At 47.8% G+C, this 59,209-nt stretch overlaps 1 protein-coding gene across 1 annotated transcript; it reads left to right on the forward strand.

The window, feature by feature from the left end:
- The first annotated feature begins 16,795 nt into the window (after nt 1–16,795).
- On the forward strand, nt 16,796–49,043 carry LOC111157355 (glutamic--pyruvic transaminase 2). Its single transcript, XM_022518697.1, has 11 exons — nt 16,796–17,102; nt 23,640–23,729; nt 25,908–26,016; nt 30,898–31,031; nt 33,044–33,287; nt 37,141–37,220; nt 39,023–39,159; nt 42,217–42,391; nt 43,819–43,974; nt 45,239–45,351; nt 46,626–49,043. The coding sequence occupies exons 1-11, from the start codon at nt 16,860–16,862 to the stop codon at nt 46,714–46,716; spliced, it is 1,572 nt and encodes a 523-aa protein (XP_022374405.1). The 5' UTR covers nt 16,796–16,859; the 3' UTR covers nt 46,717–49,043.
- Nucleotides 49,044–59,209: the final 10,166 nt, after the last annotated feature.

Here is a 59,209-nt window from a genome sequence, read left to right on the forward strand (position 1 = left end):
AAGGGGTCACTTTCCATCACTTTATCTCACAGCCTTTGGTCAAAGGAACCCTACCCTTTACTCAATACTTGCTGTGTGGAACATTTCCTCTACTTTGTCCTCAGGATCATTAAATCTCTCTCAATAATGGCAAAGACTTTAGATCTTATCCCATGCCCATCCCTGTTCTAAGTGCTTTATGCACATATCATCAAATTTATGTCACAACAATCTTAGGGGAGAATCTTGCTATCATCCCCCACCTTTCAGATGGGGAAGCTTTGGCTCACAGAGGTTTGGTAACTTGCCTAATGTTACCTGGCCCTTAAATGGTTGTGCCAATATTGAAACCAAGGTCATTAGGTTCCATAGTTGACACTCTCATCTACTATGTTATGCTGTCATGAAACAGAGGGTGCCATCTAAGCTAGACAGAGCTGACCCTTGTCACAGCCCCATTCTGTTAACCACGACTGGTCCCAGGTACCCCCCACCTCCACCCCCACTTACAAAGTTCTGAAGAACCTGCCAACCTTGACCAGGCATGAGCCAATCAGAACATCAGTGTTCCCTGATCTTAGTTATTAGCTCAGAGCTGGGTCTGTGACTCAGTCAGAGCCAGTGAATGATGATGGGACTTTTCCTGGGGCTTCTGGGAGAAGGTAGTCCTCTGTTCTCTCCAGGTACTGGTAAGGGGAGGATGAGGGGAGAAGAGCTACTACAGCACTTTCACTGCTATGAAAGGAGGCCCACAAGAGGGAGTCAACAATCACAGAATACAGAATAAAGAGAAGAACCCTGCAGCACAAGACTACCAGGGCATTGCCAAGAGTACATAGTGTTGGGCTCATGCCATGCAATATAATGAGGGCCCCTGAAGTTAGGGAAGGCATGTTGCCATGACCTAATTGGAGCCCTGAAGCCAGCAACTCTTGAAGTGCCAAATACCTCCACACTGTTCGGTTCCATGAACAAGTATATCCTTTTTTTTTTTTTAAGGAAATACTTTTTTTTTTTTTCTTAAAGATTTTATTTATTTATTTGACAGAGACAGCAAGAGAGGGAATACAAGCAAGGGAAGTGGGAGAGGGAGGAACAGGCTTCCTGCAGAGCAGGAAGCCTGATTCGGAGCTCGAACCCAGGACCCTGGGATCATGACCTGAGCCAAAAGGCAGACGATTAATGACTGAGCCACCCAGGTGCCCCCCAGTGTATCCCTTTTTAGAAGCCAATATGAGTAGGGTTTTTTTGCAACTTGAATCATAATGCACTATAAATCAAAATTATTTCAACAAACCTTGTAAAAAACAAAACAAAAACAAAAACAAAAGTACGTGATAGCAAAGCCAAAAAGCCCACTAGTTACTGTGGTGGAACAATAAGATTACTGATAAAGATGGAACCATGACTCAAGGCCCTCACCATGCTAAAGAAGAGAGAAAGAGCCAAATTTCTTAAATCCTCAACCATTCTACGATTTACATTTTTGTACAAATGGACAACAGCACAGATAATCCTCCCCAACTGGCCACTAATAGATTCACTTTCATAATTACATTTAACTTTAGTTAATGTTAAAATGACTTTAAATGCTCCCAGCAAAGCAGAAAGTTGTGGACCAGACCTCTATTGAAGATAGGGCAAAGTCAGCCCGGCATCAAAAAATAACCAGGGGATTTGGGTTGGTGAGGTGGTCAAAAAGGACTTTAGCTTTATGTATGTGTTAATCTCTTATAAAGGAATGCATTTGTAAATCATTCATATAATTAAAAGTTAACTTTAAAATAGGGTTAAAGGACAAGTCATGTAACTGCATTATCATACTTATTTGGGGTAGTGTTACGGTTTTATTAATATACATGTGACACACACATATGCTCTCTGTGTATTCACTTCCCTCACTGTGCAGGCTGGCATTGGTCTTGGTGACTCTTATGGCCAGGTGGGCTGTTCTTTCCGTAGTGGCTTTGCGGTTCTTGGAGGAGACATTGTGAGCAATCTCTACGCAGTGAGATTTGTTGCACTTCAATCTCCTTGACGTGTACTGGGAATTTCCAGAAGCCACTGGGTGGCATGTGCTTTGTTTTCTTGTTGCTCTCGTAATCAGCGTTGGGCATCAGGATCTGGCCCTTGAGTCTTCTGTGCCCCATATTGTCAATGCTCTGGGTTTCTGCCAGTTAATGCTTAACTTTGACATATGGGTCTGGCTGATGCTGGATGAATTTCTTGGTCCTCTTTTGAATGATCTTGGGCTTCACCAGAGGTCTGAGGATGGCCATTGATGCCAAGTAGGAGATGGCTGCCACCTCCGCAGGCAGTACCAAGAAAGAGCTATCATATTTTTTTTTAAGTAGTGGAGCCCCTCAAATGGAATGTTTTATAAAACACTGTAGTGAACATCTGTTGTGTTTCCCTTCTTTGGTATAGAATTCAAAAACATGATAGCTTAAAAAAATATATATGATAGCTTGGTCCTGGGAACCACCTTCGCCTATTCACGCTCAACTTTGGTTCAGACGCATGGTCTTGATGAGAATATAATAAATTGATTCCAGAGCTCTCCTGGCTCTTTTTTACCCCATGACAATTCTGGAAAGAGACAGCAGTGGCATAGTTTTTTAATCTCCCTGAATCTTCTCCCCATCTTGAAAAAAAAAAAAAAAGCAGACAGAATAACTAGATAGTAAAACCAAAAACAACTATAGACAACATCAACAACAAGGTCAGATGGTAGGGTGTCCCCACAAAATTCAAAAATACGAGAGAGTGAGCACAACCAGCACCACCACTATGAGATCTGCATTATATTCACGTTTATACAGGAGAAAGCTGAGGGAAGAAACAAGGCAACTGATGGGCAAGCAAAATTGTACTCATGGAAGGCAGAGTGGACTGATTGGAGCAAAGCAGTTGAAGTGATAGACAACCGGTTTGCCTGCTCCAATACTAGATGAGTACAAGGGGTCTCTGATAAGATCTGAAGAGACTGGAGCAGTTAGAGCAAAGTGGATTCATAAAGCTAAGTGACCAAGTTGTCTTCCACAAAACTGATGAAAAGTATAAACTAGTATTTTAAAACTAGCTAAAAGATATCTCAAAAGATACAAGATATCAAAGATTAACATGAATTAGAACTGGAAAAATATTGCAATTAAGTGACAAAACTTAGGGAAAATTAAGAATAAATAATTTATTTCAGAAATAAAGCTAAACTAGAAAAAAAACAAGAATGAATAGATATTACAGATATTGCCTTTTGAGAAATAGAAGGTGAAAAAAGAAAGGCTTTTAAATTCAGAATAAAGAAAGAAAAATAATTTGAAAGAAATTGATACATATTGGGGGGCCTGGGGGTTAATTCAGTTAAGTGGCTGCCTTTGGCTTGGGTCATGGTCCCAGGCTCCTGGGATCGAGCCCTACATCAGGCTCCCTGATCAGTGGAGAGCCTGCTTCTCCCTCTCCCTCTGCCTGCTGCTCTGCCTGTTTGTATTCTCTATCTCTGTGTCAAATAAATAAAACCTTAAAAAAAAAAGTGATACATATTGAAGCCATGTAAATAAGATATAACATGTTATATTAGGAGTAATTGCAAATGAAAACAAAACCAGTGGAACATGACAAACACTAAAAATATAATTCAAGAAAACTTTCCAAAATAAAGATTTGAAACAAGGCACCTGGGTGGTTCAGTTGGTTAAGTGTCCATCCAAGTCTGGATCTCTGCTCAGGTTATGATCTCAGGGTCATGGGATCCAGCCCATCTCTGGCTCCACGCTGGGTGTGGTATCTAAGATTCTCTCTCTCCCTCTCCCTTTGCCCCTTCAACCCCCCTAAAAAAATAAAAAATAAATATTTGAAACTACATTTTGAAAAGGCACACCTTAAAACTGAAAATATTGACCCAGAAAGACAAATACTAAGATATACTCTAAACTTTAAAGAAAACGAATAAAATTGGTCCTTTCTGTAACTAGGCCAAAAATCCAAGTGAATTATAATGGAAAGAAAATTAGATTTTCATTAGACTTTCAACAGCAATTCTTTATGCTGGAAAAAAATAGAGTTACAGATTTAAGATATCTAGGAAAGAAAATGTGAGCCAAAGATTTTGTATCCAGCTGAATATAAAGGGCACAGAAACAAACAACCTGTTCTTGACATGATGAAACTCAAGGAATCTTCCTCAGAATTGTGGGCGCTTGGGTGGCTCAGTGGGTTAAAGCCTCTGCCTTGGGCTCAGGTCATGATCCCAGGGTCCTGGGATGGAGCCCCACATCGGGCTCTCTGCTCAGCAGGGAGCCTGCTCCCCCCTACTATTTCTCTCTGCCTGCCTCTCTGCCTACTTGCGGTCTCTGTCTGTCAAATAAACAAATAAAATCTTTTTAAAAAAGACCTAGAATAAACACTCCTAAAGGAAGCAATCAACAAAATCAAAAGGCAACATACAAAATGGGAGAACATATTTGCAAATAATATACCTGATAAAGGGTTACATCCAGAATTTATAAAGAACTGATACAACTCAATATCCCCTCCAAAAAAATCCAATTTAAAATTGGGCAGAAGACATAAACAGACATTTCTCCAAAGAAGACATATAGATAGGGAATAGACACATGAAAAGATGCTCGGGATGCCTGGGTGGCTCAGTCAGTTAAGCAGCTGCCTTCGGCTGGGGTCATGATCCCGGCGTCCTGGGATCGAGTCCCACATCAAGCTCCTTGCTCCTTGGGGAGCCTGCTTCTCCCTCTGCCTCTGCCTGCCACTCTGCCTGCCTATACTCTTTAATCTTTCTGACAAATAAATAAATAAAGTCTTTAAAAAAAAAAAGATGCTCAAACATCACACATCATCAGGGAAGTGCAAACCAGAACTACAATGATAGGTCACATCACATCTGACAGAATGGCTAAAATAAAAAACACAAGAAACAATGTGTTTGTTGCTGACAACGTGGAGAAGGAAAGGAACCCTCTTGTTGGTGGGAATGTAAAGTAGTGCAGCGACTGGAAATTGGTATGAAAGCTCCTCAAAAAGTTAAAAATAGAACTACCCTATACAAGGGGCTCCTGGGTGGCTCAGTCATTTTAAGCATCTGCTTTGGCTCCGGTCATGATCCCAGTGTCCTGGGATGGAGCCCCAGATTGGCTCCCTGCTCAGCAGGGAGACTGCTTCTTCCTCTCCAGCTCCCCCATGCTATATTCCCTCTCTCACTATCTCTCTCTGTCATAAATAAATAAAATCTTTAAAAAAAAAAAACTACCTTATACTCCCAACAAAAGAACTTCCAGGTATTTACCCCCAAATACAAAAATACTAATTCAAAGGGATGCATTTGCCCCTATGTTTATTGCAACATTATTTACAATAGCCAAACTATGGAAGCAGCCCAAGTGTCCATTGATAGATGAATGGATAAAGAAGATGTGGTGTATCTCTCTACTGGAATATTATTCAGCCATAAAAAATGAAGTCTTGTCATTTGCAATGACATGGATGGAGCTAGAAAGTATAATGCTAAATGCCAGTCAGAGAAAGACAAATACCACATGATTTCACTTATGTGTGGAATTCAGAAACAAAACAAATGAGCAAAGGAAAAAAAAAAAGAGAGAGACAAACCAAGAAACAACTATAGAGAACAAACTGATGGTCACCAAAGGGGAGGGGGTGTGGGTGAAATAGGTTATGAGGTTTAAAGGGACATTTGCCATGATGAAAAAAAGTAAAATAAAAGAATAAAATGAAATGTATTTGGTCTTTGCTCTCAAAGTTCCCTGCACAGAGCTTCAAAACCTTAGGAATATCCTGAATGTTAGGAGTGTCTTTAGTTATTCATAATGAAACCCTTTTAACCTTATCTGAGTTCATGCGAACAAGGTGGCTCAAAGTGAGCCCTTGCTGGTTTCAAGGGAGTTGCCTAGAGGGTTGGAACTTTCAGCCCCACCTGGCAAACTCCAGGGAACTGAAAGAGTATAGAGATTGAGTTCAATGGTCAATGATATTAAGCAGCAAGCCCATGCAAAGAAGCCTTGATAAAAACAAGTAGGCTTGGAGATCTTATGGGTGGGGGACAATACCGATTTGCTGGGAAGGTGGCTCGCCCAGAGAAGGCATGGAAACTTTGTGCCATTGCCTCCCATCCCTCACAGCGTGCCTTATGCATCTCTTCCATTTATCCATTTAGCTGCTCCTGGGTTGTATTCTTTTCTCTCTCTCTCTCTCTCTCTCTCTTTAGGATTTTATTTGATGGAGAGGGAACATAAGCAGACTCTTTGCTGAGCAGGGAGCCCGATATAGGACCCTGGGATCATGACCTGAGCCAAAGGCAGACGCTTAAAGGACTGAGTCCCCCAGGCGCCCCTGAGTTGTATTCTTTATAATGAAATTGTAATCATAAGAATAGTGCTTTCCTGAGTTCTGTGAGTCATTCTAGAGAATTACTGAGCCTGAGTGAGGTGTCGTGGGACCCTTGAGTTTGTAGTTGTCTCGGCAGAAGTGCAGGTAGCTTGGGGACTCTACTGTGACTAGTGTCAAAGTGGGGGCACTTTTGTGGGACTGCGCTTTTAACCTTTTAGGTCCTAAGTTCAAATTCAGCTCTGCCACTTATTAGCTGTGGGATCTTCACAAGTAGCCCAATCTCTCTGAACATCAGTATTCCTATCCATGTAATGAGCACAGTGACAAGTATGTCATCCCTACGAGATGATACAGTAAAGTGCTTAGCCCAGTGCCCGACACATTAAAAATGCTTAGTAAATATTGGCTATAATTTTTAAAATATTTTTATTAATAAAGAAGGCTTTGTACCAGGACACCCTGGTGCTAATCCAAAATCACAGATAATGTTGTAGGTAAGTATCTCTGTCTGTCACCCCAGGCATAAAATAAGAAACTCATTTCCTTTCTTAAAACACAGAGGGGTCTGAAGAATGAACAAGAACTAGAATTTTAAAAGCTAAAAGAATAAATGAGAACTACAAAGAATAAGTGATGTAGTTTTGGAATATAGGTGAGGTTCAGTGGGGTTCAGTCCAGAACCGACCACCGAGAAAGAATTCTTGAGATGTCTTTGGTGCAAAATGGTGCTTTATTAAAGCACAGGGATAGGACCCTTGGGCAGAAAGAGCTGATGCTCTGGGGTTTTGAGGGGTGGCTGATTATATACTGTGGGGTTAGGGGAGGTAAGGAAAAACAGAGCTTTTTTTGTTTTTGTTTTTTAAAAAGATTTTATTTATTTGACAGACAGAGATCACAAGTAGGCAGAGAGGCAGGCAGAGAGAGGGGGAAGTAGGCTCCCTGCTGAGCAGAGAGCCCAATGCAGGGCTCCATCCCAGAACCCTGAGATCACAACCCAAGCCAAAGGCAGAGACTTAACCCACTGAGCCACCCAGGTGCCCCAAAACAGAGGTTTTGAAAGAACTTTCATGTTTTAAAAAAGACACACAGGATCCCGGAAGCTTTGCTATTTATCAAGTTAAGATTGTTTTTCCTTTTAGTAAGGCATTAACAATAAGATAGTTGGGAGCTTCCTGGAGGAATGTTACATTCCTGCTATCACACGTCCTTGTCAATGAGCTTTTTTTTTTTTAATTTTCTATTTTTTTTGAAGATCTTATTTATTTATTTGACGGACAGAGATCACAAGTAGGCAGAGAGGCAGGCAGGGTGGGGGGGGAAGCAGGCTCCCTACTGAGCAGAGAGCCCGATGTGGGGCTCGATCCCGGGACCCTGGGATCATGACCTGAGCCGAAGGCAGAGGCTTTAACCCACTGAGCCACCCAGGCGCCCCACAATGAGCTTTAAACCTAGAAGAAATTCAACTTTATTTACATTTCCTTCTGCTTCAGCCTCCCTCAATTCTATGGAAGGGAGGATGATGTTAGGGCTTCAGGAACCGAGTTATGGGTCTCTAGAAGTTAGGCTATTGATAAGAAAGCTTCTTCCATGTAAATCACTGGGACTTTGTTTTGCTTTGTTTTGTTTTGTTTTGTTTTGTTTGACAGAGATTACAAGTAGGCAGACAGGCCGGGCGGGGGTGAGGGGAGCAGGCTCCCTGCTGCGCAGAGAGCCAGATGTGGGGCTCTATCCCATGACCCTGGGATCATGACCCGAGCTGAAGGCAGAGGCTTTAACCCACTGAGCTACCTAGGTGCCCTCAGTAGGACGTTTGTAAACTGAGGCAGACTCAGGTCTTGCAGGATTGTGATCTCTACAAGTTAACTATTAGTTTTTCTTTAGGGCAGCCAGGAGTGCCTGAGGAATGTCACATATATTCCATGGGGGAGGGGGGTATCAGCTTCTGCTTTGTCCTCAGCTTGCCTTCTGTTCCCTTATCATAAGGCCTTGCATAAATAATTTTTTCTCTTAATTTCCTAGGTCCTGAGACTATTTTGCAAGCCTCTCTAGGTGAAAGATTCTGTGGCTTCATGAAAAATATCTGGGAAAAGTTGGAGAGGGAACCAGCTGGAAATGTTGATTTGAGCCATTGCTTCATATTTTGTCTGTGCTTTAAGGCCCTGAATGGCTAAAAAGTCACTGAATTTGCTGCTAAGAATTCTTTATGTTGGTCACTTGGACTGTTTCTGAAATCTTTCCCCATGACTGAAGAAGTCAAGTCCAAGAGTTCACATCCTGGCAGGATCAGGAAGCAAGCAATCAAGGAATGTGGAACAACAAACACTGAGAATGAAGGAGGCTGGGTTTGCTCCTGAAGCTTACACAATGGCTCCTTCTCCTTCCGTCCCCTACCCTTTCCTCTCCTCAAGCTCCCATACCTCCTGGATTTCTTTGAGTCGGTTGCTAAGACCACAACATGCTGACTCTGCTTTGAAATGGTATCAATGCAATGCTGAACTCTAAGAACTGCTTTTATGAAGTGTCTTTATTCTCTCCTGAGCTCTGTAAATTACACTTACTTTGAACATGCTAGTTGCCTTGTCTAGCTTGGCTTTGTATCTTTACCAGTGTATCTTTAACCCACTTTGCAGGTCATTTTGAAAGCTTTACTGATAGGTGAGTTCTATTAGTTCAACTCAACTAATATTTGCATGTTATGGAGGCAATAATTTGCCTCAAATTGACTCAGAGCAGATGGGATCTCAACCAAATCCCCCCTAATTTTATCCTAAAATCTCAAGCCTTTTTTTTTTTTTTTTTTGAATGAGGACTTCATTTAGAAAGGGAATCATTGGGGTTCCTGGGTGGCTCAGTGGGTTAAGCTGCTGCCTTCGGCTCAGGTCATGATCTCAGGGTCCTGGGATCGAGCCCCGCATCGGGCTCTCTGCTCAGCAGGGAGCCTGCTTCCTCCTTTCTCTCTGCCTGCTTGTGACCTCTCTCTGTCAAATAAATAAATAAAATCTTTAAAAAAAAAAAAAAAAAGAAAGAAAGGGAATCATGGAGGGCAAGGAAGGGCGCTGTCTGGTATGTGGCAGAGAGATGGAGAAGCCTGCCTGAGCAAATGCCTCCCAGAAATGCTCAGTACCCATCTCTGAAACAAGGCCATAAGCACGCTAAGATTTCCATTGTTTCCCTTTTTAAATTTTGTTGCAACATAAAGGAAATCCTTGTGATTGTTTTTTATTATGGTAAAATATACATTATATACAATTGCTATTTTGAGCCTTTTTAAGTGCATAGTTCAGAGGCATTGAGTACATTTACATTTTTCTGTAGCCTTCACCACTGTCCATTTCCAGAACATTTTCATCATCTCAAACTGAAACTCTATACCCCTTAAACAACAACTTCCATTCCACCTTTCCCCCAGTCTTTAGTAATTTAATTTCTGTTTCTGTAAATTTGCCTATTCTGGGTACCCTTTATAGAAGCGGAATCACAGTATTGTCCTGCATAATGTGCCTTTGTCCTTTCTACTTAGCATAATGTCTTTAGGTTTCATTTATGTTGCAGCATGTGTCAGAATTTCCTTCCTTTTATTTTTATTTTTAAAAGATTTTTTTAAAAGATTTTATTTATTTATTTGACAGACAGAGATCACAAGCAGGCAGAGAGGCAAGGGTGGGTAGAGAAAGCAGGCTCCCTGCCAAGCAGAGAGCCTGATGTGGGGCTCAATCCCAGGACCCTGAGATCACGACCTGCGCTGAAGGCAGAGGCTTAACCCACTGAGCCACCCAGGCACCCCAGAATTACCTTCCTTTCAAAGATTGAATAACATTCCATTACATTTTGTTTACCCGTTCATCTGTCAAGGGACAGTTGGGTTGTTTCCACCTTTTGGCAATTGTGAATAACGCTTCTATGAACACAGGCGTACACTATCTGTTCAAGTCCCTGCCTTCAAGTCCTTCGTGTATACAGTTTACCCAGAATGTAGTAATTCTATGTTTGTTTTTCTTTTAAACTTATTTTTATTTTTTAAAACATTGATAATACATTAAGCATAAGGAAAGATTAGTCACCAATAAGCCCATTAATAATAGAGTGCTTATTTTTCCAGACTTTCTAATCTACCCTAATATTCAAAAGGAAAAGAAACTTTAAAAATATCATTTTAGGGGCACCTGGCTGGCTCAGTCTGTAGAGCATGCAATTCTTGATCTTGGGGTTGTGAATTCAAGTCCCATGTCGGGGATAGAGAAGAAAGAAAGAGAAAGAGAGATAGAAAGACAGAAAAAAAGAAGAGAGGAAGGAAAGAAGGAAGGGAGGAAGGAAGGATGGGAGAGAGGAAGGAAGGAAGGAGACAGAGGGGTAGAAGTGAGGGAGAGAGGAAGGGGGAGAAGAGGGGAGGGAAGAAGGAAGAAAGAGGGATCATTTTAGTCCTTCTAGCCTCAGGCCATCTTAGACTGCTCTCAGTTGGGGCCATCCAACACCTATGGCAAGAAGGTGGTGGCCACAAAGAAGATGAAAAAGTTGCTAGAGGATCCAACTCATTAAGAAAAGTGAAAAGTACATGCTGGGGTACAAGCAAACTGTGATGATCAGACATGGTAAAGCAAAATTGGTCATCCTCGCCAACAACTCTCTGGTCTTAAGGAACTGAAATAGCATACTGTACCATGTTGGCCAAAACTGGTGTCCATCACTACAGTGGCAATAATATTGAATTGGGCACAGCATGTGGGAAATACCACAGAGTATGCGCTCTGCCTATCATTGATCCAGGTAATTCTTCTTTGTTTTTTTTAAAGATTTATTTATTTATCTGACATAGAGAGAGCACAAGTAGGTAGGGAAGCAGGCGGGGCGGGGGGGTGGGAGGGAAGCAGGCTCCCTGCTGAGCAGAGAGCCCCGTGCGGGGCTTCATCCCAGGACCCTGAGACCATGACCCAAGCCGAAGGCAAAGGCTTAACCCACTGAGCCACCCAGGCACCCTCAGGTGATTCTAATATCATTAGAAGCTTGTCGGAACAGACCGATAAAAAGTAAATCGTGCAAAATTTTTCTTTAATAAAACAGGCCAGAGCTTGTTTTAAAACTGTTAATATAAGTACATATTTATACCTAAATATGTAAGTATATATATTTAAATATATAATTTTAATTCTCTCAGCAACCCTCTGAGGAAGACACTGTCATCACCTCACTGACAGGTAAGGAAACTGAGGCTCAGTGAGCAGAGGTTTGCATCTGTGACTGAGGGAATCAGCTGGGCTGGAAGGGGAGGCTGGAATGTCTTCAAGCTAGAGCCAGTAACCCAGAAATCAGGTAGAAATGCAGGTAGTTCTGCAGATGAGGAGGCTAAGGCCAGAGAAGAGGACAGCGCTGGCTCAAGGTCACGCAACAGATTAGTGACAGCTTTGGAACCAGAATTCAGAACTCTGATCTATGCTTTTCCCCCTTGCATTGTACCTGTGGTTCTCAAACTTTGGTACATGAAAATCCTGATTATAGGAGGGGTGCCTGGCTGGCTTAGTCAGTTAAGTGCTGGACTCTTGATTTTGGCTCAGGTCACGATCTCAGGGTGACGAGATGGAACCCCATGACTGGCTCTGGGCTGTGTGGAGCCTGACTAAGATTCTCTCTCTCCCTCTGCCCCTCCCCCTGCTCATGCTCTCTCTCTCCAGAAAAAAAATTTTTTTTTTTAATTAAAAATCCCAATATAGGAAAATTCCTGGAAAAACCCGCCCCTAGAGTTTCAAAACCAAAAAGTCTGGAATCTGCATTTTAGGCAAACACTCAGGGGCTCCTGGGACAATAGAATCATTGTCGTGGGTCAAGACATTTGTTTATTGACAACTTCCACTAACTTCCACCGAGCTCCCCAAATGTCCTTGGGAGCGAGAGATTAAGAACTACCTTTAAGTCACCCAAGCACCCAGCCTGAGCATGATTTGACATTCTGGAAGGTCATCAGTCCCTCCTTGTAGCCCCATAATGCCCATCTGTTCTTCCAGGAAGACCCTCGCATTTTTGAGAGGTGGACTGCAGCCACCTTGAGAGCACAGACCCTACAGAGTCTATTTCATTTACTCATTCACTCATTCATTCATTCATTCAGCAAAAATTTACTGGGAATTTTGTGTGACAGGTAATATACTAGATTCTGGGGATGCCAGAGAGCCTGTCTGTTTCTCACCATTCCCTAGTCCAGGCCAACCCTGGACATTGTTGGTGCCATAGTCCATCCTCCTGCAACCTCAACTGCCCCTCTCCAATCCATCCTCATGCAGCAGAATTTCAAACAGGAATATGATCATGTGACTCCCTTACTTTAAGCCTTCCAAAGGCTTCTAATGATTCTTAGGATGAAAACTGAAATGCTTACATTTAGGACCTTAGGCTGCCTGTCCCAAACCACTCACCTCTGACCCTTTTCTTCCAGCCCTGCTCCTCTCCCTCATAGTTTGCCCTGCAGTCACCGTAGCCTTCTCGGAGCTTCTCAGCAGTCCCTGGCCTGGGACATGGGTGCCTCATCACTGACACTGAGATGGAGTGTGAGGTGCAAGATGGATATTAGGAATCTGCTTCTGTAGGAGGAAGTGGGAGGCAGCAGCATTGGGCAGAGAAAGAAAAACCATGAAGCAGGCCTGCCAAAGCCTCAGCCAACCTCCTGGGAAGCCTTGCAGCAAATACCGCCCCAGCACTTGCTGAGTCTCGCTCAGTCACTGAACCCAGGCTTCTCCTGCCAGGGTGCGACGGCAACCTCAGGCCAGTTCTGTGCAAGTGAGGCAGACCCTGATGGCACTGGCAGGTGGAGGCAGGCTACCGACCACACCCCTTAGTTGAAGGTAAATTCTCTCCGATTTTTTTCCAGGCAAGTTTTCCCTTGATGGGTGAGGGCACATCCCCGTGTCTACCACACCTATCAGTACTGCTACCCCTTATCATCCTGCCAGGCTTCTCTGGGCAGGTCGTAGGCTACTTTGGGAAACCTTCGCTCAGACTTACGGACTGTAAGTACTCATAAAACTGTCCTTTCTCTCCCGACCTGTTATCACAGTTTGCAATCACATGCTTGTGTGTGTGCTTATCTATGGATGTCCACCTTTCCTAAGAAATTGTATGTCTGTGTAGGCAAGGACCATCTGTGTGACTCACTATAGTCCCAGAGCTCAGGTCAGCACCTGGCACATGGGAGGTGCTCAGTAAAACCCTGTTAAGGAATGGCGAGCTGTACCATGTCTTGCAAACAAATGACTCTTCCAACTGTGGATCGTCAGGGATTTGCTGTGTATTTGGAGCTCTCGTCCCACTCACAGAGAGAACTTTCATGACTGTTTCAATGAGGTTTTCTCTTTAATATTTAGAAGCTGCTCCTGCTCCACGCCAATCTGGTGTAGGGGGCAATTTTTTTTTTTAAGATTTTATTTATTTGACAGAGAGAAACATAGCAAGAGAGGGAACACAAGCAGAGGGAGTGGGAGAGGGGGAAGCAGGCTTCCCACCCAGCAGGGAGCCCGATGTGGGGCTCCATCCCAGGACTCTAGGATCATGACCCAAGTTGAAGGCAACTACTTAACTGACAGAGCCACCAGGCACCCCTGTAGAGGGCAAAATTAAGCCACAGTTCACTCTATTACCACCATCATCATCACAACTACCACCCAAGAGCTTTTCTAGGGCTCAGAGCATTACAGTGGCAGTGCAAATTTCCAAACCCACAGAGCTACACAAGCCTGGTCCCTGCATGTATGGACTGAAGCGCTGGGTTAGAAATCACAGTTCAGGCTCTGCACTTGACTGCCACCTGAATAAGTCACTTAATCTCTCTGAGCTTCATCTGCAAGATGGGGATAATGCCTGCCTTTTTCACTTCATTGATGTCTATCAGGTTCAAATGCAGTGATAAGTATGAAAGTGCTTTGTAAATTGTAGTAGTGTGGTTCACAGGAAAGAAGGAGAGCTCTCTTCTCATGCAGTCATCACAGGTTAGCTAAGGACATAATTTGGACATTAACTTGTTTTCTACAATGATGACGTGTGAGCCCACGTAGGTGGACTGTGTGCTACTCATTGTTTTCCCCAGTTTTGCAATTGGATTTGTCCTCACCTCTGTATGCCCACCCACCCTCCCAACTCCCCTGCCCCTTTTGATCTGGGGTGGAGACTACAGGAATTGCACCAACCCGTGGGTGAACAGTGAGGGACTGTGTTTACATTTTATGTGGGTCAAGGTTAAATGTGTTTTAGAGATAGAGGTGTGTGGGTGCGTTTCTCCACAACTGGGCAGAGCAGGTGAGAACATGACGTTGAAGGCAGTGGTGTCCTTAGAGAAGTCAAACTCCCGGAGGGTATCTTTGCCTGGAGACTGGATACCTAGCCACTGGGACAGAGGCGGGGAAGCAGACAGTATCAACAGAAGTGCTGGGGGTGGAACCATTGATAAGAAGCCCAAATAACTGTCTTTGGTGGGCAAGCCAGTTTATTAATATAGGAATATTCAGAGATTTTCGTGTCTGCTGCTCCCTCAATCCGCTTTTCCCCTTTATTGGTAATCAATTTATCTAATCCAAGTATATGGCAATCTCTTGACAAGGATGAGTAAGAGAGACTCATAGCAGTAGGTTCCAAACTCTTGGCCTTTTCAGAGTTACCTCACTGAACTATCCTCACAGTCCCAAGAGGTTAAGTGTGTTACACCATTTTACAGATGGGGAAACTGGGCTTACAAATGCTAAGTAACATGTTCAAAGTCAGCCAAGAGGTAAGTGATTATATGTATCTACATTCAAACCCAGATTTTCTAGTACCTTTTCCCCTGCACTGCTGTGTGTGTGTGTGTTTAAGATTTTTTATTTATGTATTTGACAGAGAGAGAGAGATCACAAGTAGGCAGGGAGGCAGGCACAGAGAGAGGGGGAAGCAGGCTCCCTGCTGCGCAGACAGCCCGATGCCATGCAGGCTCTATTCCAGGACCCTGGGGATCATGACCTGAGCCTAAGGCAGAGGCTTAACCCACTGAGCCACCCAGGCACCCCCACTGCTATGTTTAAAGTGTCTCCTGCCCCCTACTTTCACAAATCTAATACTGAGTGTGTGTGTTTGTTGGGGTGAGGGAGCTTTGGACTGCTTTTCTGCAAGAAAACACCTAGACACAGAATTTCCAAGAGGGGAAGGGAACTTGGGGGCACTTAACCCAATTTACTTTGCAGATAGACATCTGAGGCCCAGAAAGGGAAAGTGATTTCTCCCTGGCTCTCTGGATTTTGGTGTCTCAGACTGGTGTTTTCCATTCCGACTCTTGCCCTGCACTCACTCTGGGGGAGCCAAGGTGACTTTGCCTAGTAATACCTTTGTCAAAAAAAATTCTTCGACAAATATTTACTAGTGCCTACCTATCTGCCGGGAACCCTTAAAGGTGCTATGAATAGGATGAAGAGGAAACACTACTCTTCTGGAGCTAACGTGGTGAATGCAGGAGGTGGACCATAAGCCGGTAAGAGGTATCTAAATAAGATAATTTCAGATGCTTGCAAGAAATAAAGAGGTAATGAAGGTAGGGAGTCAGGAAAAGGCTGACCATCTGGAACCTGCCTAGTGCTGATCCTTTAATTCTCACAACCACCCTTAGAGGCTAGGGTCAGATCTCCGCTTTGCTGACAAGGAAGCTGACGTTCAGAGGGGTAAAGAGTGGCAGTCCGGTCCCAAACTCCTAAGCTCCACTTCCTACCAGCTCCCGTTGAGTGGCCACTGCCACCTTCGGGCCCTGGATGATGAAACCCCGGGCGAGGACTGCACCATCTCTCAGCCGTCTCCTCGCAGGTGCTCGGTAGTGGGTGGAGAGGGGGAGGGGTCGTTGAGGGAGGGATGCGCTTCCAGACACACTGCAAAAAAGCTCAAATTCGTAGGAGGCTGAAAGAACATTCCCTGGCCCAAACCCCCGCCCAGCTCCCCAGCCCCAGAGCCGGGGACAAAGAGCCCGCCCAGCCCCCGGCAGAGTCTGAAGACCGTTCCCGCCTCCGGCCCGGCCCCCTATCTGGCCAGCGCGGAGCACTATGGGACTTGTAGTTCAACTACTTTCCACATCGGCTCTGGAAGCGGACTGGGGAACTACAAGGCCCAGGAGCCAGTGGGAAGGCCCGGGGCGGACCCGCCGGCTGTGGGTGTGCGACCGCAGGGGGCCGGGCGGTGCGGGCTCTGGGTGCTGAAATGCGGCTGCTGGCGCCGAAGCCCCCGGCCGGTTTCAAGCGCGCGCGGTAGCTGGGCGCAGCTAGGGTTGGCTAGGCGGCGGCAGCAGGCACGTTTCATTCGTGCATTGGGCGCAGCTTTTGCAAAACTGCTTTGGTTCTGCGGTAGCGCGGTGAAGGGTTCGAGTCGCCGGGGGATGGGCACCCGGCCCCGGAGCCAAGGTGGCTCCGCTCGCTGAAAGGGCCCTTTGGCTGGGCTTGGGGGTTGGGGCACTGGTGCCCGCCTTGGACTGTGCGCGACATATTTGTTCTTTTTCTTTTAGTGTCAAGGTTCTCCTGGGCGGGCGCGCGATGCAGCGGGCAGCGGCACTGGTCCGGCGGGGCTGCTGCCCCCGGACCCCGGGCCCGTGGAGCCGTAGTCAGAGCAGCGCGGCCGCCGAGGCCTCGGCTGTGCTCAAGGTGCGGCCCGAGCGGAGCCGGCGCGAGCGCATCCTTACTCTTGAGTCCATGAACCCGCAGGTGAAGGCTGTGGAGTATGCGGTGCGGGGACCCATCGTGCTCAAGGCCGGCGAGATCGAGCTCGAGCTGCAGCGGGTGAGCGCGGGCGCCTGGGGCCGCGGGGCGGAAGGGCCCAGGGAGGCTAGGGTCGCCGAAACTGTCAGGGGTTGGGGAGAGGGAGAGTAGTTGTTCGAGGCTGGGGTCCACCCGCTGGGGCTTCCTCTCACCCCGGTGGCCAGCTCCTTCGTTCAGCCAAGGTTGGCTAAAACAAGAATGCCCTCCTCCTATCCCTTCACCCACTGGTGCCCGCCCGGCACCTGGCACAAAGTAGGGCCCTCAGATACGGTTCACTTGTTGAATTGAATCCATCAATTATAATTGAGCGACCGGTAGTGCCAGGCACAGCACGTTATGTGGCTGTCCTACCCGCGGCGGAACCAAGGTCCGTGGGGGGAGGTTAACAACAACCAGTAAAGAAAGAGACAGAATTTCAGATAGTGAATAAGTGCTTTGGAGAAAATAAAATGGAGGAATGGTGTAAGGGGGTGCTGGATGGGAGTGTTGGGAAGGATGGCATGTTAGGTAGGAGGAGAGGGAGGAAGGCTCTAAGACTTAGATTTGTTCCCAAAGCTTTTTTTCTTTCTGAGACCTTTTTGGTCGTTCTGCCAGGAAGGATTCCATGACAAGAGTGGAGGTGTGGAGGAGGGTCCTGAAGGATTCCTGCCTCACTGAAACCTTGATTGGCCACACATTTTGGTCTCTGGGGATACATTCCTCCCCAGTGGGTAGTCAAAGTCTTGAGCCTTTGGAGCCTTGGTAGGATGGCCCTGGACTTTCTTTGTCTTGGTGGGTGGCTGACTGCGATCTTGGCTTTCGTTTGTAGTTGCATGTAAAAGTGACTGCATGCCCAGGAGTGATTTCCTACAACCAGGGTGACTGGGTGTTTTTAAGAGATACCTCTGTAAGATACCAGTTCTAACCTGAGTGGAATTCAGGAGGCCGAGTCAAGAGAGGCAGTGTAAAAAAAAAAAGCACACACTGCTAAGATTTCTAAGATCTGATGAAACAGCTGCTTGCTTAAGATAGTTCTAACCCAGAATGCGGGTGGGGGAGGGTTCCTTGATCTTGTGCTCTCAGAGGCTCTAGAACTGGGTGACTCTGGGGCGAGTTGATCACTTAGTGTCCCATGAATGTATGGGAGGAAGCAGTGGTGGGATGCCCAGTTCTCCTGACTGAAAATAGTGAGCTGAACTAGTCAGAGTCCAGTGTCTCCATCTGACTCCTTTCACGGCTAAGTTTAAGGTTTGGCTCACAGAAGGCTGGCTCGGCTTCTGTGCTTTCCTGGCCCGAGGTGTGAGGTGGGCCAGAGACAGAAAACACGAGTTTTGCCACTCTGCTCTTTGTGACTGGCCGACTGGAGTTGCCTGTCCTTGAGACAACAGTTTTCCCTGTTCAAGCAAAGCTGAGATTAAATTGTTGTGGGCTTATCACTTAAGCTAATTCCTCTGGTTTCAGAGCTGGTAAAGGCTCCAGGGATTCTCTCCACCTTTTGCTAAATAGCAGCTTGGGTGTGGGCTCCATGAAGTACAAGGATGATTAGGACAGAAAGGTGTCCTGTCTTTGTCTTCAGGAAGCTGACTGCACACCTATTCTGTGGACCTGAGCCTCTCCCCCACCACTTTTTTTTAAGGACTGGTGGGATTTTTTAGCAGGCAGAGAAAAATGTGAGAGCATTCCAGGTGGGAGCTGTGAGCAAGGATGGAAGGTTGGGAAGTTCTGGCATTTGGGTCAGGGGTTGGTGCTGTTTTAAGAGTAGAGCTATGGCAGGAGGTTACAGGGGATGAATGAGACAGAAAAGGTGGGTTGGAGTTTGGGGGCTGGGCTCAGGACTTTCTGGTGCAAAGTGGGGGTTTTGATGTGAAGTGGGGAACCATGAAGGGGTTCCAGTAGGGCACAGTTCCATGATTGCAGTGAACAAATTTCTTGATCATTTAAGCTGGAAGCACTGTGTGATTTCTGGGAGGGACGATGATGCACATTCCCATAGCATACTCCTAAGTAAGTTGAGTTTTGTGTACACCTCCTTTCTGGTGCTTTCATTCAAACTTAACGCCTTCTTGTTTTATTCTCACATTGTCCCAGTCTAGCTGCTAGAGACATAGCTCAGCCAAGCCAGCATAGCCTCCCTTAAACCTTTCATTTTGGGAGACCCCCTATATCTACTTTGCTAGCTTACACAGTGCCCCTTCTGAGAGAGCCATATTTTTCCCAGTCTTTTTTTTTTTTTTTTTTTTTTCGTTTTTTGGCTTGGCTCTGCACAGCTTCATTTTTTTTCTACCTCTGTTTTGAACTGCAGTGATCAAAATGGGACTGATGTTATAAAGAGTTTGATTGGGTAGAGATGGGACGGGTGAGGATTTATAGGGTGACTTGGGGTGAATCTCCTATCATCTCTTGGCTTTGGTCTTCCCTAAAAGGAGATAGGTGGCTTGGTGGGCCCAGAGATCCCCCCACCCAATTCCCTGCCCTGACTTTTGTATCTCTTGTCCATCTGAAGGGGTCCTGGCCTTTATGCTGCCTTTTGGAATTATTTCACCAGGTGCTCTGCAGATAGTACTCACTGTTTGGCTGGACACGTGGTTCTGGTGTTTGACTTTGAGGTGGCTTGCGGGGCAAGTCCCATCCTCCTTCCGTCAGTGATAGGAGTGGAGAGTGCTCAGGAAGGCCTGAGGGAGGGAGGAGAAGTTGGTTAAGTGGGTGTGAAAGGGGCCATTCAACTCCAGTCCTGTCTGTGTGCTCTCAGAGAGGCCCTGTTTCTCCCTGACAGCAGCTCCAAGCTCCAAATGGGGAGAAACTATTAGCTTTTCAGATCCTGGTGTTCACTGGGAGCAGCACTTAAAAATAAGCTGCAATTAGTAGGAGTTTTGAAAAGATCTGTCAGTTCTTCCTCAACCTACTACTTTCTTCCTTTATTGCAGGAGGGGAGGAAGTTGGCACGAGTAGAGACAGGAATGGCTCTACTTCTGTTTGTAAAGTACACGTAGTTGGGGCGAAACATTCATAAATAGAGGGAAAAACTGATTGTGACTGTTAAAATCAGTGTGTGCTGCATCTACATTGGTAAAAATGGAAGGTGCTATATAGCACATGGTTATAGTTAGCTGAGAACTAAGGGCCTATTCCCATATCCCTACTTAAGCTGAACGGAGGGGAAGGAGTTCCATGGGTAGGACATTATCTCAACTGCCTGCCCCCTCCCCCACCCTGCCCCCAAGCCTAGGGAGGTAGCACTGGGTGGGATGTAAGCAGGTGGATTATCTAGATGTGCTCCTGGATACTGTGAGAGGGAACTGGGATGCTATCTGCTGACCTGATGGCTCCTGGGGCTGGGCTGAGGCAAGGTCACTATTGGGTGTGCTGATCAGACCTGGATGAGTCACGGTGGGCAGGAGTCAGTCCCTGGCTCCTTGTTATTTCCCATCCTGTGTGGACCTTCAGTGCTTTTTTGGTGAGAATCTGCTCCAGAACAGTCTCCTTTATATGGGGGCCTTTGGCTGGGCAGGCTGATCTGCCCATTCAAGGGAGCCAGCTCATCCCCACCCCCACCCCCACCCCAAGCTCATCCATCACAGCAAAATGTCTGGGGTCTGTGGGCACCTAGACCCAAGAAAAGACATGTGCAGTGTTCCCAGGCTTCTTGTCAGCAGGCCCTGAATTGGTTGAGCAGTGCAGGGGGCGGGCATGGGAAAGGAACATCCAGGGCTCTGTTCCAGGCGTATTCTCTCCCTGCATTGGGCTGGCTGAGGGCCCACAGCTGTGTGTTGGTTCCTGGCCCTCGACTGTGATGGATTTTATCCCTACCAAAGAATGAACTGTGCCCATACCATGGAAATCACCTGTGCTCAGCTGGCCAGGCCTAGGGGGCTGTGGCAATTCACAGGCTGACAGAGAGACCTGTGCCAGGAGCTCAGGCCAGTGCCAATGGGGGTGAGTCAGTCCTACCCCTTTGTATACTGTGGCCTGGTCCCTCCTTCACTCCCCAGCCTCCTGCCTGTGGGGTGAGCCCTGAGGCCACATGCCTCTCAGTCTGTCTCCAGGGTCCTGCTCTCACCCCTGTTCTACCCCTGGAGCAGAGGGTGGTGCCACCCACGGGCCTTGGCCCTCAGGACACTTAAGCTGGGACCTCTTTGCATACTGACCAGCCCTGAAGAGCTGTGCAGAAGGGACACAGGGATTTAAAAGGCCTCTTTCCCCCCATAGGCTTTTAGAGACTTACCAAGCCCTGTTTATGAAGGTCCATGGCCAGTTCTGAGACACCCTCCCCAGCCGGCTCTGTCCCCCACCCCATGCCTTCTTGCTCCAGAATAGCCAGATAAATGGAAGGGTCTTGGAGGTGGCAGAGAGACAAAAGCTACTTTTGTCCCTTAAGATCACTATTTTTTACTTAAGGTGTATATTATTGATTTTGAAAAGGCAAAGTTTTCTAAAGGTGGTTTAATTCACACGTTGTGGGAGTTGGAGAAAAGACAAGGGTCAGAACCTTAGAAAACAGGGAGGCAAACCCTAAGAGACACTTAACTCTAGGAAAGAAACTGAGGGTTGCTTCAGGGAGATAAGGTAACTGGGAGATGGGCATGAAGGAGAGCATTTGATGGAATGAGCACTGGGTGTTATATGCAACTGATGAATCACTAAATTCTACCCCTGAAACTATAATACACTATATGTTAGCAAAATTGAATTTATTTTATTTATTTATTTTTAAGATTTTATTTACTTATTTGACAGAGATCACAAGTAGGCAGAGAGGCAGGCAGGGCGAGAGAGGAGGAAGCAGGCTCCTGGCTGAGCAGAGAGCCCGATGTGGGGCTCGATCCCAGGACCCCGGGATCATGACCTGAGCCGAAGGCAAAGGCTTTAACCCACTGAGCTGCCCAGGCACCCTGAATTTATTTTTATTTATTTATTTATTTATTTTTTAAAAGATTTTTTTTTTAAATTTATTTATTTATTTGTCAGGGACAGAGGGAGAGAGAGCGAGCAAGCACAGGCAGACAGAGAGGCAGGCAGAGGCAGAGGGAGAAGCAGGCTCCCTGCCGAGCAAGGAGCCCGATGTGGGACTCGATCCCAGGACCCTGGGATCATGACCTGAGCCGAAGGCAGCCGCTTAACCAACTGAGCCACCCAGACGTCCCTGAATTTATTTTTTTTAAAGATTATATTTATTTGATAGATCACAAGTAGGCAGAGAGTCAGGCAGAGAGAGAGGGGGAAGCAGGCTCCCTGCTGAGCAGAGAGCCCAATGCTGGACTCGATCCCAAGACCCTGAGATCATGACCTGAGCCGAAAGCAGAGGCTCAACCCGCTGAGCCACCCAGGTGCCCCAGCAAAATTGAATTTAAATAAAAATACATAAAATTTGTATTTTTAAAATTTGAATTTAACATGTCCTTGAGGAAAGGGCAGCTGGAGATGGGAAGGTGGCCAGGCTTTCCATCCAGGCCACCCCTTGGTCCTGCCCCCTCCTTGCCCCACAGCTGCCTTTCTCTGCCACGACCCTCCCAACCTCGTCCTTGGTCCGGCTTTGTAAGATGATGATGTTTGTACTCTGCCAAGTGCTTTCGTACTGTCTGTCTCAGCCACCCTGGGGGTGGGAGGGGTCATTGAACTTGCTGCTGATTCTTAACGCTTCTAGTGGCAGATTCTGGACTTGGGAGCTCTGTGGAATCCCCATATTTCCAGATCCCCAAAACCTCCGTCCGGAGTGCATTTTCTCATTCTCAGCAGCCGGGAGTCCTTTAGTCACCCCACCCCTGTCCCGCATGACGTTGAAGTTGGCAGCTCTCTGAGTCCCTCCTCTCTGCGACCTCCTTCCTGTGTTGAACACATTGCTTGGGCGGTGACTGAGAGTTCTGCAGCCATTCTTTGCATCTTTGGTGCCCTTTTTTTTTCTTTTTTAAGTGAAAATCAGCCCACATTCTTTATTCTGCAAAACCAGGTTGCAAGGGAACAAGCCTAGAGGTCCCTGCTGATTGGGGGTCTTCTGGAGGGGAGGGTGGCTCTGGTGCCCTGGCCATTTATTTAGGCTGTTGAGATGGAGCCGTGCTTGGGGGCAAGTTGTGGGGGCCTTTCCCTGATGTTTGGGGGCCTCTGCTACTGACCCCTGCCTCCCACCACTTTTGCCCCAAGGTCCTCTTTTTAGGCATCCTTCCCAGGCCAAGTTGGCTGGCAGGCCCTGGACCTGCAGCTGCCTCGGGGTGCTTGGTAGCCCAGGAGAACTCCTGCAGCCTTCTTAGAAAGTGGGTGGTGGTGAGCATAATGGTTGAGAAGAGTGATCTTGGAGTCTGGCTTCAAATCCCACTACTTGCATTTATCAATTATGTGATCTCGGACAAGTTGCTTAGCCTTTTGAAGCCTCGTTTTCCTCATTTGTAAAATGAGATTAATACTAGTTCTTCATGGGGTGGTGGTTAAGGTTAAATGGGGCGAGCCATGTCGAGGGCTTGGCACTATGCCTGACACCTGGTAAGGCTCAAAATAGGAGTGTTTATTAATATCCTATGGGGGCATTGCTTGGCGAATCCAGGATCTCTGAGTCTCCAAGTAACCACCTGTTGCCTTCTCTCTGCTCAGGGTATCAAAAAACCATTCACTGAAGTCATCCGTGCCAACATCGGGGACGCCCAGGCCATGGGCCAGCAGCCAATAACCTTCCTCCGACAGGTAAGCTGGCGCTCAGGAGCAGAGGCTGCTGGGAGAGCAGGGAACTGGAGCCGGGGTGGGCCAGCCAGCTCCTCTCATTCCTGCTTCCTCCCCTGTCTAGCCCCCTCGGGACACAGCAGGCGCCAGAGTCCCACAGCGGGGTGCCATGGAAGTAGCGGCCCCCTCCGGTGCCTGATGTACCCTGGGCCTCTCCCTCAGTCTCCTCTCCTTCCAAAGTTGTCTAGAATGTCTAGACTCACTTTGGGGTTACTCTTGCGTATGAGGCTCCCAGGGATACCCTTCCATAGTCTGTGGTCTCGGATACTGAGATCAGAGCTTGGTTCATAAGCGTGTCAGAGAAGCAGCTTGGAGAGGTAGAGGCCCAGTGGGCTGGGAGGTGATACGTGGGGGTCCAGATACTTTCATCCCAAGTGAGACACCCCGAGTTTGAGTGTTGACTCTTCCACTTACCAGCTGGGTGGCTTTGAGTAAGGGCAAGTCACCAGAGCATTACCTTGGAGGACAGCTGGGGGCCTCAGTGTGACATTGAGTATGAAGTGCTGACCCCTGGCCCACAGGAGAGTGTGCGGTTGGTGACCACTGTTAGCTGCTGCTCTCCTGCTTGCCTTGCTGATGTGACCCATCTTGCTCCTGAGGTCTCCAGGAGGTGGGGTTTAGTGTTTCCGTTTGGGCACCAACTGCAAGGATGCTGCATGGGCTGAAATTGTGGGATCGGTGGGCTGGCGGGAGAAAAAAATGCCAAGGGCCTCCTGAACAGAGGGAGAGACCAGCGGTGGCGAAAGCTGCTTCCTATGGAGCAAAATGTGGTCCTTAAGTGGTTAAGGTTCGCAGGCTTGGGCAAGCAGAGCAGCTGAGCCCCGGAGGCCCCCGCCCTTTTCGCCTGCTGCAGGGGCTGGTGTGGCAGGGGTGACCCTGCCCTATTCTCTGGTGGAGGGGTGCAGGGACCTGACTTAGCTTGGGGAGTTCACACAGGGTCTGGGGAAGAGAACTGAGGCTGGCATTGAGCTGAGGAACATCACTGGGGCTCCCCTCCCGTGGCCACTGCTGGTGAGCGGAGGAGCATACCAGCAGCTTGTGAACAGATGAGGCCCCAAACTGGGCCCGAAGCTGGGGAAATGGATCAGACCAAACAGAGCAGCTCTGCTGGGGAAGCGGAGGCAGAAGGCTGGACCGCCCTGAGTGTCCTAGAGTCACACAGCTCTGGAGGAGAGAGTAGAAGCCGTTCGCCACACGTGCCTGGGGCTCTGGGCATGAAGAGGCTCCTGTTGACTCAGCCTCCTCTGGCTGGCTGACTTGTTCCCAAATCCGGCTCCGGCTCTGGCTGTGGCAAATCCAGCGTCTCCTGCCTGGTGCTGGCATCCTGCAGCCTTCACACATGTCTCCTCTTCACAAGTGCCCGTGGGAGGAGGGCAGGCCGGGTCACTGCCCCTTGTACGCATGAAGAAGTGAGGCACCAAGAAGCCAGCTCCCACCTGAAGTCACCCAGCTGGTGTCAGAGCCACGAGCCCTCGCGTCCCCTCAGGGCTCTTGGCACAGCTTTTGCGCTGCCAGCTTAGGCTTGCCCGGTGAGCTGGGGTTTACCGGCACTTTTGCAAACACTTCCTTGCTTAATCCTCTTAATTTGTGAGGTTAGGGTGATTTTCTCTGTTATAGAGATGGGGAAACTGACCCGGCCTTCAGTTCTGGCCAGGAAAGGGGATGACGGTGAGAAAGGGGGCAGGGGTTGAGAGTGTGGGGGGAGGACACTCAGTCTGTGAGTTAGGAAGGGGTCTGTGCTCCTTTCAGTTGGGGTTCACCTGTTTGCTCAGCCCTGGCCCCTGCTCAGGAGCCCCCTGGATCTTGTGGCCTTGGGTGTGTGAACTGCCGAACTCTTTGGAAGAGTTAGGGCCAGGGACTGAGGGGCAGGCTCTTCCTGTTCCCCGGCTCCTCTTCTGGCAGCTCTCCCTTTGGGTCCCAAGCCCAGGTCATGATGTACCCCACCTTTCAGCATCTCCTGCTGCAAAGAGCCCAGCATGCTCCTCCCCAGCTACCCAAGCTCCCCCCAGGCTGGAGCCTTCGTGGAGAGGCATGTACCGGAGTTGTGGTCGTCACAGTGTCCATGCTCAGGGTCCTCACGGCCCTCCTGGGGCTCTGGGGTTGGGGGTGCTGGGAGCCCAGCCCGCGCCTCTCTTCCCCCAGGTGATGGCACTCTGCACCTACCCAAACCTGTTGGACAGCCCCAGCTTCCCAGAAGATGCTAAGAAGCGAGCCCGGCGGATCCTACAGGCTTGTGGTGGAAACAGCCTGGGTGAGCACCCTCCCCCTGCCCCCCATAGTCAGGTCCCGGAGGGCATGAGATGAACATGTGTTCTGAGCGTGGGCTTGGGCCCTGGCCCCGAAGGGAGAGTTATCCATGTGAGTGTGTGAATGTGTACGGGATGGTAACACGCAGAGTAAATGAAAAACAGTCTTCCACTTCGTGTCTGTTCTGTTAACCTCCTGTTAGCTGAGCAGTGAGGTAAATACCATCTTTTGGAGGATCAGGGCACTTGAGCTGCAGGAGTTTGGCCTGGAGTTTGGTTTCACACCTGGGAGCCAGCTTGAGTAATTGACCCTTCTGTCAGCAGAGCGATGGTGTGTTTGTTTTAAAGTTTTATTTTTTTAGAGAGCATGAGCAGGGGCAAGGGGAGAGAATCTTCAAGCTACTCCCCGGAACCCTGAGGTCATGTTCTTGGCCAAAGTAAAGAATCAGGGTAACCTGAGTCACCCAGACACTCCTCAGAGCGGAGGGTTTAACCCAGTGATGGGCCTCAGTGATGGGCTGGGTGAAGTGCGGTGCGTGGCTTTGTCCAGTCTTCTTGTCTGTTACCGCTGTGGCAAGAGGTGATCAGTTATTGGGGAAGGGGAGTGCTGTGAGGTGCCTGTGAATCCTGTGTGATGGCTTCCTTCCTTCTGACAGTGCTGTTCACCCTCCCATTCCTTGTGTTCCCACCTCCCTGGCCTTTGGTCCCCTTTGCTGGAAGCCCACGCCCAGCCATCTGCCTCCTTAAGGAGGGAGCACTCCATGGAGGGAGGCCCTGGAATCTGGCCCCTGCAGATGTGAAAATGATACTCTCCCTCCCTTTGCTGTTGAGATGGATTTCCAGTCTCTGGGCCTCTGGCTCTTTGTTCTCATCTCCTGTTCTTTGTTCTGTTTGCTTTTGCCCCATTCCTTTGCCCCATGCCTACAGAGGGATCCAACTTTCCTCACCCCAGGAAAAATAGTTGTTCTGAGAATTTTTTTAGGACACGTGCCTGAATGCTCTGGAACGTGGGAGAGGGATTCTTGTAGCTTGGCTACCTTCCGCTTCTCTGCCACTCCCCTGTCCCTTCCCTCCCTTTTTCTGCTCTTTCCCTTTAATGAGAGCCCTGTGCTTACTTTCCTTGCTGTGGTTACCCCTCCATGCTCTGTCCGAGTCTGGTCACTGTCCTTCAGGGTGTCCCTCTCAGGAAGGGACCAACTCCCCTTGCTTTCCTGCCTGCCAGACTGGGGAAGGTGTGGGCTAGCACCTTGTATGGCAAGGCCGAAACCACAAGCTGTCAGAGAACAACCCAGCAGCCCGAAGGCTCAGCCTGCAGGCTCCTCTCCTCCTGTGCCCTCTGCCCAGGACAAAGGCGCCAAGACCCTGTGGCCATGGGCCTAAGATTCCTGGAAGCTGCGAGGAGAGGCAGGGGAGGGAGTGTTTGTCGTCTGCATGCCTGATGGGAATCCGTGGCAGGGAGGGGGGTTCTCTGTTCCCTGCAGGAAGCCTCGAGTTTTTGCAACTCTGTCAGCCAGGGCTTTGGAAAGGAGTTGGGGGGGGCCACGTTCATGTGAGTCCCCACTTGGGGTGTTGCAGCAAGAGGAAAGTTGGCCTGCGTGTGGGGTTTTGGGGACTTGGACTGAGTTCTGAGGACCCTTTGAGGATAGGTGAGGTGGGTACTCCCTGAGCCTTTCTCCTCCTCCTTGAGCTAGGAAGTACTCTACTCAGCTCCTGGGCTTTTGAAGGAGGTGGATGTATGTACTAAAGCCCCTTGTCAGGTGTGGAGAGGCCCTGTCCTTGGGGGTCACCACCAGTCCCTGCCCATTGCAAGAGGAGGGCAGTGTCATCCTGCGGGAGGTGTTCCGTCAACTAAGCCTACCAGCCCACAGAAGTAAGGGAAATAGAAAATGTCAGTGTGCCCAGGACAGCCCTGACCCAGATCGGGATTATTAAATACATACACAAGGTCTTAGAGCTCATCTGGATGTGTTTTAATCGTGCCCTTTAAAATGACTTTTTTTGATTGGGAGGGACACAAACCATAAGTGACTCTTAATCTCACAAAACCAACTGAGGGTTGCTGTGGGGAGGGGGGTTATGGACATTCGGGAGGGTATGTGCTATGGTGAGTGCTGTGAAGTGTGTAAACCTGGCGATTCACAGACCTGTACCCCTGGGGATAAAAATATATGTTTATAAAAAATATATATTAAAAAAATAAAAAATAAAATAAAATTTTTTGGGCACCTGGGTGGCTCTTCCTTCGGGTTAAGGTTAAGCCTTTTACGTTAAGCCTCTTCCTTTGGCTCGGGTCATGATCTCAGGGTCCTGGGATCGAGCCCCACATGGGGCTCTCTGCAGCAGGGGGCCTGCTTTCCCCTCTCTCTGCCTCTCTGCCTACTTGTGATTTCTCTCTCTGTCAAATAAATAAAATCCTTAAAAAAATAAAACGACTTTTTTAAAATTTAAGATTGATTTATTTATATGAGAAAGAGCATGCACAAGTATGGGGAAGGGCAAAGGAAGAGGGAGAGATAATCTCATGCAGACTGGGTATTTGTTGTGCACAGAGCTGGACTTGGACCTCAGTCTCACAACCCTGAGATTATGACCTGAGCCAAAATCAGGAGTCAGATGCTCAACCAGCTGACCCACCCAGCCGCCCCTAAAATTCTAAAATTGTTCGTAGAGTTCCTCATTTTCTGTTTGAGGAGTAATTCAGTTCTCAGGTTGTATCTTGGATCTTAATAGGATTAAGGTGGAATCTAGACTTCCAGGGAGGTGCAGGTCCTTATTTAGCCCTCCGGTAGCACCGATCTAGGCACTGAGGGACACTGGTGAACCAGGTGGATGGAATTTCTATGCTCACAAAAGTTCATGATCGGATTTGGGAGAAACAAACATTAAAAAGAATTCACACAAAAACTAATCTCTAGTTTTCTTGAGTTCTTGGAGAAAAAGCAGAAGAGCTATGCTATGGGTCTGTAACTAGGGATTCTAATGTAGAGGGAGGGTTTAAGCAGCAAATACGATTCAAATTCGTGGGGATGGTGAGTAATAGAGAACCTGCGAATGCATGCCAGACAGAACTGTTGTGTGCCAAGGCCCTGAGGTTTGAGAACTGAGTGTGATCAAGTGAAGAGGTCTGGATGGGGCGGTGTGATGGGGCTGGGAAGTTGGGCGGTGGTGATGATGGCGGTTTGTAGGCCCTGGGAGGCAGGTTGCCATCTGTCTGAGGGCAGAGGGTCCTAAGCAGGGGTGTAGTGGGGTGGGCCAGGCAGGGGAATAGGTGTTCTAGCAGAAATGCACAGAAGAAATAGGTAATGGCCCCTGCCCTCAAGGAACATACAGTCAGCATGGGGAGGGGGGCTTCATGTGTCTACAGTAAATAACTGGGGAAAATGCAGGTCAGGAGAGCGGCTCAGTATGGGTCGATATCTTTATGACCGGCCCAGAGAGAGACTAGAGTTGAGCTTTGATGGACCAGTGTGGTTTGGAGCATAACAGAAAGGCTGAAGGAAAGGGTGGAAGGTCCGTGGCCTGCAGGAGCAGGGAGCTTGCCAAGGGTGAAGGCCTGGGAACTCGAGGAGGGTGAGCTAGAGGCAGGAAAAAGGGGAGGCTTGGCTGGTGTGGGAATGGACAGGCCCCATGGATTAGAAGCGAGGGCATTGAGAGAAGGCAGAGGGAAAGGTTTCTGAGTATGGGAGCTCAGAAATAATCAAGTCAGTCACTCCGTAGAGGAGGGATTCTCTAATACCAGCATTTGTACCTCTCCATTATTTTAATTTGCAGAATATTTCAGATGCATTAGAATACTCCAAATAATGTAACAGAAGACCTTGAACCCACCACCCAGACTTGATTCATGTTCATGTTTGCCCGTGGGACCTTAGAGAATTGGCCTAGGGTCCCCTCCCTTCCCTCTCCATCTTAGCAGCTGGTCAGAAGGGAAGGCTGAGCCCAGTGATGCACAGACGTTGAGGCAAACGAGGGCTTCCAGGGTACAGGGCCTGGACTGATACTCACTGAAGCCCTAAGCCTCCTGGTGGTGGGTTTGTAGTAGTCTTAGAAGGAATAGGCTGGTTCTCTTTAAATGTGGCATAAAATTCAAACAGTGTCCCAGGATATAGAGTAAAAAGTCGGCCTCCCACCTCTGACCCCTGGCCTCCCCTTCACTTCCCCAGAGAGCTCACCCTTACCACTTTGGGACTCCTACCAGATGTGCCTGCACAAGTATATATACTCAAATTCTTCCTAAAAATAGTGGCCTGACATTAAAAAAAAAAAAACAAAAAAAAAACCCCACAACAACACTCTTTATAGAGATATTACCAAACCTATAATAAAATGAACCAGTATTAGTGTACAGCTTGGATAGTTTTTGCACATGTACACACCTGTGTAACCCTCACCAGATCATGACACGGAACAAGTGCAGTGCTGCAGAAGGCTCTTGCCATTCTTCTGGGCTTCGTGGGACCCTGTGCAGGCAGCAGTGATAAAGACACAGCAAGTCTAGCAGTAGCGATTTACATGTTAACAGAATGTGTATAAACCCCAGGAGGGTGGATAAAACAGGTATGGGCACGTTTGACTGATTGGAAGCTAGGACCTGGAGTAATGCTTGATGTCTAACAGCTTCTCTGTGAATACTGAGTGTGTGAATGGGTAGGTGGGTAGACTGGTGGATGGGCAGGTAGACGAATGCATAGATAGCAGATGAGTGGATGGGTGGATGGATAGGTGGTTAAGCAGCGTGCCATGATTCCACAGCCTAGAATAGTGGGAGTTGGGTCCTAAAACCCCTCCCACCCCCTGTCCCCACCCCAGGTAATTACATGGGTGTCGCCAACTCCATAGAGCCAGTCATCCTGCCTCTAGTGACTGTCTTGCTTGCTGTCTTGCAGGGTCTTACAGTGCTAGCCAGGGCGTCAATTGCATCCGTGAAGACGTGGCTGCCTACATCACCAGGAGAGATGGTGGTGTGCCTGCAGACCCGGACAACATTTACCTGACCACAGGAGCCAGTGATGGCATTTCTGTACGTGTGAGGGTGGCTCGCTCTCCAGTGTTTACCCCCGTGAAGAATAGCCTTCCTAGTTAGGGACAAGGATGTGAGCCTGTGCCAATAGGGAGAAACAGGCCTGGGAGGAGGGGTTGACTCTCTGCAGGTCCAGCTGGAGAGGAGCCATGGGCACTCGAGGGTGCTTGTCTTTCTGGTGGCATTGGCCTTTCTCTCGCTTAGTTCCTACTGGTGTTCCTCCTCCTCAAGGTGCTGTACCAGGTGCTCGGGAGACCATGGGAACCGAACACACTTGGCCTCTGCTTACACCCTAGTGCCTGATCAGACCAGCATTGATATCACATAAATAAATGTCATATCACAAGCTTTCAATTTCTCTTCTGGGTGAAGAGGACAGAGTTCCCCAGGAGGAGCAGCAGGGGGTGGGGGTGGTTGTGGGGAGCAGAAAGGTTTCTTCTCAAAGGATGACTGAGCAGAGATCTGGGGGATATGTAGGCATGAATGGGGAGGCAGGGGACAGAGTGTGTTCTGAACAGAAGGTCAACATGTACAGAGGCTGTGAGCTGGAAAGAGGCTGTGCATTTGCAGAAGGAGAGTCAGAGTGAATGAGCACATGTAGCAAGGGCCAGAGTTTCCAGACGTGGTCTAGAGAGGCAGCCGGGGCCTGAGTCCTACAGGGCCTTAGTGGCCATGCTGAGGATTTAGGTCATTGTCCTAAGAACAATGTCCATTGAAGCATTTGAAGGTGGGGGGAGACACAGATGGGTAGGGTATAATTAGATTTATGTTAAGTTTTAACTTCGGCTGGGAAGGGGATGATGGATGTGAGGGAATGTTTAGGAGATGAGGGAGGAGGTGGCTTGGGCTGGGGGTCAGCTGTGGGCGGGGTGAAGAGGGACTGTTGTCAAAGTGTGATTAGCAGAAGGGCTCTGAAGTCCCCGGTCTGAGGGAGCGGTGGTCTTGCGATCCTCTTGCGATCCTTCAATTCCTCATCAGTGCTGGTGCCTTCAATTCCTTTATTTTCTCTCCTCAGGGAGTGTGTGCGGACCCTTCCTTTGATGGGGTCATCTTGGTCTTTTGACCTCCAAGGCTCTTGTTTCTTCTGTTCATTGAGTGCTTTAATCCTTTCAGATGCATTCAGCTCTTACTGGAGCCCAGGAAACGGGCCCAGCAACATTAAATACTCTGCCGTCTTTAAGTCAGCCTCTTGTGACAGTTGGGGTTCCAGTGTTGGGGCTCAGGTCTCCAGCCGTCACATCTTCCACTGTGTTGTGCTGTCAAGGCCTCTCAATTCCCAGAGAAGCCCACATACACGCAGAGGTCCTAGAGCAGCCGAAGGAGGTGTCCTCAGGATTTTGTGAAAAGAATCAAGTTTTTGAGCTTCTGAGTCCAGTGGTATTCTTGCAGCGAGGAACTGGCCTGTGTGTAAGGTGGGAACTCTTCCAGAACAGGGTTTGCAGTCAGTTATTGCCACCTCCACCCGTATCCCCATGGGGTTCAGGTGGCCTGGTTTCTCAGGAGTTCTGCAAACCTTGAGCCGCAAGGCCCGGGAAACAACGAGGTTGAAGCGCCACCTGGTGGTAGTACATAGGTATTTTATCCTGATTCGACAATCCCTTCCTTGTTCAGGGTCTGCCCAGAGGTGGGCACCGGTAATTACTAACAAGACAGATTGCTGGCCCTCCTCCCCTCCAGGACATACGGAATGAACTTAAGGGCAAAGACAGGGCCAGTTTGTGGACTACTGTTTCAAAAGGATTCTTCAAAAATCATAGGCATTGAGTGTTTTAACTACTGTGTTAAGAACTTGAAAGCATTTCATTTTGCTTACTCCTCACAGCAGACCTCGTTTTAAAGATGGGGGCAGCGAGACTCAGGGAAGTCAAGCAGCTCACATGGGGCTGCACTGAAGGCAGGCAGCGGGGTGGCTGGTAAAAGGCTAGGATTGGGGCTTCTGGGGGAGTCTTCCTGGCAGCCCCAGAGGGTGGAGATGGGCAGTGTTCCTGGAAGCCGTGACTTCTCTGTTGCAGACAATCCTGAAGATCCTGGTGTCCGGGGGTGGCAAGTCGCGGACCGGTGTGATGATCCCCATCCCACAGTACCCCCTCTACTCGGCCGTCATCTCTGAGCTCGATGCCATCCAGGTGAACTATTACCTGGATGAGGAGAACTGCTGGGCCCTAAATGTGAACGAGCTCCGGCGGGCTGTGCAGGAGGCCAAAGACCACTGTGACCCCAAGGTGCTGTGTATCATCAACCCCGGGAACCCCACAGGTCTGTGCCTCATTTCTTTGCCAGTTTCTTGGGCGGTAGGGGCAGGGCAGCTGGTGTCCTACATGTCTGGTCACTAAAGAGTTAATGTGATGTTCTCTCTGCTCCCAGCTTTCTTGCATTTGCCAAGACTCTCCTTGAGGTTAATTATGCACAGCCTGTCCCCATTAATCACAGGCCTCACTTTACCTTTACTCCTAGTTGTTTTGCTGAACCAGTCGTCAGAATGCTGGTGTGTGCGTTTTTTTCTTTGACACAGCGTTACTAGTGTACTTTGAGACTTGAGGAGGAAATGCCTTGTTAAAAACAACAGCAAACAAACTGAAACACCCTGCTTCCAGAAGTCGAAAAGCACTCCTATTTTTACATATTTAAAAACAAAAAACGAAAACCCCCACCAAACGCCCAGCCCTACCTGTTTTGATCTTTCTGGGCCACTGGCTTCATTTGCCCCCACTGCTATTTGGATGCTGAGAACAAGGGCTCCTCTCTTCTCCTTTGTTGAGATAAATTGGGTCAGGGCCAAATCGCGTTGGAGTTGATTGTGGAGTCTGCTTCTTTGGAACATCAAATGATGCTTCAATCAGCTGAAAGCAGCACTTGAATTCCAGAGTGCAGAAAATGGGTGCGGCTGGCTGGGACACTCATTTATGTACATCAGCTCCCTGGGGGTAGGGGCGCAGTCTAACCAGAATGTGGGAGGAAGGAAAATGACTACAGCTGGGCTCTCTATTGAGGTTGCACATTAGAATCACAAAGGGAGCTTTTAAAAAATGCCAAAGGCAGGGCTGCCTGCCAGAGTCTCTGGGTATGCACCCCCCACCACCCCCTCACCCCCATCAGTCAGTATTCCCTGTGCCTTGCATGAGAACCACTACCCTGGGACAGTGGTTCTCAGACTGTAGCTTGTTAAAAAACAAACTGCTGGACCCCGCTCTGAGGTACTCTGATGTTATCAGGCAGGGCTGCGGCTTGAGAATTTGTTTTTCTAAATGAGCTCCCAGGTGATGCTGATGCTACTGGTCCAAACTTGGGTTAGCAGGTCCTATATTTTGGGAAATACTCTGTATGCCTAGTTTCTATTAGAGGGTCGGTAGCTTTGTAGCCAGGCATTTACTATATCAGCTGGCTGTCTGGGAAGAAATATTTGCATTAAAGACTTCATTATTTTAGGTAAAGGGATCATGTGAATGTATATTAATATGAGTAATTTTTAAAGAGTGACTACATGAATGGGCAGAGGCTGGTTTTGCTCTCTGGGTTCTAAATGTGTGAAAGACCAGTCAGCTCTTGGAAGATGGGGGATGGAAAATAGAAACCTACCTGAGATAGCCAGGTATCTTGTCTGGACCACATGCTGTGACCACTTGGGCTAAAAGGTGTCAAGATGGAGTGGGATAATAAGCCAGGACTCTGAGTTTTAAGACAGAAATGTAGCTCAAGGCTGAAGGGTTTGGATCCTAGAACTGTAAAGACCAGGGATAAAGCAGTTCACCTGAATCAGCATCCTTGCCCTAGGAACCTCCATCCCTTCTCCAGGTCTGGGTTGGAGTCCTTCCCAGGAAGTCTCTGTCCTTGGAGTGACCTTCAGCAGCTCTAGCCCTGGTCTGCCCGCTGAGCAACCTCCCCGGAGAGCCTTGCCCAAAGTTTTAAAACAAAAATTCCAGGCCAGGTTCTCTTTGGCCCAAGTAGGTTCACCTGCCCGTCCCTGAACCACTCAAATCACCAAGATTCTGGCCATGTATGTGTCCCATGCCCCTGCTGGAGTGCAGAGAGAGGCAATTCCCTGTAGAACAGCTGAGCTCTGTTACTCAAAGAAGAGAAGGACCCTGGGCAGGCTCAAACAACAGATTTTCTCATTAGGTTTGGGAAATTGGCTTTGGTTTGGCTCAGCCTCTGGAAGACCCCTCTCCAGCCTTTCTGTGTCCCAAGCCATCCCTTCTGTAAGGTGGCCTCATGTCTCCCCCTGCTGGGCACAGCTGTGTCCTGGTCCCTTAGACACCACCACCTGTGTCTAACCAGCCACTGGCTCTGGGGCATGTTCTGAGTGACTCCCAGGCACTGGAGAGAAACAAGCTCTGTCCTTGTCCTCAGGTCTGCACTGCACACCTCAGTGAAATTACTTGCATATAGTGGGTCTTTCTGAGGCCCTGGTCCTTACTTAGTTCCTCTTTTCACGCTCCTTGGCACTATGTGCCTGTGGTTTTGATATTCTTGCTGCTCAGATCTTCGCTTGCTTTCTAACAGGATAGTCTGTGGGATCAGAGGCAAGCCTCGCAGGGTTTGCAGGCAGGCCCAGCCCCCCCAGGTAGCCACCACCTGTCAGTCTGTGGGAACAGTGGCTGGTTCCTTGTACAATCCAGGGCCGCTGCCTTTCCGGAATCCCAGAATGCTGAGCTTCATAGGAAGCCCGGTTTGGCATTTGCTTGGCAAGAGGAGAGTTGAACCTTTGGTAAAGGAGTTGATTCATTGTTTTGATAGTTCAGAGCTGAGATCTGTTGAATCATACCGTTCTCTCGTAAGACACAACTTTTTCCACACGTGTTCTTAATATTCTCATACAGGGAAGAATGTAGGTATTTTTATTTTTATTTTTTAAAGATTTTATTTATTTCTTTGAAAGAGATCACAAGTAGGCATAGAAGCAGGCGGGGAGGGGTGGAAGCTGGTTCCCAGCTGAGCAGGGAGCCCGATCAGGGCTCGATCCCAGCACCCTGAGAATATGACCCGATCTGAAGGCAGAGGCGTAACCCACTGAGCCACCCAGGCACCCCAGTGTTTTTATTTTTAACAAAAATGTAACATAATCTACATATTGCTCTGCATCAGGGTACATATATGTATATAAATAATGTGCATATTAAACACATACATACATATGCACATAGTTACAAGTAATATCCATAGACTCACATACATGCATAGTAAGAAAGCAGCCTTCTTTGGTAAGTAGTCAGCAAGCTTGACTATAGTGTTGTTCCCTGCAGGGTATGGGAGCAACTCTCACACTCCCATTGCCACACCAGAAGTAGGTGTCAGGAAACAGGAGAAGGTTTCAGACCATTTCCACCTTGGAGCATTTATTCCTTCCCCACCTCAACCCGTGGCATTTCCTGTGAACTGGGAGAGGACCGTTTTGCTTTTTGTACTCATTTCTGTAACATTGGGGTGGGGGGTATTTTCCACTGTTCATATTGAGTCAAGTCCTCCAGGGGAGACCTCGAAGGGAGGACTGCTACGCGCTCCCCGTCCTCAGTCAGCGATGCATAGCTCCCACGTGGCCCCTGACAGGAGACCCCAGAGCTGGTGCTCAGGCTGGTTCATTCAGCACACACTCTGCAAATACTTCCTGAGCACCTGCTGAGTATTGGCTTTAAGGAAGCTGATGAGCCGCACAGACCTTGTCCTGACTCACGGAGCTTGTGTATGCCTCTTTGAGACGTTGTGGGAACTCTCCATCAGCCAGTGTGATCTCTCCATTGGCTGCTGTTGGTGTGTGGTAAGGTGTGGGGGCCGCAGAGCTGATTCACTGAACCCTTCAGGTTTGGTGCCTGTTCTGGGCTCTAGCCCAGACAGACATTGCCCCGCATACACACACACACACCCCTCCCGAGTTGAGTGTGAAACACGTCTCCCTCCATGTGCCTGGCTTAAGTGAGTCAGACAGGTGGGGCCAACACTCGGGGGTCCCTAGAGGTTGACTACACCCTGTCAGGAGCAGTAACTAGGGAGGGTGATCCCAAAGGGTCATGTGGGAACACAGAACACCTGAGTGATTCTTGGTGGGGTTCATTCCAAGGGACAATTTAAACAGCATTACAAGCTGCATTCTGGTTTTGTTGGGGATTTTTTTTAGGTCAGGTACAAAGCAGAAAGTGCATAGAAGATGTGATTCACTTTGCCTGGGAAGAGAAGCTCTTTCTCCTGGCTGACGAGGTAAGAGTTGCTCAGCGTTCTCCTCTGTGGGGAGTGAGGCTGAGCTTTCTCTTCTAAGGGAGGGAGCCAGACTTGACTCTTGTGTAGCCAGAGAGAACTTTCTAGGTGTTGGAGGAGTGACTCTCACCAAGGGTGAGGATGTGCCAGCCTATGAGACGGTGACCTAAATCATCTCTATATTGGTTTGGGTCTTTGGTTATAAACTTCAGAAAGTTAACCCAAACCACTTTAAACTTAAAAAGGATGGTAGACATAACAGGTGTGGGTTAAGTCCCGGGGCTCAAACCCTATCTCAGATTCTCTCGGCTTCCTCGTTGGCTTCACACTTAGCCCCGCTTTCTTCCCAGCCTAGAAAGAGCATTTCCTCCTGGTGATTCCCACAAAGTCTCAGAATCGAGCCTCGTTGGTGCAGCTTGGGTCACACACCCCTCACTGAACCAGTCACTTTGGCCAGTGGTTGTAGTATGCAAACTGCCCAGGCCCCAGGCAAGGGGTGAGGTCTCTGCCTCTGAGAGCGGGGGAGTAGTCTTCCTGAGGGCAAGTGGAGGGACTCTCTGGAGGGGAGAGTGGATGCTGGGTGGGCATACTGCTGCATTCGTGTGCCTGCGTGTGCTTCTGTGTTTACCATCCCATTTATAGCAGCCTGTTGGGGGGGAGGGGAATCTTAATTTCATGATTGCTGCTCCTCGAAACCCCAGTTTTGGAGCCGAGGCTGCCCATTCTTTTCCTGCTTTGTGAGGAAGGAACTCAGGCTTGTCAAATTCAATTTTCGTTTCTTCACTTATGCGTAATTTCTGGTCAGTGGTTGCTTCTACCACATTGGTTTCATTTCTTTCCTCACTAGAGGAACACTCTCCAACCCCCACGTGCATACACACACTCATACTCACACAATCACAGCTTATCCACCGAATGGTTGCCATGATTAGCAGATGGGTCTAAAGTTTTGTTTTGTTTTTAATTCCAGTATAGTTGACATATGGGGTTATATTAGGATCAAGTGTTAAAAATCTTCATTTCTGAAGGAGAGAAGGGGCAGCAGAGTGACCTTGGTGCGGTGCGCAGACCTCCTCCCCTTCCGGTGTGGGAAGGGGTGGGGGGAGGAAGAGAAGGAAGGCTGTGCCTAGCTTGTTGAAGGTGGAGCTGGGCTGACTCCCCGTGGGCCCACAGGGTTCCCGAAAGCCTCAGTTCCCTAAGCTCCAACATGAGTGTGGGAAGCACATCTCCAAGGGCAGAGCAGCGTGCTTGCCTGCTGAAGGTATACTATATGGACAGGAAGGAAGTATGTGTGGGCGTCGCTCATGTGTACAGTCTTGAAGGCTGGCAGTGAGACGGACAGAAAAAACAGAATGGTTCCAAATGAGGATGTGGGCATAATGGGCAAGAGAGCAACACATTCGGCTCTTCAAGTGGGGACAGGGTCAGAGGACAGCTACATGAACTGCTTTCATTATTAGTCTTATGGAAAGAGGGTAAACATTGAGGGAGAAAACTTGCTTGGGCCGATAGGAGTCCCTGACGCCATCATAGGTCAGATGAGGGAGAAAGGTCTGGAGGTTGGGTGGAGTTGAGTGTGGGTGAATGGGAGAAATCAAATGGACATACAGCCCAAAGCCTTTCCTCCTGATATGTTCTGGAAGGTTCCTTTGGTATGGCTCATTTTGGAAATAGCATCAGAGGTTGGGCTTCATAGCATACTAGGCTGAGCCTGAGCACCCGTGCCCTCCCTGGTTGGCAGCCTGCATGGGCTCAGGCCTCTTGGGGAAATTGGGTGACTGTCCTTGTCCTGTCCTCTCCCCCAGGTGTACCAGGACAACGTGTACTCTCCAGACTGCAGATTCCACTCCTTTAAGAAGGTGCTTTACGAGATGGGGCCCGAGTACTCCAGCAACGTGGAGCTTGCATCCTTCCACTCTACCTCCAAGGGCTACATGGGCGAGTACGTCGGCTTCTACCTCCCTCCCGCTGCCTCTGGGCCTGCCCCGTACCAGCGCTGCTCTGCCCTGCCCCACAGCCAGTGAACGCCCTTACGACAGCCTCTGCTGATCCAAGAAGCAAGAAGGAGTCAGGCCACATCTCCCCACCCGCCCCCCAGGAGAGCCCTGTGGTGTGAGGACGGCCCTTGTGCAGAGAGGTTCTTAAAAAATAGGGTCCTGCTCGAAAGAAACGTGAGCACAGTAAATGATGCAGATGAAAGCCGGGCCTACAACAGCTTCCGGTGCTAGTGTTTTCTGCCAGCCCTGTGGCTGCGCCTCCAGCATTGGAATCTTGAGTGGCCTGGGAAGGCAGGTTAAGTGTGTGAATGCCATGAGGCCAGGGAAGCAAGCTGTCTGTGCCCCCCACCCTAGCACTGGGGGCAGAGTCTGCTTCACTCCTGTCGTGGTTCATCCAGCTAATGCTTACGGATGACCTGCTGTGAGTCCTATACTGATCTCGGCCCTGAGGGGACAGCAGCCAGCAAACTGTGGCAGTCCCTGCCCCAAACACCTAGGGCCTAGTGAAGAGAGAGAGGCAGTAGACAAAGTCGTGTGTCAGGTGGACAAAAACCTAAGAAATGGGAGTGCCAGGTGGTAGGGGCAGGGTCGCTGAGGAGGAAGGAGGGAGCTGTGCAGGTATCTGAGGGAGGAGAGTTCTAAGAGAGGGAACAGCGTGTGCTTTAACCCTGAGACATGCCTGGAATGTTCAGGGAAATGGGGCTGAAAAGCAGTGCATGAGGGGGAAAGTGGCAGTTGTTGAGACCAAAGAAGTCCTGGGAGTCCAGATCACTGGGCAGGATGGGAGCCCTTGGAAGATGAGAGCAGGGTGTGAACTCACCTGACTGAACGTTTTACTAAACGCTGTCTGGTTGCTGTGTTGTAGGGGCAGGAACAGAGACTTGCAGCCAGGTGAGGTACTGTGGGCCAGGACAGAGAGGCAGGGGAGACCCTGGGTCCTGATGTGTTTGAAGGTGGAGTGGACTTGATGGACTTGTGAGAGAGGAGGCAAGTTTCATTCCCAAGTTTTTTATTATTCAAACAACAGGGAAGATGGAGTTGCCATCAGTGGATGAGGAAGGCTGTGGCTGAAGCAGATTTGGGGGAAAGATGGGCGTTGTTTTTTTGATCTGTTAAATTTTCAAATGCCCATTGGATGTCCAGGTAGAGATGGATGTATGAGTCCCCAGCTCAGGGCCGATAGCCTGCTGATTGAAGTTTGGGAGATGCGGTGAGTGTGTTGTTAGATCTCTGAGCCTGGACGTCCCACAGGGAGGGAGTGTAGATAGACAGGAGGTCTAGGGACTGATCTAGGCCCCCACTGCTCAGAAGGTGGGGGAGAAAAGGGGAAACTGCAAAAGCGCTGAGAAGGGAAGTTTAGGGCATTCATGCCCCCCCCCACACACTGGCGGGGGGAGGGTTCTTTTATGCACCAGGTGTAAGGATGGGGGAGGAGTCTCCCTTGTTAAGCTGGAAGCCAGTGGAACTGTGAAGCTGGGAAAAATATTTTGGCCAGATGGCGGCAGCTGTACCTTTGGGATGACCGCCCAGCTGGCTTTATTTGATGTGGGCAGGGGTTAATTCATGCTGGTCTTCTGGTCCACGTCCTAGCAGTGCTTTATCTTTGCTAGACTCATGTGCTGTGTAGCTCTTTTCCTAAATAAGTCTGTTCTCTGTGAACTCATTTTTCACGCTCCAGTGTTTTTATCACATAACTAGCCATCTGTCCGTCTGTGTTATTGATTACCCTTTTAACAGTCTCCTGGACGTAGGCGTCCTGAGTTAGGCCCTGCAGTCCTCAGATCTGCTCACCTGAGATTAGACTGCTCTTCTCAAGTGGATTTTCTGCTCATCAGCCAAGGATTAGGCAGGAAGTTCTTTCTTTCAGCCTCTGTTAGGGGGAACCTCTCGGAGATTCCAGAATTTATCTTCTTGCTTCCAAAGACGCAGCTGAGAGCTGAGATGGGAACTTGCCTTTGCCGGGTCAGTTCTGCAGGCTGATTCCAGTGGCATTTTACTGAGTGTCTCGTTGGGTCAGGGGCTCTGAGGCTGAGGGTGTCGGGTATACAGAGGAGGGTGAAACTAGGTTCCTGCCTCAGGGAGTCTGCGTTTCTGTGGTCATTCGTCTGAACTTACCTATCACAGGCCAGAAGAGGGGGCATGGCTCTGGAAAGTGTGACTGCTTGGGCCGAGTTCGTTCTGAAAGGTTTTTTGTTTTTTTTTTAACTCAGTGCATATCTCCGCTCCCATTCATGTGACTTGACTCTGTATCAGTCAGGATCCTTGTGGTGACAACTAATGGAAAGTCCACCCGAACTGACCTATACCAAGGAGGCTTTTTCTTTTTTTTTAAAGAATGTTGGCGAGAAGCCATGAGTCTTGAAGATGCCAATGGGCCTGGTCTTTGCTCTCTTGCTTGGTCTCATTGTCTTTCTCAGCTCTGCTGTCCTTTGGGTTGACTTTGTTTTTGGGCAGCAGGAGGTTCCAGCAGAAGTCTTCAGGCTCTGCTCATGGCCCCAGTGAATCTGGAACCGCCCCTGGAGCCAGTGTGGGCCTGAACTGTGGGCTGTTGTATTAGCTAGGCCTCAGACGAAGCTGCTTTAACAAAGAGGCCCCTAAGTACAGGGGCTAAAACAAGGTGAAAGAGTATTTGTCTGTGACGTAATAGCCCAAAGGCAGGGGAGGTCAGGACAGGCTGACCTTGAGGTCATTCACGGAGGAGGCCTCTGCCTTGTTGACATGCGGCATCTCCAGACTGCGGCTGCTCCTCCAGCATCTCCATGTCTCGGGAAGTGGGAAAAAAGCAAGAAAAAAGAGGGGAGAGCATGCTTTTTCCTTATAAGGAAGTGATATGGACTTTGCCCATGTCACTGCCGTTCACCTTCCATTGCGAAGAACTCGGCCACACCTGGCCACTCAGTGTTAGGCATGGGGATGCTTACAGAACCTTCTGGCTGACCGACTGCCCGTAGTTGAGGCCTCTCTGTGACTGGTGGGTCCTTCTCCCTTCTTCAACCCTGCAGGTGTGGCTACAGAGGAGGCTACATGGAGGTGATCAACCTGCATCCTGAGATCAAAGGCCAGCTGGTGAAGCTGCTCTCCGTGCGGCTGTGCCCACCAGTGTCCGGGCAGGCTGCCATGGACATCGTCGTGAACCCCCCAGTGCCTGGAGAAGAATCCTTCGAGCAGTTCCACAGGGTGAGTCGCCGTGTCCTGTGGCCCCTCTGTGTCACTGCCACAGCCGGGGTCCTGAGCATTCGCGTTGGACTCTGGGTCACCATGGCCAGCCTCTCTCCAGATGGCCTCCCGGGGGCTCTCATGGCTCCTCTTGCACCTGAACCACCGCATGAGGTTAATTAAAACGTGTGAAGATGCTCTGAAATGGAGGACCTCTTCTTTGTCACCTGTGAGCACATGGACACGGGCGGGCCGACACCCCGAGGGTAAGGCCTTGCTGTTACTAAACTGAAAAGAAGAAATGATGGGCCTGGCATTGCTTCTAGGCCATAGGCCTGCCTTTGGCCTAACCGCTGTCCTTGCAGCTCGAAGTGATCCACTCAGACCCTTTGAGCTGCAAGGGAAAAAAACCCAGCCAGCTAGTTTAAACAAAATGTGTGGGTCATGTAACCAAAAGTCAGTTCCCAACTGTTCCAGGCTCGCATTATTTTAAAATGTGGTAAAATACACAGAAGGTAAAATTTACCATTTTAACCATTTTTAAAAAGCTGAACAGTTTAGTACATAAAATCCATTTACACTGCTGTACAGCCGTCACCACTGTTGATCCCCAGAATGTTTTCCTCATCCCAAACTGAAACTCTGTCTCCATTGAACACCAACTCCCCATTTCCCTGTCCCCCCAGACCCTGCTAACCTCAGTTCTGCTTTCTGTCTCTATGACTGGGACTCTTCTAGGTACTTCGTCTCAGTGGACCCATACAATATTTGTCTTTTTGTGACTGGTTTATGTCACTCAGCGTAATGCCCTCAAGGTACATCTGTGTCATAGCATGCTTCCCTTTAAAGGCTGAATGATACTCCCTTGTATGTGTGGACCATGTTTCATTCACCTGCAGGCCACAGTTTCATTCCCCCGGTGCAGCAACAGTCCTGGAAATGTTTCACCTCTGAGGCAGTCACTGATTTGCTTTGCCTGGGTCACGTGCCCTATGCACACCACACAGATTGAGAATGGAGCCCAAAATAAAGAGTTTGGGCCATCTCTTAGAAGCATGTTCTAGAGCATTCCATCCAGGGCCAAGTCCATTCACACCTCTGGGCTGGGATGGGGTTTTCTTGTTTTCAGGAAGGACCTCCTATACAAGAACAGAAGCCATGACACAACCTATGTAGGATCTGCCTATTGCCCAGAACCCCCTGAACTTGGGTGCTTTGTGTGCCCTGGGGCTGTGGGCAGCCTTCAGGGCTGAGCACCCAGGGAAGAAGTTCCTGGAGATGGATGTGTTTCGCCCACCTCCCTGGTTTGCTGTATTCATGCACACACGAGCTCACTTTTCACCCTGCTGCTCCGTTGCCCCCGCCTTGAAGGGACCATTTCTAGTGGCTGGAGCCATTCCATGATGCCCAGAGATATTCTGACTCCTGTGTTTTCTGTGTCTCCTCAGGAGAAAGAGTCTGTCCTGGGTAATCTGGCCAAAAAGGCTAAGCTGACGGAAGACCTCTTTAACCAAGTCCCGGGAATTCATTGCAACCCCTTGCAGGGAGCTATGTACGCCTTTCCTCGGATCTTCATCCCCAGCAAAGCCGTGGAGGCAGCTCAGGTCTGGGGTGCTGGGCTGGGGCACACTTGAGTTTGCTTGGAATTGCTGGATTGGGGGCTGTTCTTGTCTCAGGGAGCACAAGTGCTGGCTCTGGGGACTTGGAATATTCCAGACTGTTCTGCCAGCTGGTGCATACAGCATAAAGGTGGCAGGCTCTCAGAGGCCCAGCCCTGCAGCATGCTGTGGTGAGGGGCAGAGGTGAGGTCAGCCCCAGGCGGGCAGACCCAGCGGATCTGGGCTCTGTGAATTCCAGTGTTAAGAAGGCAGGTGCCCCACGTGTGACATGATGCATTTAACGATGAAGAAGCCATGACAGCATCTGCTCTGTGCAGCGACTGCCCTCGGGCAGCACCTGTCCAAACTGGAATGTGAACACGAAATCACCTGGGGGGCTTGTTAGAGTGCCAGAGCTGGCGCAGGAAGTCTGCGGAGGGCCCGGGATTCTGTGTGTGCAGCATTTTCAGGCCATGCCACAGACCGTACTTTGAGGATCAAGGGACAGAGCAATATATATATTTTTAACTTTATTTTATTTTTTCGGTGTTCCAAGATTCATTGTTTGTGCACCACACCCAGTGCTCCACGCAATACGTGCCCTCCTTAATGCCCACCACCAGGCTCATCCATCCCCCCCGCTTCCCCTCCCAAACCCTCAGTTCGTTTCTCAGATTCCACAGTCTCCCATGGTTTGCCGGGTGTTGCAGTATTTCTGAAAGTGTTGTCCTCATGCCCCCCAGACCTCCTCAGTACCCACTAAACATTCAGAATCTGGGCCCTCCCCCACTCAGCCCTACTGAGTCAGAATCCCAGGTGCTGGAGCCCAGGAACCCATTCAGCAGGTACCGCAGGTTGTCCAGACCAGAGGGGAGAAGCTCTGTGAACTAAGTCCCTGTGGAGCTGATCTCTGAAAGCCACCCTGGGCGCAGCGCTCGGGGCCTGGTCATCAGAGGCGTATGTGCTCGGCATATAGGAGCTGCCAAAGCCTGCGGCCAGGGTGTGGGGCCCAAAGGAAAGAAAGTGTCAGTCCCGGGCGAGGAACAGAAGTACCATCGCCTGTGGCCATCCTGAAGTAGCCTTCAGCTTCCTTGTTCCTTGCACCTGCTTCCGGCCACGTCCACTGTCCTGCCTCGATCCTTGTGGGGAGGGGAGAAGGGCCCCGCTGTGGGGGAGAGCCTGCCGCTGCAGTGGTTACTTGCCTTCGGGTGTTCAGTGGTGTGTTTTACAAAGCCATACACGAACCCTGAGTTCTGCCCTGCTCCCACAGGCCCATAAAATGGCCCCCGACATGTTCTACTGTATGAAGCTCCTGGAGGAGACCGGCATCTGTGTCGTACCTGGCAGCGGCTTCGGGCAGAGGGAAGGCACCTACCACTTCAGGTACCTCTGTCTCTGCACCATGGGGCTGGTCCGAGGTTGGTCTTGGAAAACTTGGGCATCTTGTGGCAGAGCACAGGCTGGCTCCAGAGATGGCAGTGTGTGCAGTTCACACCCCTGCTGCAGACCCCCCGCCCACCCCCATTCTGCCTTGCGGCAGAGCCATGCTGAGACCTGGGTCTAGGGATTCAGGAACACTGTGGGTAGATCCCAAGGTCATCTGCTTGACCACTCTTGCCCCCCCCCAGCCCACCCGACCCTACCCCACCCCGCCCCATCTCCATCTATATTATACCATCTGAAATACTCCTGGTAGGCTGTTTCGTTTTATCTCCCTGTCCTTTCTCAGTTGCACGCAGTATCATACTGTGTCCAGGTGCTCACGGAGCTCATCCAGAAGTCTGCAGAGATGTTGCATCTGAAACAGTGGGATGAGTTTTGCTTACTAAGACGCACTGCACAGTGTGTGCCGACCCTGCTGGGATGGCGGCCTGGGGAGCAGGGATTTCCCCACCAAGGCCTGTTCTGTTCAGAACAGCACCTTCTCCACTCACAGTGCTCTCGGATGTCTTCTGCAGCAGATGCTAAAAAAAGAAATGTCATGAGCTTAGTTAGCACCTTGGAGCCAAGACCTGACTCGGGTCGTGGGCTGTGTGCCCCGGATGGACAGACGTGTGGTTGGCCTCTCCCCCCTAGTTAGGTTCACCTTGGCAAGTTGTGACTCATTCAAGAAACAGTTAACTGGAGAGGGCTGCCTTTTGGGGATGAGGAGCATAATGGCAGTATTAGAGGAAGGAGTTAGTTACCATGGCAACTTGGGGAGTTCCTTTGGAGGGAGACTTGTGACAGAGGTTCGTTCTCCCTCTAAGATTTTAAAAGGGCCTGCCTAGCAGGAGGAACAGCTCATTCTGTATCTGTAGGAAAATGAAGTCATTCTCTAGAGAAAGTTGTATGGACCGGTCAGAATGTCGTCCTGGCCTGCCATCACAGGTGGACATGTCAGGGAGCCTCTGCTGCCATCTTACTGCTTTTGGTCCTATGTGTTACTTGGGTAGAAAGAAAACGTATGATTTGGGGTGGGGGGTGGTTCAACAAGTTACAAGTTCTGTCCTGGGGCTGGTGCTTTCACAGCGAAGACCAGCATCCCCCTCCCACTGCTTTCCTACACCTCCTCCTCTCTACAACTCAGGTGAAGGAAAGAGCTGCTGGGTTCCTTCCTCTCCCCTTTTCCAGAGCAACTTAGTGTCCAGGCTAACTGCTGTCCTATTTCCTGACAGAATGACCATCCTCCCTCCGGTGGAGAAGCTGAAGACGGTTCTACAGAAGGTGAAGGACTTCCACATAAAGTTCCTAGAGAAGTATGCATGAGGACTGCTTGGGCCCAAAGGGAGATCCGCTAGTCAGGCCTTCCCCCTGATGCCCACCCACGCCAGACTGAACTTGCCTTCCCTGGCGACTCTGCCTCAGGCCTCACAAAGGTCACTGGTCGCTTTCATTGTCATTCTGCCCCAAGAGACTTCTTTCTTTGTGCCTTGATGTTGGGAGCACTTCTCTTCTGAGCAGTGTGATTGGGGATATCTCACAAGTCCTGTTTTTTTGAAGCAGCCAAAGTAGAGGGGACTTGCTCAGCACATGTGGCCGGCGTTCTCTGAATCCATTGTTGTTCTTTTCAAAGGTCATTGGAGTTTAAAACAACCAGGGTATGTTGGGTGAGAGATGTTTCGGATCTGAAGAAACAAGGTGTGGGGAATGTATGACAATCATGGCGAGGACTGGAAATCCTAAACTCACCACCGTGATCTGTGAAATAAAACCCTTAGTGGTGTGAAAATCTAGTTCTTCAAACAGGAGAGGCTGGAAGTCCACTGGAGGCTCAGAAAGGACCCACCATTCTGGCCTGCAGGCAGGTGGCCTGTCTCTTAGACAAGGAAGGTGGAAGTAGGAGCAGGCTGGTTACACTGGGTGCCAGGCTAGGTTGTGACAGGTACTGGGGGCTACGGCCAAGGTTGACGGGTCCTGCAGGGGAAGAGTGGGTGTGAGCCAGGCTCCCAGTCGAGCCAGGTCTCCCCTTGGGAGCACACAGCAGGTAGTGAGGACTCTGCACAGAGAGCAGCAGGTAGTGAGGGCTTTGGGGGTGAAGCAGGCTTAGGCTGGGACCCCCGTCTGACAGTTCTCCCTGGACTTCGGGGATGCAGGGTACAGCCCAGCAATATCCCCGTCGTGTGACAGATCTGTCTGCTGTTGTGTGGATGCATCCTGCTGTTAGCCGGAAGCCGGTCTCTACCAAGGGCTCCCTTGAGCCTTTACACACATCGCCCCCTGTTGGTGACAGCGGGGACAAGGAAACACTAAAACTGTCCAGATGAGGGAGGGGCATCCTCAAGGACTTGAACACAGTCAAGCCCTCGCCACCAGTCCCCTCCTGTAGTGTCTGTTGTTTCAAACTGAATTCAGCCCATTTCCTAGCTCACAATTGGCCAAAGTGCCTGGTAGCTTGGCTGCTGTGGACAAGTACATGTCATTGGATTGGAAGTTTATCAAACTATTTTAACTTAATGCCAAGTGTTTTGCCTCCACGTTTGCTGCTGGCTCCCCTCCCAGACTCTGCATACTCTCCTGGGGCATCAGTCCTTTCTCCAGCCAGGGGAGTATCCTCCACCAAGCCTGCCACTTCCGTGGCATTAGCAGAGCTGGGTGGGGTGCTGACCTGCACTCCCCAAATGTCGGGGCTCTGGGAACAGCAGGCTTCTCTGAGAGCCCCTTCCCTTAGGGCCCCCTCCTACCAGTGGCCTTCCCCAGCAGGCAGTGAGGGAAGCCAAAGCCAGCTCAGGAGCCTGGGGACCCACAAAGTCCCAAACTGGAATCAAAGGCACCAGAGACACGAATATGAAGAGGCATGAGCTTTGAAGGCAGCCTCCTACGCTGAACTTTCTGTGCTGGGCCCATGCAGGGGAAGGCAATAGGAAACTGCAAACTGTCCCTACTTGCTAGCATTATAGTCCTTGTGAAGAAAGTAGCCACAGTCCCCAGTAACAAAGGGAATGTTTTGGAACTTTTCCTTCCTTAAAAATTGAGAAAATTGCACTTGTACGTGTTGGATGGTACGTAAAAGCAGAATGTGCCCCAGAGTCGTGAGGTTTCTGGTGGAGAGGTTACATAGTAGAAGCTAGTCTATTTTTTATATTTTTGTAACAACTGCTTTTTTCATGGGGGAACAAAGGGGCTAGTATTTGTAGTCTTAACAAGTCCAGTAGTTTTTTTTATGAATCTCTTCAGATTATAAATAACACCTAAAAACTTTGAAACGTTTACAAGACTTTTTAAAAGACGCTGTATACACTTGGTTTGCTTTTAAAATAAATAAATAAAAACGTAAGAAGGTCAGCTGGCTTAGGAGGTTAACTGCATCCAGGGGAGGAACGCTGATCGTGATATATTGGGTACCGCCAAAGAAAGTCATTTGTCATTTGGGGTCGCACTTTAAATCTATACCTGCAGAGTTTCGTTGTTCACCTAGATCCACACATGGGGGATGTGGGACTGTACCTTGAGGCCCAGCTGGTGGTTGTCCCAGTATTGTGTGGTTTTGCAGGAAGAGCTGACAGGCCTGCCTGTCCCTGTTCTCTGACTTAGATTCCCATAGGCATCTCCTGACAAAGGTACTTAATGCTAGCTCTGCTGGAAATTTCTATACAATAAAGTACATGTCCAAAATGGTGACTGTGTTCAGTTTTCCTTGTAGTTCACGTCTACCTAGCAGATCCCAGTCTAAACGCAAGCATATGTCACCAATTATACGTCTTCACTCTGTAATTTACGTTTCTAGCACTCGAATGAACATTTGCCCCCAGTTCTACAGACTTCAGTCACCACTTCTCAATCTCCATTTCCTTCTAGAGGTCAGTCCCCCAGCCCCCGCCTGCCTAGGGCTTTCTCTTGTTTGAGGTGGGAAAATGTGGATTCTTTAAATGCGATGGTGTTAAAATGAATGCAGCCTTGGCTGTCCAGTGAAAGAATGATGAGCTGTGAGGCCAGTGGGGAAAGGAGGAGTCATCTATACGGGGGATTTCGTTCCTTTTCCTCAGCCTCTCCCAGATCCGCATCAGTTTTGATGTGTGGTTTTGAAATTCAAAACTTATTTTTCACTAAACTAAACTAAAATTTGTATGTCTTTATTAAAGAAAGATTGGGAAATGGAGAAGGAAAAAAAAAGTAGGATTCTTTCAGCTGGAAGAAATGGAACCCTTGGGGCGCCTGGGTGGCTCAGTGGGTTAAGCCTCTGCCTTCGGCTCGGGTCATGATCTCAGGGTCCTGGGATCGAGCCCCACATCCAGCTCTCTGCTCAGCAGGGAGCCTGCTTCCCCTCTCTCTCTGCCTGCCTCTCTGCCTACTTGTGATCTCTCTCTCTCTCTCTCTCTCTCTGTCAAATAAATAAATAAAATCTTTAAAAAAAAGAAAAGAAATGGAACCCTGAAGTAGGAAAGAGGAATTTATTCAAGTCATGGAGGGAAGCTGGCTTAGGTTTTCCTGTTCAGTCTGTTAAATGCAAAGACTGTCTTGTCTAGCTGCGTGTTGAAAAATTCCAGGAAAGGACGTTGGCTGCCTTGGTCCATGTGCCCTTCCCTGAATCAGTCTCTGTGGCCCTGGGGGCTTCGGCTGGCCCTGTGCTTGCTCATGGAGGTAGAAAAGGGGCTTGGAATTGCCAGCTCCATCAGAACCATAGGACAGGGGTGCCTCATTTATTATAGGTGGCTCTTTAGAGAGGGACTGGGGAGGGAATAGTGTGTGTTGGGTGGGTTGGTTAAGGGCCATTACTGGTTGATAACTAAGGGGACTATCTTCCCTCGTCATTCATACACTTTGGGAACGTATACATCTTGTCTGGAGACTAAACTTGGTGTAGCGTATTACATAGTTTATTAAATAGATGGGGATTAGACTACTCTATTATTTCTGGTATTGATTTGCTGTAACACACCTAGAAAGCCTTCAGCAAATGTTTGATAAGTACCCATGAGTTACAGACTCCTAGGGAATGGGGAGTTAGTAAGTTAGTAAGATGTGGTCACTGTCCTTGAAAAGCCATAGATAGAATGGCCACCAGACAGTTCAGTACTCAAATTCTATCCACCCAGTGTGCTGGGCTTGAAAGCAACATGTGGGTCAGGCACAGGAGAAGGGGGTGATGCTGTTCTCTACTGATTTAAGGAACATGCCTTTGCCCACCTCTCATTGCCTTTGAGGAATGCCAGATATCTTTTGCCTTCATCTTGCCCCCAAGCCAGGAGATACCCTTCTCCTCAAGAAAAAAGAAGATGGAACTTTCTGCCAGGTACCCACCCAACTCTCTAAAGAGGCTCAGGTCAGCTGGAGTTTCCTGTTGAGATTCTTTTCTCTCACTTAAAACAAACAAACAAGCACAAAAGAACTTAGCATTTTTTTGGTCTCCTATGCAATTTCATCTGCCTTTGCTCTGAATGCAAAGACTGCGACCATCCCTTTGAAGTCCTTTTAAAGATACTAAATTTGAAGATCTTAAAAGATTTTGAAGATTCTTAAGTATCTAGAATCCTAAGGGTAACTGACAAGTTCAGACCACAAAAGTATCCATTACACAAAAGTGTAAAACTCAAAAATACTCTGATTATCAAAGTAAACATTCATGTGGAAAAGCTAGAAAATGAAGAAAAGTTCAGAAAATTTGAAATCCCCTTAAGCAGAGTTAATCAAGCCTAGCATTCTGGGAGATTTCCTTACTGTCCTTTTCCTGACAATATTTTTAATGTGGTTGAGATCCTAACTTTGGATCCTAACTTTGTCCCCCTTCAGCATCATAACATGCTAATAAAATGCCTAATGAAAAGTTTCCATGGCTACCTCATCTGCTCTACGGATTATTCCATCATTTAGTTAGCTGCACTCATAAGCATTTAGATTGCACATAATTCTTGGTTTTTAAAAATAATGATGCATAGGGACGCCTGGGTGGCTCAGTGGGTTAAAGCCTCTGCCTTCAGCTCCGGTCATGATCCCAGGGTCCTGGGATCAAGCCCTGAATCGGGCACTCCGCTCAGTAGGGAGCCTGCTTCCCTCTCTCTCTCTGCCTGCCTCTCTGCCTACTTGTGATCTCTGTCAAATAAGTAAATAAATAATCTTTAAAAAAAAATAATGCTGCATAATCAGCATCCTTACCTTAAGAGGGTATCACACCTCCCTCACCCTTGTATTTAGGCTTATTGGGGAACATTCTTAGGACTGGGTGTTTGCCATAAGTTTCAAGGGCCTCACCCCCAGGCAGAGCCCAGAATGTGAGAGACCATGGAGTATACCTTACTGGTTACGGGATCACTGAGCCCGTTACCATCTATAAAATGGAGGTAATAAAATCCACTTACGGAGCAATAGGATAAATTATGAGCATTATATGGGGAAAAAATTGAGTGTGAGACAGAGTGTGTGAGAGTGATTTAGAATAGTTCTTGGCAAGCAGCGCTTCCCATGATTATCTCCATTTTAGAGCAGTGCTGATAGAATACATGTTTGATGATGTTGAAATTGAACGGGAAAATATGCCCTTGATATGCCAGATGCAATATGAAAATGACATTTAGAAGAAGTGAGGACCATTTGCCAAAACTTCGGAACATTCTGCTAGGCAGAGTACACTGGTTAATTATTTTTTTTGTCAGTGGTAAGTTTTTGTTTTTCGGTTTTGTGGGTGTTTTTTTGTTGTTGTTGTTTTGTTTTTTTGAATTTTTTTTGGTCACAGTTTCTGAAATAGAAATGCCTTGAATCCAGTTACACTAGAATCTTTTTTTTTCTAAGATTTTATTTATTTATTTGTCATACAGAGATCACAAGTAGACAGAGAGGCAGGCAGAGAGACAAAGAGAGGAGGAAGCAGGCTCCCTGCTGAGCAGAGAGCCCGATGTGGGGCTCGATCCCAGGACACTGGGATCATGACCTGAGCCAAAGGCAAAGGCTTTAACACACTGAGCCACCCAGGCACTCCAGTTACACTAGAATCTTTATGAGATAGGTCCAATTTAAAAATCACGTTTGACAACTCTAGAGTAACTTGTTTTCAGTGTGGGTCCATCTTGACTGGCTGACACCAATTAGGAACTGGGGTTACTGGACTCCTCAATATTTAGATGGGACTGTGCTCTTCCCCACAAGACTTCTGTGGGCCTGTATTTCTTTATGGTTAAGGTAAGCTGCTATTTGCCATTGCTGACTTTAAACTTTAAAACAGGATACCCTCAGTCTTTTTGGGTACCAAAACCCAAATACACATTGGGTACCAAAACCCCACTCAAGGAGATAGAGTACGTAAGTTAGGATTCTTTGGGCTCTACATGACAGAAGAAGAAGTTAAGAACAGGGTAAATCAAACTTGCATTTCTCAGCCTCCCTCGCTCCTATATGTGGGCATAAATGCCATAAAAAGTGGCCATAAATTTAATAGGACGTAGTGTCAGGTGGTAGCTGCTGGAAACTTCCCTTGCAGAAGGCTACCTCACTTTTGTCCATTTACTTCCTTGTCCTCTCCTGGTAGCTACTTGAAATGTAGCTGTAATGGGGGGCATCTAAGCCATGACAACAAGGACAACATGTCTGTGTGTAATATATACTGTGTGAGATTTAGCTTTCATTGTTGCGATTGTTTTACTCCCCCGTAGTCTGAGGACACGATCTTTTGGGCTTTCAGAAATGTTTGCCTAGATGGCTTGATTGTCTCATCATAATGTTACTTACTAGGTGAGCTTAATAAGTGTTGGCAACATTCATAGATAGCTTAAAGCTTCTCATCATTCATGCTGGGTACATTGCTCAGTCATGGAGACACAGTGGTGAATAAGACATAGACCCATGATTTATAAGGTTAACAATGACCCAGGCTGGTAAGAGAGAGGAATGAATTTGTACAACCTTTTGGAAGGACAATTTGACACTGTCAATATTAACTATGTACATGCCGACTTTAAAATTACAGGAACCAAGACAGTAAGGCATTACTGAAAGGACAGATGAAATCCAGAAATAGACTCGTACATTTATCACTGTAGCTTAAAAAAGACCACACACACACATATGTACATATATATCTTTGATACACTTGTATGGACAACATACTTCTCAGTACAAAGTATCAAGTGGAAAGAAAAGTCTCTTCAACAGATGGTGTCACAGCAAGATTTGAGATGGATCAAGATGTGAGCTAAAACTATAAATCTTCTAGAAGAAAATATAAGAATATCTTATGCCACTTTGAGGTAAGTAAATATTTCTTAGCACAAAAAGGCACAGATCATAAAAAAAAATTGATAAATTGAACCAGGTCAAAATTAAGAACGTCTGCTTTTAAAAGAACACCATTAAGAAATGAAAAGCCACAGAGAGAAGACATTCTCAGAACATAAATCTCATAAAGGACTTGTATCAAGAATATACAAAGATCTCCAGAATGTCAGCAACAAGACAAACAACCCAATTAAAAAACAGAGGAAAGACTTGAACAGACACTTCACAAAAGGAGATACACAAATGGCCAATGAGCACATGGGAAATGCTCGACATCATTGGTACTTGAAGGAATGCACATTAAAACTACTGAAATACCATTCAAGTGACTAAAATGAAGAGTATTGACACTACCAAATGTCGAGGAAGAGGAACAACCACAATCTTGATCATGGGAATGAAAAATATTCCCATCACTTTGGAAAACCAGTAGCTTCCTCCAGGGTTAAACACAACTACTCTATGTCCCAGCAATTCCACTCTTAGCTAGGAATTTACCCAAGGGAAACGAAAACACTTGTCCATGAAAGCCTTGTGTAAGAAGGCTTTGTTTGGGATTCCCCTCCCTGCACTGTGACCTAAATAAAACCTCTTGCTAGGCAGAAAGCTGGGGCACCCTATAGCCCACTTCATTTGTTTCCCATCTCTCAGGAAACACTATCTTGTGCTACCTATTGTTTAATGTCTGCAAACTATTATTTGATGTGGGTTTTTTTCCCCAGCTCTTTAGGTTGTTTAAGGTAGTCAGGTAAATCCAGTCCCTGTTACTCCATCATGGCCTGGAACAAAGTTCTATTTTATGTCCTCAAAGGGCCATGGGTTACACTGGTATACTCGTGTGTCTAAAACATACTGAACTGTCCACTTACGACTTGTGTGTATTTCACTGTATGTAAATTATAACTCAATAGACTTAATGGGGGTAGAGGGAATATGTATGTCCCTTGATCTAAAAATTCTACCTTCAGGAATTTATTCTAGAACATTTTCTGACAAGTGAAAGATATATGTCTAGGGATGTTCTATGCAGCATTGTTGGCCATAGAAAAGGGGTGGGAAGACCTAAGTATGCATTAATAAGGAATTGGTGTGTCTCTTCAAAGGAATATAGGAATAAAGGAATATAGGAATACCATGTAACTGTTCATCCAGATGAGTATATCTGCCTCTACTGACATGAGAAGTCATTCAGGATACACTATTAACGGGAAGCACCACTTGGAATTGCCTTACATAGTATGGTGACGGACAGTATTATCTGATCAGACTCCCCTTGTCTATATTCTTCCCTGGGAATATTCTTCCCTCCCTCAAGTAAGGGAGCTGCCTTACTCTTAAGTCTGTAAACCTCTGATCTTGGATGGGTCAGGAAGTCCATTCTGTAACATGAAACAGAGTCTAATTCTCCAAAAACTGTAATTATTAAAACAAAACCATGGAACTCAAGCCCCAAAGACAACATGAATCTTGCTTCATGGAGGAAGAGTGGTCTCACCAGAACCGACGTTCACAGAGAATCCGAGATGAGAGTCCGTGGCCCAAAGACTCATCTCTAACTCTGCACTCCTGATTTCTTGGATTTTGAGAGCCGGTAAATCCTCCCATTTGCCCACGTTAGCTGGAGTTCAGTTTTTATTGCTTTGCAGGCAAACCACATCTTCGTACACACACAGGGGAGAAAGGAGTTACCTAGATCTGGATTGTAGATGCTTAAACGACTCAGCTTGTTTTTTAGCAAAGAGAACTGGCAGGAGGAAAGGGTATGGCCACAGCTGTCCACAGCTGTAGCCAGTTTTTTTAGAGCAGGAACTGAAGCTGGGGCTTCAGCTGTTTCAAGGTAGGTCATGTGGAATTTTTAAATTACTATTATTGAAGTATAGCTGATGTGCCACATTGTATCAGTTTCAGGTGTACAACAGTGAGTCCGCAATTCTGTTCATTACTCAATGCTCACCCCAGTCAGTGTACTTAACATTTACCATCTGTAACACATAAAGTTATTATAATATTATTGACTATATTCCCAGTGTTGTACTTTCCATCCTTGTGATTTACTTATTTTATAACTGGAAGTTTGTTCTTCTTAATCCCTTCTATTTCATTTATTCCCTTATCCTCTCCCCTCTGGCAACACCAGTTTGTTCTCCGTATTTATGAGTCTGTTTCTGTTTTTTGTTTGTTCATCTGTTTTTGAGATTCTACATATAAGGGAAATTATATGGTATTTGTCTTTCTCTGTCTGACTTATTTCACTTAGTACAATACCCTCTAGGTCTGTCCATGTTGGTGTAAATGGCAGGACCTCGTCCTTTACCATGGCTGATGGATATTCCATTGTATATATCTCACATCTTCTTTATCCATTCGTCTATGGATGGATGCTTAGTTTGCTTCCATGTCTTGGCTATTGTAAATAATGCTGCAGTAAATATAGGGGTGCAAATATCTTTTCAAATTAGTGTTCTGTTTTCATTGGAGAAAAACCCAGAAGTGGAATTACTGGATTGTGTTTTGAGCAGGGAGCAGGAACCTGAGGGGGAATCTTGAGATAGCACTGTACCTCCACTGTGTCTGTTACAGAAATCAGTCTCTCTCACTTTCTCTCTCGGTCTCTGTCTCTCAGTCTCTGCATCTCTCTCTCTTTTTTTTTTTTTTAATATTTTATTTATTTGACAGAGAGATCACAAGTAGGCAGAGAGGCAGGCAGAGAGAGAGAGAGGGAAGCAGGCTCCCTGCCAAGCAGAGAGCCCAATGTGGGGCTCGATCCCAGGATCCTGGGATCATGACCTGAGCCGAAGGCAGAGGCTTTAACCCACTGAGCCACCCAGGTGCCCCTCTCTCTCTCTTTTTAAAAAGATTTTATTTATTATTTATTTGAGAGAGAGAGGGAGAGATGAGAAGGGAGAAGGTCTGAGGGAGAAACAGACTCTCGGCAGGGCTGGGAGCCCGATGCGGGACTTGATCCTCCAACTCCTCCATCAAAACCCGAGCCAAAGGCAGTGGCCTAACCAACTGAGCCACCCAGGCACCTAGTCTCTGCATCTCTCTTAAAGACAAGGGATTTCCCCCCATAATGTTGTTCTGTCCTGAATACTTAGGTGGCAAATCCTTGAGAAGAATTCTGAGGAATTCTGAAGAATTGTTATATTGGTAAAAAGTTGCAAGCTCTTATTTGTCATCAGGGTATTGTGTATCCGTCAGACTTAGTATTTAATTGCTTAATGTAATCAGTGTGTTCCGGCGGTGGGGGGGGGGGAATGTGTAAAACAAAGAATTTTTCAATTTTTAAAATTGCTGCTTTTAAATAATAGATGTTATGTTTATCATAAAAATTAGAAGACATAGATTAGAAAAAAGAAGAGAAAATCACTCATGAAAATGTGAATATAATCTGGGTAGTTCAGAATGCAGTTTGGTGTTCATTTTGTTAGGTGTGATAATGGTATTGTAAACGCATAAGAAATGTCCTTTTTATATTTTTAAATTTATTTTATTTTATTTTATTTTTAAAGATTTTATTTATTTATTTGACAGAGAGAGAGATCACAAGTAGATGGAGAGGCAGGCAGAGAGAGAGAGAGAGAGAGGGAAGCAGGCTCCCTGCTGAGCAGAGAGCCTGATGCAGGACTTGATCCCAGGACCCTGAGATCATGACCTGAGCCGAAGGCAGCGGCTTAACCCACTGAGCCACCCAGGCGCCCCAAAATGTCCTTTTTAAAGATGCATGTTGAAGTATGTAGGGATAAAATCCAAAGATATCTGATACTTGCTTTAAAATACTTCAGGAGAGAGGTCAGTTTTTAAAAAAAGAATAATTGAAGCAAGGTCAGCCAAATGTTGATAATGAATGACCTACGACAATGGATGCAGAGCAGTTCATTATATAATTCTATTTGGGTGTATTTTTTGTAATAAAAATGTTTTTAAACATACATAAATGTGAAACACAAAGAAAACCATCATTTTCAACTTTGTGTACCTTCTATCTGAACACTTATGCAGGCATGTATTTTTATTTTATTTTATTTTTTTAAAAGATTTTTATTTATTTATTTGACAGAGAGAGATCACAAGTAGGCAGAGAGGCGGGCAGAGAGAGAGGAGGAAGCAGGCTCCCTGCTAAGCAGAGAGCCCCGTGCGGGGCCCCATCCCAGGGCCCTGGGATCATGACCTGAGCCAAAGGCAGAGGCTTAACCCACTGAACCACCCATGCGCCCTGCAGGCATGTATTTTTAAAACAGTACCATACTGAAGGCATTTTCTATTACATAATTAACATCATGTCATAAAATGTTCTTTAAAACATTGTGTTTTAACAGCTACATATGATGCACTGAATGGATGTAACAAAATTTAATGGGGGCATTTTCGTGTAATTTCCAGTTTCTCACAATCATGAATGATCTTTCAGGGAACATTCTTGTATTGAATCTTGTTGCACAGTCATCATTTCCCTAAGATAAAGGTCTCAACAGAGATTGCCAGCTGGAGAAAATGTTTAGCACCAGGGGGAGCTGGTCACCTACAGGATCCCCACAGCCAGTATTTTTTTCTTGTTTGTTTTGTTTGTTTTTTAAAGATTTTTATTTATTTATTTGACAGACAGAGATCACAAGTAGGCAGGGAGGCAGGCAGAGAGAGAAGGAGGGGGGGAAACAGGCTCCCTGCTGAGCAGAGAGCGCGATGCGGGGCTTGATCCCAGGACCTTGGGATCATGGCCTAACCCGAAGGCTGATGCTTAACCCACTGAGCCAACCAGGCAACCCTGTTTTTGTTTTTTTAAAGCAAACCTTCACCCTCAAACTAAGCAGCTGAACCCATCTGCAACTTCCTATTTCAGCTTTATGTGATGAAAGTGTGAAGGTGGGTGCGGGTGGTGCCTGGGTGGCTCAGTCGTTAAGCATTTGCCTTTGGCCCAGGTCATGATCCCAGGGTCCTGGGATCAAGACCCTCACTGGGCTCCCTGGTTAGCTCCCTGCTTCTCCCTCTCCTGCTCCCCCTGCTTGTGTTCCCTCTCTCTCTGTCTCTGTCATATAAATAAATAAAATCTTAAAAATATATATATATAAAGCAGTGCCTGGGTGGCTCAGCCGATCAAGCTAAGCATTCAGCTCAGGTCATGATCCCATAGTCCTGGGATCCACGCAAACAGTGGGCTCTCCACTCAATAGGGAGTCTGCTTCTCCCTTTCCCTCTGCCTGCAGCTCCCTCTGTTTGTGCTCTCTCTCTCTCTCTCTGTCAAACAAATAAAATCATTAAAAAAAAAAAGTGCCAAGGCACTTGAACGATGCCTGGTACCCAGTAACTCTTAACGGAGGCCCTGGACATATACCAATTATATAATTATATTGATCTGGAGATCCTGTGTATTGAGGGGGTGAAATGGGTGGTGGGTGGGGTGGACATGAATACCAGAATCTAGTGAGAGGTGAACTTGAACTTGTTTCCTTCCTTATTACTTAATTGATTTTAGCCTATAGATGATTCTTTCTGGCACATTCCTGTACATTCGCATAAGCCTTGTGGTTATTTTGATACTTTTACTGGTTTTGAGGAC

This window comes from Enhydra lutris, unplaced genomic scaffold (genome assembly GCF_002288905.1).
Source record: "Enhydra lutris kenyoni isolate GAN:26980312 unplaced genomic scaffold, ASM228890v2 scaffoldscaffold54, whole genome shotgun sequence".
NCBI lineage: Eukaryota > Metazoa > Chordata > Mammalia > Carnivora > Mustelidae > Enhydra > Enhydra lutris.

What these genes read in the sequence shown, in the direction of transcription:
- LOC111157355 (XM_022518697.1), top strand. Translation starts at nt 16,860, where the DNA reads ATGCAGCGGGCAGCGGCACTGGTCCGGCGGGGCTGCTGCCCCCGGACC. An exon ending in AAGCCGTGGAGGCAGCTCAG is followed by an intron (nt 43,975 to 45,238) that starts GTCTGGGGTGCT and finishes CTGCTCCCACAG; the next exon opens with GCCCATAAAATGGCCCCCGA. An exon ending in GAAGGCACCTACCACTTCAG is followed by an intron (nt 45,352 to 46,625) that starts GTACCTCTGTCT and finishes ATTTCCTGACAG; the next exon opens with AATGACCATCCTCCCTCCGG.